The following is a 72,089-nucleotide window of genomic DNA, read 5'->3' on the forward strand; positions in this document are numbered from 1 at the left end:
CACCCAAGCCCTTCAGCAAGAGGGAAAGGAAGGGGTAGGGTGGAACGAGGTGAGACAGGTTCTCTTGGGGACATTGGAAGTGGGTCCTCCATCCACGTTCTCTCCGATATTCCCACAAGCGTTAACAGTAAACTTACTGATTCCTTAAAATAGTAAATCTTTCTGCCCCTGCTCCCACTAACAGAAGAGCTAAAATCCAGACAGTCAGATTAAGAGATAGGTACCTTCTCAGATTCTCCAATACCAACTTGGTGTCCAACAATTCAATCAAATTCTGACACCAGTTCCTGGGGTTAGCGCAGCACTAACCAGTGAAGCACTCACTTCCATAAGGCTGCTCCCACTTCAGGCACCAGTCACAAGTCCCAGGAGAGAGGGTCAGCATGCTTCTGATCAGTTGGGGTCCTACAACTCCCTCATCAGGATCTGTAATTTTCTAGAAGGATTCACAGAACTCAGGAAAACACTTCACTTTTTTTTATTAGTTTATTTCAAAAGATACAAATTGGGAACAACTGAACAGAAGAGAAATATAGGTTGAGGGATTAGGTGGGGGAGGGTTGAGCCTAGTTTCCACGCCTTCTAGGATGTGCCACCCTCCCGGCTCGTTGATGTGTTCGCCAACGACGATATTCTTCTAAACCCACTGGAAATGGGTTTTCAACATAGATTTCATTATGTAGGCACAGATCCTTAAATCATTGGCTGTTGGTGATTGAACTCAATCTCCAGCCTTTCCCTCCAAACATAGGGAGTTATAGATGGAGGAGCTGAAAGTTTTAACCCTCTAATCATGACTTGGTCTTTCTGGCCTCCAGCCCCCATCTAGAACATATGTGGAGACCCCAGTCAGCAGCCGCCCCAGTAGCATACAAAATATCTCTCATCATTCAGGAGATTCTAGGGATTTTAGGAGATTTGTGTCATAAGCTGGGGCTAAAGACAAGATATATATATTAATCAGCAAGACACCATTAATGTATTATTCTTTTTATAAAGATCTTATTTATTTATTTGACAGAGAGAGAGAGAGCGAGAGAGGTCACATAAGCAAGGTGAGTGGGAGAGGGAGAAGCAGGCTCTCCATGGAGCTAGGAGCCCCAAATCGGGCTCAGTGCAGGGCCCGATCCCAGGAGCCTGGGATCATGACCTGAGCTGAAGGTAGATGCTTCACCAACTGAGCCACCCAGCACCCCCATCAATGTATGATTGATTGGAGTAACCTTGATTTAATTCCTGCTCCATACAGATATTTTGGGTTTATAAATAGCTGTATTTATTCCTAAAGAAAGCTGTTTTTCACCTAGAAAAATAGTCTATAATTGATGATATCTGTTCAAATCAGATCTTCTTTTAAAGATTTTATTTATTTATTTACTTTAGAGAGAAAATGAGCAGGGTTAGGGGCAGAGGGACAGAAAGAGAGAGAATCCCAGTCAGACTCCCTGCTGAGTGTGGAATCTGACCCAGGGCTTCATCTCATGACCCTGAGATCATGACCTGAGCGGAAATTTAACTGACTGAGACACCCAGGTGCTCCCAAATCAGATCTTTTCTACGAATGGTAAAGACTGTGGATTCTATCTACCACAAAAAGATGCCCTGTCCCTTCTCTGGCCACCTTTTCAACCAGTCCTTTCTCCTACTTGTTTATTGTTGCAAGCTGTGTTTCAAAGAGACAGTCCAATTTCTCTGTAATTAGAAATCTTCTCGACTGCCACCTTCCCCTTGTTTGCTCAAGACTGCAGGCGCAATGGTAGCCTACAGTTGCAATACATAATAAAGGAAGGTTTGTTGTCATTTTGAGCGGCAGCCTTCTGGTTGCACAGAAGCTGTACAATTGGGCCACTTAAAGGCATTCTGGAAATCAGGATCCCAATTTCACGATCTCAGGATCCTCTTCTGGTTGCACTTTCTCAGCCAGGAATGGAAACAATGGCCTGGAAAGGACAGGATCAGGAGGTGTTAGCTCCCATATGCAAGGTGGGACTCGTGTTTGTTGTTCTGGATGGCGTTCTTGTTTTGACATGCTTCTTTATAGTTTAATCTAAGAAACTAGCGACGCATTAGGACTCATATCTTCGCACTTAGCCAATCTCTAAAAGGAAAGCAAATATGTTCCATGTGAAGAACAATAAGGTCAAATGCTAAGATCTGTGGCCTAATGGGTAACTCCAGAACTCATGGCCAGGTATGCTGTTTCTCAAAGAGGATTGTTCGTATTCTGCTTGGATCTGTGATGCTCCTCCCATAGCGGATTTCTTTTTAAGAGCTCCTTCTATTTCTTCCTTCTTTCCAAGATCTTTTGTTGCTATACGTACAAAACCAACTCTAACCTAACGTATATTGCCCTGTTAAAGGCGGCTGGCTGATTTATAAAATAAAGCTTTATGAAATCCGGGCCACAATCCTGGTGAAGGTGATGCCCCTCCTTCTGTTCAGCACCGTCAACTGTAATGATGACTCTCGCATTTCCCTTACCTTTTCTCTTGGTTCCGATGGCCTCTGTGAGCTGCTTTGCTATGTCCGATTGCACTCCTGTCAGTATTTCCTAATAACTCGCCTTCTGGGTCATAATTGTTTAGCTTATTTATTTTGAAGAGATCCCTGGAGAAGGAAATAACAATTTTAAGATTCTGAACACTTTCTATCTCCTTTTAAATTCAGAAAAAAAAATTAGATGTCCACAAGAGTCACAGAAGCAGTAGAGAGCATTCCGATGGTGATGCAGGCTTTCCCAAAGACTGACACCTTACAGAACCACAGCACCACGGCCAAAGCAAGGGAGTTAACACTCAATCCTTACTATGCGCTTACCATAGACCCCCATGTGGAGCTCACAGGCTCTTCCACGGATGTTTTTTTTCCTGCACACGGAGTTCGTCCAGGGTCGTCAATTCAACCAGTCCTGGTGTTTCCTTAGTCTTTTTCTGATCTGGGACAGTTCCTCAGCCTTTCCTTCTCTTTCACAGTCTTGAGACTTCTAAAGAGTACTGTTCAATTATTTTATCTTATAAAATAAATGGGGCTTTGTCTTATGTCCTCTCATAATTTAATTGAGGCTACGCATCCCTGGAAAGAAATGCCATTGAGGTGAAGTGTCTAAGAGCATCTTTCTGGAGGCCCATAACGTTGATGGGTCATTCTCTGCTGATATTAAATATCATCCGCTGGTTAAGCAATGTGCCATGGTCTTCTAATGTACAGGTATTATATTTTTTCCTTGTAATTAACATTTGTTTAGTAGAAAATACTCTGAAATTATGGAAATCTACTCTTTCTCTTTAACAGTTTGTCTGTTAACTTTAGCATCTATTTGTGGATCTTGCCTGCTGCTGTCAATACCATGATGTTCCCATGGAGACTTTCTTTGTTTCCTTCATTCCTTCTACATTTGTTAATTGGATTTCTTCCGTAAAGAAGAATTGTCCATTGTCTCCTGTTAATTCATTCTTACGCCAATGTGGACTATAAGATACTCATAGTATTCTTTGGGTATAATCCAGTATTATGATGTATTTGGTTGTACAAATTGTTTCACCTTTGGCCTGCAGGTGCTGTTTTTGCTCCTGTTCAGTGTATTTACATCTTGTTTTGTGTTGTTATTGTTCAAGTACTTCCTCACTTTCTGGCACTGCATGATTCCCCGCAACCTTTTTTCCTGTCTTTTTCTTTCCTTTCCTTTCTTTTTTGTGGAAATGGCTGTGTTTTAGTTCATTTATACAAGTACCACAGATTGTTTATTCATTAATGCATTGAATGACACCTGACTTGCTCCCACTTATGTAGTTCTCTGAATAAAACCGCTGTAAACATTCACACACAGGTTCTCAGCAAACAAGAGTTTTTCTTTTAAATAAATATGTAGGAGTGAGATCTCTAGAGCACATGGAATGCACATGTGTAAATTTATTTATTTATTTAAGACTTATTTATTTTAGAGAGAGAGAGAAAGAGTATGCAGAGGGAGAGGGAGAGAATCTCGAGCAGATTCCTTATGAACATGATCCCAATGTGGGGCTTGATCCCATGACCCTGGGACCATAACTTGAACAGAAACCAAGAATTGGATGCTTAGCTGACCAAGCCACCAAGGCACCCCTGAGGATATCTCACTTTTTAAGAAATCTTCGAGCTGATTTCCATAGTGCCTATCTAATTTTTCATCTCTATCAGCAGAATATGAGAACTTAAGTAGCTTCATGTACTTGCTAGCACTTGGAATTGTCGAGTCTCTCTCCCTTTATTTTTGTTTATAATTACCCATTCTAAAGGGTGTATAGTGGAAACTATGTTTAATTTTCATGTCCCTATTGGCTAGTGTTGATAATCTTTTTCTATAATCACTTACAATCCATATGTTTTCTTTGGTGGAATGTGTATTTCTGTCTATTTGCAAAATTGAGCTGTCAATTTATTATGGAGAGTATTACCTATATATTCTGCATAAAGATTGTTTGTTGAAATATAACTTGTAAGTATCTGTGATGTGCGTTTTCATTTTCTTAAATAGTAACTTTTACAAGGTAAAAGTTTTAAATTTCTATAAAGTCCAAAATCAATTTTTTTCTATTGTGGATTATGCTTTTAGTATCATCTCCAAAAACTTTTCTTCTAACCCAAGGGCATGCACATCTACTGTCTGTTTTCCCTATTATTTTTATGGTTTAATGTGTTACATTTATGTTTATGATCCATTATAACTTTATGTCCGCATAAGACAGGAAGTATAGGCCAAGGTTCGTGTTTCTGCAAGTGAACATCCAAAGATTCCAACACCATTTTTAAAAAAGACTACCCCTTCCCTATTTTACGGACTTGACAATTTGATCAAACATCTGTTGATCGGGGCACCTGGGTGGCTCTGTCAGTGAAGCATCTGTCTTTGGCTCAGGTCATGATCTCCTGTTCCTGGGGTCAAGTCCCACATTGGGCTCCCTGCTCAACAGGGAGTGTGCTTCTCTCTCCTCTCTCTGTCTCTCTCTGTCTCTCCCCAGCTCATTCTCTCTCTGTTAAATAAAGAAAGTCTTTAAAAAAAATCAATTGACCATATTTGCAGCAGTCCATTTCTAGACTTCCATGCTGTTCCATTCACACCAATACCACAGTGCCTCAATTATGAGCATTATAGAAAATCTCACATCAGGTCATTTTTTTGTTTGTTTTGTCTGTTTGTTTGTTGGAAGGTTCAAGTGTACTTTGTTTCTTCGTCACATCATAGTTTAGTGGGAGCACAATGCTTTTACTTGGCATCAGTTGTAAGTGGGTTTTCAAAGAAGGCCGTGTTACTGCATTTGGGAGGATTAGTGACTTCTCCATTTCTTCGGAGCGCCTCTGCTAACAGAGGTCAAGTGTGACGCACGGCAACACGGAAAGTGGTGTTTCTCTTACTATAGTGAAACCATACTCCCTGCAGGATATATTTAACACGAACATATTTTTGACAAATACATTGGCAAACATATTTTTCATAAGTGTATATGTATATATGATACTGATATTTGTCTATACATGTATGAATGTATGTAATTTATATGTTTTATTTTGTGTCTTTAAGAAGTGAAGAAACATTTTTTAATGGTAACAATAGAAGTGACCCAGAACACTAAATAATACTAGATAGGTCAGAATAATTTAAGGCTGATTTATGTAGGTAAGTCCAATATTTAAAAAAAAAGAACTCTTTCTTGCTGTTTTGCTCACATATATATAATTGAACCAAACCGCTTGTTTGGTTTTACTGGCAAATACAGCATACTCTTACTGCAAGTAGATTGTTTATGTTTCTGTGAAGAAGGTTTAAAAACAAATACCAACAGGAAATGAAATGCTCTGTGACTTTTTTCAAGCAGGTTTCTGCACTGACCTGGACAAGGATGCCTCCCTTAGGGAGCAAACAGGGCTCCAGAGATTGAGTTTTCTGTTAACTTTTCAGGAAATGTTGATTTATCACCAGGCCCATAAAAAAACCATTTAGGAAGACCGCACAACTTGATTAAGGCTGACTGGCTCCTCATCTGTCATTATATTTGTTCCAAGGCCATTGCAAATGTATCAGGCACAAGGTTAATCACAGTGACTCACGGCAATTTGGGGGAAGGGCATCACACCACCACTTTGCTTTCAAAATATTCTGTGGGTTAACTCCATGGCCAGAGGAGTATAAAGCTTCAGGAATCCAGAAGAGGACGCTGGGACCTTTTTTTTTGGTTCGGTATCAATTTGATGCAAGGAGAAATGGCCTTTTTGACAGTGAGAGGGAAGGCAAGGTGGGGGGAAGAGCTGGAGCAAGGAAGACGGAGGAGGAAGAGACAATGCAGAAGGGGAAGGTGACCCGAGAGAGTGCCGGTGAGGAACGCATATGGGTGACACAAAGGATGAGAGTCGGGGCAAAAGAAAGCAGAAGAGAGCTCCTCTGCTTTGCTTCGAGGTTGGAAGTCTGCCGGATGTGAGTGAAGGATGGGGAGCGAGGCGGTCTGTGGGAAACGGAGAAAGGGGTAGATAATGAAGGATGGTTAGAGCTTCCACTAAAGGTTGTTCACTGGATCCCCTCTGACATTCTACAAGACACTGTTAATAAAGCTTTGAGGTGCTTTTCAATTACTCTTATCTGGCAGACAGGTGCCCCCGCGGCTGGAAGCAGGACTAAGCACCAGGAGGCCCCTCTGCACCCAGTTACTGTGCGGCTAGTACTATGTTTTTATCTCCTCATATTGTTTTCTTATGATTTTATGGGAATGAATCATTCTCCAGCTACAGTTATGTCATAAACTCCTTGAGAAAAGGGACTGTAATCTCCACAATGCCTGGTGTCGAAACAAGTAAAAACGACTAATCTAAGGTAGATTATGCTACATTGGACCAGCCACTGACTCACAACTTTAGGATGTCAGGTGGTCTTGGACTACATGTTAGGATCCAATCTCATTGCCGAAGCTGCTTAACTTTATTTCCTGAAGACATGGCTACAATTCTTCAAACCAGATACCTACTTTACTTCTATTTTTTAAAAATATTAATAACCCAATGCAAACTTGCATTGCCAAACATGACTTCATTTGGTTCCTACCAAGGTCCTGCGAGACACTCTGAGGAATGACAGGTGCTATTTCCTTTTTTTTTTTTTTAAGATTATATTTTTTTATTTGACAGAGAGAGAGAGAGACAGAGACAGAGAGCACAAGCAGGGCGAGCAGCAGAGGGAGAAGCAGACACCCCACTGAGCAGGGAGCCCGTTTCGGGACTCGATCCTAGGACCCTGAGATCATCACCTGAGCAGAAAGCAGATGCTTAATGGATTGAGCCACCCAGGTAGCCTAATAAGTATTATTTCAATTTTACATGAAGAAAAACGAGGCTCAGAAAGAAAAGTCACTTGTTCATCACATCGTGGAACTGGATTAACACCCCCGTGTTTGTACTCAAACTAATACTTCCCATGCACCATTGTGCTTATTTTCAAATAATAAATTATAATCCTTAGGATCTTTGAAATTAAACATATGACACAATAATTCTTTACTAATGCATATGTTGCAAATCAGTTTTAGATGGTTTGAAACAGTAAAGAATAGACTACATTACATACAGAATGTTGTATTTTAACATCACGCATAAAAAATCACTGCTATATTATTTATTCTATTTAAAATCTGCCCCTCTACACAAGAAATAATGATATGAACACATCCCAATAACAGTAAGATTAAAAAGGACTTATCAAATAGAATGAAAAATTTCTAAGCAATAACATATTCTACTCAACGATACTCAAGGATTTACTGATGTTAAGCTTAAATATCAGTCTTAACTACAATTACTGTTTTCCCTTGGTTCAAAGTAAATGTTTCTGTGTGAAAACTGTACAGCTGCAAGAATCTAGGACAAGTAAGAAGATGATGGGAAAGAAGTTCTTCCCAAGACAGCTCCAAGTTCACCATCAATAAAGGATGAGCTCATTCTTCAGTAAGCTCATGCTCAGAGGGACATCACTGGGGTCCCATCCACCCTAAGCTGTAAGAAACACTTTATTTCTTTATCCCTAAGGATCCATTGTCATTTCCTTTCCCTGTGCCTCTTTAACAAACTCTAACCCCCATAAAAGAGTAACACAAAAAGGTCTTTGTACCCTAGATTTTCACTGCTATCATTTTGGAACTGAAAGTTTAAAGTTTAAGTTAAAAAAAAAAAAACTGATTTTTTTTTTCCTCCCAGGGAGTCCATCAATGTAAGCCCAAGTCAGACATCACAGACACCCCTCAGTGTCATTGATGCACGCAGCAATCTTTGCACAAGGTCAATGACAGGGTAATTGTTGGAAATAACTTCTAATATTCCATATTCACATTTGATTAGTTGAATGAGGTTTCTCTTGGGGTTTATTTACTTAGAAGATGAGGGGGAAAAAGAAGGAAAAGAGGAAGAAGAAGTGAAGACCTATGTTATGCTTTGAAATGGGAAAAGAAAGAGACAGAGAGAGAGAGAGAGGGAGGCTTTCCCATTACAACCCATCCTAACAGGTCCTCAGAGGACTGGGTGTCCTTACCTAGGACACACAGGAGTATAAAACCACCCTTGGGAAATCCTGCCTTCTTCTCACTGCTCTCTTGGAGCTCCTCAGTGGAACCTGAGTTAAGACAGGACACAAGGCTGGCTTCCTTTCCTGCTGCGTTCTGGCCTGGACCAGAGGCATAACCGTGTCAGTCTCTACCTCAGGTCAGTCGTAGAGACCTACTGTGAGGTCCTGAGAGAGCCTGGCAGAAGGTGGAAGTAGTTATATGTACTTCCTTGTTCCCAACAGATGGCTGTCCTCGTGAGACTTTGAACCAGGGAAAGGGAGAAGGAAGGAGTCGCACAATGGCATAGAATTCCTGGTGGGAGATCAGCACGTGGACGATTACACCGGCAAGAACACACTTGCGGCTACTGGGACCACAGACTTTGATCATTTCCATGTTCTAAGCAATAAGGAGGAAGGTTTGTGCACCAGCTGAGCGCTACTGGGACCGGAATGTGGCTCGCAGGTCCGGTGGCCCCGAGGAGACTCACACACGGGGTTACTGAGAAGAAAAGCCAGGTGGGAACTTTGGAAATGGAAGGATCCCCGTTCATCCCTGCTCTGTGCTCAGCCTCCTGTGGGGGTCCTTCCAACTCACCAACAGTCCACTTACCCATGCATCCTAATTCCAAATGATGACTTACGTGATTCTGTAAGCATATGGAGGAGAGACTCAGGGTCAGACACTTCTAGAAGCAGGGGTGCAAAGAGGAGAAATGCCCAAGTGTTTAAATTCAGGCTGCTTCAAAGGGAGCATCCAGATGCCGTGGGCTCTGACCTCAGCTGTGAGGGCTGAACAGGGCAGCGTGGGTGCCCAGAGAGAGCTTGCTCACAGCCACTGGCAGGAGACAAGAGGGGCTTCCAGCTAACGGTTCACACCTAAGCCAAGTCTTATGGGATAAGCAGCCATTCAGTGAATGAGGCAAACACGAGAGGGAGGCGGAGAGAGACATCAGGCCACAGGGTAAGGAGGGAAACTAGAGGAGGCCATGCATGTGTTGACCTAATGGCGGAAACCACCTCACAACACAGGCGTTTACCAAATCGCCACACGGTCCACCTTAAATCTACACCTTATTTTTTCTCAAATATATCTCAGTAAAACTGGAACAAATTTAAGAAAAATAGAACACTGAAACCAGAACTCTGCAAGAAACGCGAAATTCCCTAACAGACCAACATTCCTCTCTTCTTTTTTCGCTTTATTTCAAAGAAAATGAAAGCACTTTTCCATGGGCTGCTCCCCAGAAGTTGGATTCAGCCTGACAACAGGCGTTCTGAGAAGAGACAACGGCTGGCCCCAGAGGATGACAGGTGAGAGGGAGCAAAGCTTGCTGTGATTAATAATAGAAAAGTTACAAATAATAGCTCGCAGGCAGTGAGAGAGTCCTTACTCCACTGTTTAAACGTCTTGGAAATATTTAAATAAATGCTTGAGTCTGCCCCAGTCCTGCTGGAGCACAGAGACCGAGCGCGTGGACAGGCCAGGGATGGGCCTGAGAGCAAGTGAGGCGTCACATCCAACAGGGAATGCATCCCGCAGAAAATACACTACTGAAGATCATAAATATAAACGGACTTTTATTTCCAATCACTCAGTCTACATGAGGGCATCTGGGGCCAGAGGATGACGACAGCGCAGCAAACACCATGCGTGCTTAATATGTGCTGGGTAAGAAGAGTAATAATGACTCTAACAACCAACTTCCTGAGTGGGGACCCCACGCTGGGCACTTCTGTAAGCCCTTTACTGACATCACTTCATCTTCAACATCCTTTTGACGTCACCATCATCACTAACTTGTGCAGAGGAGGGAAGACAGGTGCAGGTGGGCTCGGGAAATTGCATGGTCAGGCCAAGCGCCTATTGGGGGAGCCTGCGTTCAAATCCAGGTTGAGACTTGACATGTGTCAATAATAAGGGACTAGGAAATCATGGGACTCGGGCGACCACACAGAAGAGAGACAAAGTAACCAACAACACAGTTGGGCACAGAAAGGAAAGAGCACTGTTTGCTCATAAGCAAAGAGAGGGCAAGAAGCTGCTGTGTGTCCCCTCACTGTGCAAAGTCTGCATCTGGTGGCTTCCATGTCCTGAGCGAATTATCGGAAGGTCAGACAGAAGGTCACCGTTAGGGGGAAAATGATGAAGAGAGTTCTTTGTTTTTGATACAATGTAAAGGGTACTGATGAAGGCAACATGAACAAATTGTTTGCAGGGTTGGAGAGGCCGTTGAAGTCAATGACCATGAGACTGTTGTAGGATGAGGACAGAAACTGGCCTAACGTTCGTGAGGAATAACAAACTCACGCACACATTGCCGATGCCGTCCCAGGACGACATGCCACGGACTGGGCCAATGTGCGTACCCCAGGAATCGGGTTAACAAATGCCAAGAAAGGGGCATGGCTCTTCCAGATACAGCAGCATCTTCTCTCTGCATCATACGGGCTCCGAACCAAGAGCCTGACCCAACCGTGCTGTTGGGCTGGAGGGGAAAGGCAAAGGAGGAACGCGCATCCCCACGTCACACCTCACGTTAGCTCTGTCTCTGCCACTAGTGAAGGCATGAGGTGCAGAACCACACCCTGTAAGTTCAGGCCAAAAAATACCCAGCCTGTGAAATACAAATTCCAGTAGGAAACTGTTCTCAGGACACCTCGATTATCAGGCTAAGCTTCTGTGTTTTTATTTGAAAAATTCAATGTCCCTGAGGATGTGCTCAGTGAAGGACAAGGGAATGTTAAATAATATGGAGCACTTTCATCTTAAACCCCATTTTCTGTTTCTACTGTTAACAACACAAATAGATTAAAAATTCTGAACCCATCTTGGATTTCTGACTATGGTGAGAGAGCTTTGAAAAGACTAGTGTATTTTGATCATGGTTTTTACAAAGCACCTTTGCTGTTTGTTCACTGTCATGATTAATTGCGCCATCTAAGATTGTTGGAGTATACGCTATAGAACTGAACATGTGCCTTTATAGAGTACTTAGAAATAATAAACTTAATAGCCCCCAACATATTGATAGCACAGACTTTGCAATGCCTAAATTACTGTACCAAACCCAAGAGTGTCTATACTGTATGTCACTAAAAAAACAAGAAAGTATTGTTCTAAGTATCTAAGCACTGTGACCCAGGGGACAGTGGCTTGCCTTTTGCCTTTAGGGAGCTATGACCTTGAGTTCTCTTTTAACTAGTAGAAAAAAAGAATATGATTAACCATTTTTACACTTGATGTTGTTATCTGGTAGAACACACAACTTCTATCTACACATTAAAAGATTTTGATAACAATTTCAAAATAAAAATATCAACTATGATGGTGGACTGAATAATGCCCTCTGTTCCCTCCCCCAAATGTCCACAATCTAATCACCAGAACCTCTGCATAAGTCATCGCACAGGTAAAAAGGAACTTTGCAGCTGTGATGGAGGATCTTGAGTTGGGAGATTAGCCTGGATTTTTTTCACACGCACCCAATGATGTCATCACACAGGTCCTTAGAATATAGAGACAAGAGGGTCAAATGCACAGATGGTGAAATGACAAAGTAGGCTTTAGGAAGGAAAGAAAGAGAATCGAAGATGCTGTGTTTCTGGCATTGAAGACGAAGGAGGGTCTAAGTCAAAGAATTAGGTGGTTTTTAGAAAGTGGAAAAGACAAAGCAACAGATTCTTCTCCAGAGTCTCTAAGGGGAACCAACCCTAGTAACATCATGTCTTCAAACCAAAGGAGATGAACTTTGGACTTTTTTTTCTTTGGTATAGTTGACACACAGTATTACATTCGTTTCAGGTATACAACTTAGTGATTTGACAAGTTCATACCTTATGCTGTGCTCACCACAATGTAGCTATGGTCTGTCCTGTTACATCACTAGAATGATTTCACTGACTGTATTTCTTATCCGTGACTTACTCATTCCATAACTGAAAGCCGGTGTCTCCCGCTTCCCTTCACCTGTTTTGCTCAGTACCCCCTCTCCTCTCGCCTCTGGCAACCATCAGTTTGTTCTCTGTATTTACAGTTCTGATTCAGCTATTTGTTTCTTTACTCATTTTTGAAAGCTTCCATTTATGGGTGGCATCATAGGGCATTTGTCGTTCCCTGATCAACTTATTTCACTTAGTATAATAACTTCTAGATCCATCCTTGTGGTCATAAGCAGCATGATATCATCCTTTTTTAGGGCTGTGTAATATTTAATTGCTTATATAAATCACATTTTCCTTATCTATTCATTCATTGATGGACACTTAGGTTGCTTTCATGTTTTGGCTATTGTTAATGATGCTGCAATTAATTTAGGGGTGCATGGATTCTAGCAAGCTAGTGTTTTTGTTTTCCTGGGGTAAATACCCAATGGTATGGTATTTCTATTTTTAATTTTTTGAGAAACCTCTATACTGTTTTCCACTGTGGCTGCACCAACTTATATTCCCACCACCAGCCAAGAGGTTTCCTTTTCTTACACATCCTCTCTAACACTTGTTGTTTCTTATCTTTTTTATTTTGGCCATTCTGATAGGTGTGAGGTCATCAGACATTGTATTCCCTGATGATGAGTGATGTTGAGCATCTTTTTTGTGTCTATTGGCCCTCTGAATGTCTTCTTTGGAAAAAATATTTATTCAGGTCCTCTGCCCATTTTTTTAAATTGGATTGTTTGGTTTTTGAGTGTTGGGTTGTATATTTTCTTTATATATGTTGGATATTAACCCCTTATTGGATAATTTTGGACTTCTAAGTTCCAAAAATAAAAGAGAATAAAGCTGTATTGTTTTAAGCCAATATATTTGTGGTAATTTATTATAGCAACAATAGATATCTAATGCAACCACCTTTTCCCACTTTCCTCACCGCTCCATAACCCAGATCTGGGGAAACGATACCTATGATCTATGTTAAGAAAAATATCTTTCCCACTCAGGAGGGGGTAGATATTAACTAGTGTACAGTAGTGAAAGTAATTCACCTGTGAAAATGTAATGATGGTGTGACATGTACAGAGAAATAGAACATGATAGCCAGCTTTATAGATGAACATAATTTTATGTACAACAAATAGCTTCTTAAATGCCCCTGGTAATGTAACCTTGGAAAGTCACCTGAGTACAAACATACTATCTTTAATTTTTATTTTTCCATATTTTAGGATTTTCCTTAATTAAGTTTCCTTAAGGCAAAAGGTATATGCCTCACCTACTTTAAGTCTCAGACACACAACCTCTGCTTCTTGCCACTTGCCAGGCTTCCCACCCCTTAACCCAATTACAAATGGCTTGGCGAATATACATCAGAGGAGTAGTGGAACTGATTTTTGGATTAAAAAACTTGGTTTTAAGTTCTGGTTCTGCTGCTACACTTGGGCAATCTCAACCTCTCTGAGATTCAGTTTCCATTGTCTCTGGGACATAATTCGTCCATGGATCCCTCAGGGGGATAGGGAAATTAAATGAGATGAATGGTGACTGAATAAGATGTAGCCATTGTACTTAATAACAGAATAAACACTGCTATTTACATAATGTTACACATTTACCTAGCTTTCCATTTCATGCAATTACACTGCAAGTCATTCAATCATCCTAGTGCCTCCGAGATGTCAGGGAGTGGATGTGACTGCTTTCCCCACTTAACAGTTAAAGAAACTGAAGTTTTAGAGAATATCTTGTCCAAGAGCTAAGGAAAGGCAAAGTGGGGCCTTGAGTCAAGGTCTTCTGACTCTACCTCTCATGAACGCTCTTCCTTGGGACTAAAATAGATCCTTTCTTCTCCAAATTGAAAGAAGAGCAGACGATCTTCCCAAAGAATAACAATGCTCTGTGATGATCCATCGATGCTCATAAAGTGGAAGTAGGACACAGGAGCTGTCAGCACCATTGGCCTGAATGGCAAAGGTGTGTTTGGGGGGCGCAGTGGGGGAGATGTATAACAGAAGACCTGTGATTAGAAATGCCTCACGTTAAGCCTTGGAAGGTAGAGTCCCCATGGAAAGGTCCGCCACACTGAAGCCCGACCCTGGAAAGCCATTCACTCTTCTATTTCCACAATAGTATTTTTGCTTCTGGAGTATTTTTAGTTCCTCTAGGTTTAATTTGAAATGGATTTTAATTTATTTTAACTAGGTACTGAACACCTAATTAAAACTTAAAGCACTTCAGTTTGGATCAGAATGAAGATGCCTCCAACTAATAATATTTAATGATTATTTAGGGCAATATTTTAAAAATGAGATTTCTAATGGGTTTACATAAATATTTGACACAGCTTCATTATCTTTACAAATATGAATGGAGGCTGAAGAAATAATACTATTTCTCAGCAGGCATTCCTATCTAATAATGTGGTTGGTAAGTAGAATCCATTTGGAAAAACAAGGTTTTGTGCTCTTTCTAATGCAATTTCTATTTTTCACTTATTTATCAGAGATTAGCCACTAAAATAGAAGCAAGCTCACCATCAATTCCTCCTCTTTACTGTTCTCTCTTATTTATTTTTATAGATGTACAGAAGACATCAGGGTCAGATGTGCATTTCCAAAACATTTATTAATATGTAAACTGGCTGCTTCTGAACCTACCTAACTCCATCATTATCATTACTATTAGCAACCACAAATATTTGTGATTGTCTATTATTCAAAAGACATTATGTTAAGTTCTGGAAAAAGGAAAAAGGGAAGGTACCAGGTGTTATTTATGTCCTTCTAAATAGTATATAGATTCCCTGGGAGTAAGGAACATGATTTTCTCATTTTTCTTTATATTTTCAGAGCCTTCTGTCAGGCACAGACAAAGCAGTCAAGATTTTTTTTCCCCAAACAACAGATCTATAAAATTAAGATGGTAATAATCATGCCTCCCTGGCTGATATTGCCCATCCATATGATTGTAACAATCATTTATGCCAACATTCACTCAGCTTGGCCTCTACTTAGGATTTATAGGTTGTCAAATATTTTGAATATCCCTTAATGTCTAGGTTAAAAAGTGCTCTAAATAGTCAATGGTGTAATGCATATAAAATACTCAGAAAAGTTTGAATAAATGTTAATAATAATGACGGTTCTGAAGATTGGGATGATGATTAAGCTTAGAAAAATGAACATAAGAGGAAAAAATACTAATCAAGCAGCATGTTAATAACCAGGTGAATAAAAAAGTACATTCTAGAAGTTGAGAAAAGAGGAGTTGGGGCCATGTATGAGATACATGATATTTGAAGAGGGATCTGAAGAACCAGTATGACATCCTCACATAAATAAGAGAATTCACTTTTGCAAGTCCAATTACACAGCTATAAAGTTTCTATATTAAGTGGTACATTCACATAAAATGTTTTAAATTTCTGAAAGACAATAAGATTGAGAGTTTTCAAAAATATAATATATGAGTTATTTCAAAGGTAAATAAAAATCACTACATCTTGATTAGTTTATTCTTCCCCAAAGTTTCTATAGTTTTTGTAATATTGAAGTCCTGTGGAAATGGAAAATATAAACTAAAGACTAAAAACGTGTCTAAAGGTTGACATTTACCAAACATGCTTAACAAATATAAAGAAATTATTCATCAATCGCTTCTCGGCCTTTTGGCTAAGATCAAGAAATTACTCATCAATAATAGTTACAGCATTCAAAATTAAAATCTGATTAGAAGAAAACATGTAATTATAACTGGTGTATAACAGAGACTATGAATCAAAAAAGGACAAATACTGACATAATTTTTTTTAAAGATTTTATTTATTTATTTGCCAGAAAGTGAGAGCACAAACAGAGGAAATGACAGCAGAGGGAGAGAAAGAAGCAGGCTCCCGTTGAGCAGAGAGCCTGATATGGGACTCGATCCTGGGACCTTGAGACCATGACCTGAGCTGAAGGCAGAGGCTTAACCCTCTGAGCCACCCAGGCGCCCCCTGACATAATGTTTTGAATACTGTATTGTTAGAATTACAACAGATACAGATGTGTTAGAGTTAACAATAATAGTACTAAGGAAGGAGATGAAATGGAACTAATTTGGAATGGAATTTACATATTTTACCAAATTAAGTTAGAATTAACTTAAAGTAGATAGTGCTAAATTGAAATACATACCCCCAGAACAACCACTATGAAAATAACTCAAGAAATATGGTAAAAAATTAATGAAACGGAACATTAAGGAGGAAAAAAGAGAAAAATACCTGAGACACATGGAAAACAAATATAAAATGGTAAATATAAATCCAACCATAGCAAAAATTACAATAAATATAAATACACCAGCAATCAATCAAAAGGCAGATTATCAGACTAGATTTTGTATAAGCCTACCTATGTGTAATATGCATAAAATATGATTTAGATTCAATGATGCAAAAAAGTAGAGAGTAAAAAAAGATGAAAATATAGACCATGTACACGTGCAAACATATTATATATATATATTGTTTGCACTATACACATGCAAACAATAATTGAGTGGTTATATTTTTAACACAAAAAAGCTACACCTTAAGAAATGTTAATAGAGTCAACTAACATGGCTTAATAGTATAAATGTCAAATCATCAGTAAGATATAACAATCATAAACATGTATGCATCTAACAAGAGAGCACCGCATACATGAAGCAAAAATGGAAAGAACTGATAAGAGAAATACACAAAAATGAACAATAATAATTGGAGATGTTTATGCCCAATTCTCAGTCAGTGATAGAAACCCTAAGCAGAAAATCACCAAGGATTTAGAAGATTGAAAAACATTCTAAACTAAGTTTTGATAAATTTAAAAACATCAAAATAATTGAGAGTATGTTTCCTGACTCCAGCAGAATTAATGAGATGCTTACAACAGAAAAGAATTAGAAAAATCTTCAACAACTTAGCAATAAATAACACTTGTATATAATCCATTAAGTCAATCTAAGATAAAATCAAACAGAAGTTTGAAAATAAGTTGAACTAAATTAAAACATAAACAAAATATATTACAATTTATGTGCTATGGCTAATGGAGCCCTTACAGAGAAATTTAGATAAAAGTGCTTATATTAGAAAATAAGAGCCATTTAGAGGAGACAGGAAGATGGCAGCAGACAGAGTAGGAGGACCCTAGGCTCACCTCATCCCACTAATATGACTAGATAACTATTAAATCATCCTAAATACTCCAGAAATTGACCTGAAGACCAACAGAACAAACTCCACAACTAGAGGAAGAGAAGAGGCCACATCGAAGATGGTAGGAAGGGCAAAGACAGAGAGGTGGTTTAAGGGAGAAATGGATCCTGGCTGCTGAGGAGGGGAGGGAGCTGAGCTCAAGAAGAAAGATGAGAGAACGAGAAAGAGAGAGAGAGAGAGGCACAGGGGCTGAATTTCGTGACTTCTTGCAACCAGTGGGGCTTAATCCTGGAATTTAAAAGGTCAGAGTGCTTGACTGGATTAGAGCCTGGAGGATACTGCATTGTTCTTGAAGAGAAGGCAGACAAACAACCCAGGGGTAGACAAAAGAGAAACAGCAGATCTGAGGAGTGCCTGAGGTACACAGAGTGGGGAGTATTCACTCTTCTCTGAGTGCATCCCTGAGATGCAATGTTTCCGGAGACATTTATCACACGAATGGACATGAAAAGAAAGCCTGAATAGCAATACTTACATTGGACAAACTGGGCTTTAAAACAAAGTCTGTAACAAGAAATAAGGAAGGACACTATATAATAACAAAGGGGATAATCCAACAAGAAAATATAATAATTATGAATATTTAGGCACCCAAGATGGGAGCACCCAAATATATGGAAGAGTTAATAACAAATACAAAGGAAGTAATCGTTAATAATAAATAGAAGTAGGGGACTTTAATACTCTATTTACAGCAATGGACAGACCATTTAAACAGAAAATTAACTAACTAACTAACTAAATACTAAAAATAAATAAGGAAACAATGACTTTGAATGACACATTGGACCAGATGAACTTAACGGGTATATTCAGAACATTTCATCCTAACGCAGCAACATACACATTCCTTTCAAGTGCACATGGAACATTCTCCAGAGTAGATCACATATTAGCCTCAACAACTACAAAAAGACTGAAGTCATGCCATGCCCCTTTTCTGACCACAACACTGTGAAACTAGAAGTCAGCCAGAAGGAAAAATCTAGAAAGACCACAAATCCATAAAGGTTAAATAATATGCTACTAAATAATGAATAGGTTAGCGAGGAAATTAAAAATATGTGGAAAAAAATGAAATTGAAAATACAATAGTCCAAAATCTTTGGGATGCAGCAAAAGTGTTCATAAGAGGAACTAGGTAGCAACACAAGCCTACCTCATGAAGCAAGAAAAATGTCATAACAACCTAACCTTACACCTAAAGGAACTAGAAAAAGAAAAAGAAGTTAAGCCTAAAGACAGTAGAAGGAAGGAAATTTAAAAATTAGAGCAGAAATAAGTGATATAGAAAATAAAAATATAATAAAACAGATCAATGAAACCAGGAGCTGGTTCTTTGAAAAAATAAAATCAATAAACTTCTGACCAGACTTATCAAAAAGAAAAAGATAAGGGACCCAAATAAATAAAATCACAAATGAGAGAGGAGAGATCATAACCAACATCACAGAAATACAAACAATTATAAGAGAATACTAAGAAAAGTTATATGATAACAAACTGGGCAATCTGGAAGAAATGAACAAAATCCTAAAAGCCTACAAACTACTAAAACTGAAACAGGAAGAAATAGAAAATCTGCACAGACTGACAATCCACAAAGAAACTGAATCAGTTAAAACAAACAAACAACAACAACAAAAAACCCTTTCTGATGAACATAGATGCAAAAATCCTCAACAAAATATTAGCAAACTAAATCCAACAATATATTTTTAAAAAGCATGCACCGTGATCAAGTGGGATTTACTCCTGGGTTGTAACAGTGACTCAATATTCCCAAATCAATCGACGTGACACACCACATCAACAAGAGAAAGAGAAGAACCATGGGATCATTTCAGTAGATGCAGAAGAAGCATCTGACAAAGTTCAACACCCATTCATGGGAAAATCCCTACACAAAGTGGGTTTAAAGGGAGCATACCTGAGTATAATAAGGTCATCTATTCAGGAACAATACAGGGATGCCCATTCTGACCACTTTTATTCAGCGTAATACTGGAAGTCCTAGCCACAGCAATCAGACAACGACAACAAAAATATAAAGCATCCAAATTGGTTAGAAGAGGTCAAACTGTCACTATGTGCAGAGACATAATACTACATACAGAAAACCCACATGAGCCCAAAAACCTGCTAGAACTGATACACAAATTTGGTAAAGTTACAGGATAAAAAATCAACATACAGACATCTGCTGCATTTCTATACCAATAATGAAGCAGTAGAAATAGAAATTAAGGAATCAATCTCATTTACAATTGCACAAAAACAATAAGAAGCCTAGGAGTGAAAATGAGTGAAAGACCTATACTCTGAAAACGATAAAACACTAATGAAATTGAAGACCACACAAAGAAATGGAAAGACATTCCATGCTCATGGACTGAAAGAACAAATATTATTAAAATGTCTATATTACTCAAAGCATTCTACACATTTAATGCAATCACTATCCAAATACCTCCAGCATTTTTCACAAAGCTAAAAGAAACAATCCTAAAATTTGTGTGGAACTACAGGAGATCCTGAATAGACAAAGCAGGCTTAAAAAAGAAAAGCAAACCTGGAGGCATCACAATTCTGGACTTCAAGCTATATTACAAAAGCGTAGTAATCAAACAGTATGGTACCGGCACAAAAACACATAGATCAATAAAACAGAATGAAAAACCCGGAAAGCAATCCACAACCCTATGGTCAACTAATCTTCAACAAGATTCGTTTTTTACTAATTAGTTTTCTACTTTTTTCCAATGGGAAAAAGTCTCTTCAATAAATGGTGTTGGGAAAACTGGGCAGAAACATGCACAAGAATGAAACTTAACCACTTTCTTACACCATACTCAAAAATAAATCACAATGGATTAAAGACCTAAATGGGAGATCTGAAACCATAAAATCCCAGAAGGGAACACAGGCAGTAATTTCTTTGACATGGACCATAGCAACATCTTCTAGATATGTCTCCTGAGGCAGGGAAACAAAAGCAAAAATAAACTATTGAGACTATATCAAAACAAAACACTTCCACACAGTAAAGGAAACAATAAGGCAACCTGTGAAACTGGATAAGATATTTGCAAATGACATATCTGATAAGGGGTTAGTAGCCAAAATATATAAATGACTCATAAAATGCAATAGCCAAACCAATAATCAAATTTAAAAATGGGCAGAAGACATGAATAGACATTTTTTTCCAAGAAAGACACATAGATGGCCAACAGACACATGAAAAGATGCTCAACATCACTCACCATTAGGAAAATGTAAATCAATACTATAAGGAAGTATTACCTCACAACTGTAAGAATGGTTAAAAATCAACAATACAAAACAACAGATGTCGGCAAGGATGTGGAGAAAGGGGAATCCCCCTACACTTTTGTAGGGAATGCACACTGGTGCAGCCACCATGGAAAACAGTATGGAGGTTCCTCAAAAAGTTAAAAATAGAATCACCCTGTGACCCAGGATTTACAGTCCTAGGTATTTCTCCAAAGGATACAAAAATACTAATTAAAAAGGATACATGTACCCCAATATTTAAAGCAGCATTATCTACAATGGCCAAATTATGCAAACAGCCTAGTGTCCATGGATTGATGAATGGATAGAGAAGTGGTATACACATACAATGGGATATTACTCAGCCATAAAAAAGAATGATATCTTGCCATTTGCAACAACGTTTATGGAACTAAAGGGTATTATGCTAAATGAAATAAGTTACTCAGAGGAAGACAAATACCACATAATTTTACTCATATGTGGAATTTAAAAAAACCAAATAAACAAAGGGAAAAAAGAGAAACAGACAAACCGAGAAACAGGTTATGAATTCTAGAGGACGTGACCAGAGGGGAGGTGGGTGGGGGGATGGGGGAAACAGGTGATGAGGATGAAGGCATGAACCTGTCCTGATGAGCATCAGGTGACGTATGGAAATGTTGAATCACTGTATTGCACACTTGAAACTAATATTACACTGTATGTTACTGTATGTTAACTATACCGGAATTTAAATTTTAAAGAAAGGTTTAAAAAAAGATCCATCTTAAATAACTGATGCTTCTTAAGAAGATAAAAAAAGAAAAAAAAAGGGAAATCAACTGAAAGTTAGCAAAAGTAAAGACATAGTAAGATCTGAGCTGAAATCAATAAAATAGTTAATAGAAAAATAACTGAAACAACGAAACTAAGAAATAGTTCTTTAGTTAATCAACAGAACTGACAAGCTTTAGCTAAGCTAACCAAGGAAAAAAGAAGACACATTGAAATCAAGGATGAAAGAGATACATCACTTCCAACCCTATTAAAATTAAAAGAATTATAAAGAAACAGAATGAAAAAATTTATTCCAATAAAGTTAGGAAATTTAGATAAAATGGACAAATTTTTCAAAAACTTGTAAATCACCAAAGTGACTTGAAAAGAAATAGAAATATGAATAGTTCTAAACCAAGTAAAGAAATTGAATGTTTTTAAGAAATTGTAAATTTTAATGTTCCCATAAAGAAAACTCAAGGACATATGCCTCCATTGGTGATTTCTATCAAATATTAAAACAAAACCAATCCTCCATAAACTCTACAAAATGGTGAGAGGAACACTTTGCAATTCAATCTTTAAGCCCAATGTCTTCCTTACACTAAAGTCACACAAAGATATCACAGGAAAACAAAACCAAACCAAACCCTACAATGGACTAATATCCTCCGTAAGCACATACTCCAAAGTCCTTAGGAAAATATGAGCAATTGAAGTTGATATATAAAAAAGGTAACATACCATAGCCAAGCTCCATTTGTCGCAGATATGAACAGACCATTAACAGTGCATCATGTGATGAGCACAGGGTACCACAGACCACTGAGAAATCACTGAACTCTGAAACTATAATAATGCACTATACTCTAATTGGTTGAATTTAAACAGAAAATCAGTTAATATTATACACAATATTAACAGAAAATGGCAAAATCCAAATGATAATAATCACAGACAAAATGTCAAAACTCATTATTCATTCATGAAAAAAAAAAAGTTCAGAGACCAGGAATAGAAAAATATTTCCTCAATCTTGTAAAGAATTCCATGAAAAACCGACAGCTTCCTCCCTACCCAGGGGTGGGTGACTGCCTTCTCCCTGAAATGAGGCATCAGGTGGCACAGCTGGAGGGACACAGTAGAAACCACATAGTTCACAGCACCAGCAATAATTAGTACTGGGCCCATGAGAGAAAAGGTTGTTGATCTCTATGTCACACAAAAGAAGCCACCTACAAAAATGTCCCACATACTGTATGATTGCACTTGTGTGGAATTTCAAAAGAACAGAGAGCAAAATCCATTGTTGTCTGAGCCTGGCAGGTGGGGAGCCTAGATTGACTGCAAAGGTCACTAAAATTGTGCCTTAACGGTGGACTGAGAAATATAAATTACACTTCTGTGAAACTGTTAAAAACAAATAAGCTCTGTTCATTATATTTGTTCTCTGCATCTCTTAGGGATGCTTCCTTCAAGACAAGCCTTCTCTCCTATACCTCTGTTTTGTTTTTCTTTTCCAGGAATGTTTAAAATAGCCCATAATCTGGATCCATGCATTTTCTTTCTTGAGGTATCACTTAAGTTGTTTCTCTATTCCCTTTTACTGTGAATGGCAAATAGCTAGAGGCTTAATTAAATTTTAGTTTACCTCCTTTTGCCAGAATTCTTCATACATATCACATGGTATTTGAAGTAAAATTATAGAACTATAATCCAAGCAACTTCAAGCAACTGAGAGAATTAAGAAAATACTTGAATAAAATCTAAGAAACTGCATTTGCCTATATATATATATATATATATTATTATATACATATACATAATGTATATGAATGTATCCATACACATATATTTACCAAATAGGTATCTAGCATGTTCTCTTGATATACCATATACTACAATTGTATTTGAAGCTGAACGTATAACGAAGAATCTTGATAGTTATCAACTGTAGCTTCTCCAACAAAGAAAACACTAGAAGAAGGAAGAAGGAAACTTATTTTAACTGAATCCCATCCATAACCCAGAAGTAAAGTTTAAAATACTTTATTTTCATATTGGTTATTGCACTTCCATTTTTAAAATAAATATTTATGATACAGAAAAAAACAGTTTTCTTATGTTTGAGATTACATTTGTAACTTGAAGAATTACAAGGGACATAGATACTGAAACTAAGTAAAAATGCATCATTGAAATGTATTGCTTAAACATAGTAAAGGTATTTGAAGACCTAAAACTCTTTGGAAAATATCTATTATGATTTCTGTCCTATGCTGCAACACTCACAGCAGTTACTTATTGATCATGTTTTTGAATTTTTACAGCTTACAGAATATATTTAATTTTGTTAATATTATTTGCCAGAGGAAACCAATATTTCAACATTAGCAGTCATTTTAGAACTTTTTAAGGTCAAAGTATAAGAAAGAAGACTTAATGTAGTAATGATTTTAAAAAAATCACAATTATCAGATCACTAAAAATGTCATAAATGTTTGTTTCCATGAAAGCAAAATATGGTGCTCGCTTCGGCAGCACATATACTAAGAAAAAAAAAAATGAAAGCAAAATATGTAATTATTTTACAGAAACTAATTTAATGTAAATGACTTAAAAAGTTCATTTATTGTGATTAAAATTTGAATTTTCTATTACTTAATCTCAAAAATTTGATGTAAATAACTATGTGTCTCATTATTACTGTTATAAAAATCACCTATTTTAAAACTTTTTATCACAAGAAAGGACACCTATTTTCAAATTATTTTCAAATATGGCACAGAGGCATCATATGGACATTTGTGTTTCTAGTAACATTTTTTTAAATTTATGTTTTGCTCAGAACATTCAGAATCACATTCAGCAATGAAAGGAGTTGGTAGAAGTAAAGCAAATGTGTTGAGTCCAGAAAGATGTGGACAGGATAGAACCGAGTCTGAGATCTAACCTGGGATTCACTTGAGCTCCCACTGTTCGAGCTGGAGTAGCAGCCACACTCGCTAAGGGAAGGCTTCAGCTGACAGTAAGTTATTAGAGGTTAGTCGGAGGGGCTCCTCAAACATGGGACGTCCTGCATTTAGAAGCGATGCGGTCCCCTTTACAGCCACCAAGAAGAGAACAAGAACCAAGGAAAGCAAATTTCAAATCAACCTGGTTTTCATGACTAGAATTCCCTGGAGCACAAGTTCGAATTAAGACCGGAGATACTTCTAAAACCCTGTTCGGCTTCTGTCACTCAATAATCCTATGCCAGCTGGTGGAATCATAACAGACCTTCCTGACTGTCCTGATCACAGCGCACACACTAGAGTCCACTCTCCATTCTCCATCATCGCAGGCTCCTTCCTTCTGGGGCTCAGTTCGTAAAAGCAGTGAATGAGGGAGTGAATGCGCTAAAAAATCTCTCCCTTCCCCTCGAGTATGTGTCCACCTGGGGGACTGCCCACCAGACACATCGCTTAGGTGCCTGCTCTCTTGTATGCCCAGGGAGGAAAGGCCACTGCCTCAATGGCTGGGAAAAAGAGGGTCTCTCTTTCTGCATGACTCAGGTAGCTCAGAAAGTAGTCACAAGTAATTTTAACCCAAAAGCTTCACGACTCTGGAACACAGGTTAAAAGTATGCTGACAGCATGTGATTAGGAAGACCCCGCAGTGGGAGACCTGCGTGGCTTCATATGGCAAATGCAGTCATTAAACCAGAGCAAGTAGGATGTACAAGGGAGGGAGCCCCAAAATGAAGAAGGCAGATGTCTAGGGAGCTGGGGGGTGTGCTCATTCGATGACTGTTTCCTTATGGAGCTGCAGAAATCTGTTTGCAGGGTGAGCCCCCCAGCCCCCAGCAGCTGGCTCAGCAACGGGGTCAACGAGGCGTCATAGTAGGAATAGCGAAACCAAGTCACTAGGAAGGCACCAGGCTCTGTCCTCAGCTTCTGGGACTAGTTCTTGTTCTAGCAGGCGGAGTTCAAGATGGGGCAAGGGTAGGGATTTTACTAGGAAGGTACTACGCTTCGCCATATGGTTATGCACACCTTGCCAAAGCAAAACATTTTTGCAGGGAGGACCACTATCTCTTTGAAATGCCTCTTCCCCTACATCACACCTCCCTTCTATCAAATGTCTTTAAAGTGGCTGTGTAATTTGGGAACCCTGCTAAGAGGAAGCTGAGTTAGGGACACATTTCATTAGGATTTAGTGAGATGGTTATTTATACAGTTTTTAGTCACTGCCGTAAAGGGGCTTTTGGGAGCCAGATACAAGATTGGGTTCTTAGAATGCTCTTACTACCAAGTTGTTTGGGGTTCTACAAAAAGGGCCAGAGACCATATCTAAATACGGGTTTTCAAAACTTTACAATAATCCTAAAAATGTACATAATGTTATCAGGAATGGGCTGTGAATTATAAAGGAATGTTTCCAAACTATCAGTACTAAAAAACATTTCAGTGAACCTGCTAGAGGAAAGACTGAATTATTCATTTTCTTTTTCTTGTTTTCAAATTAACATATAATTATTACTTGCCCCAGGGATACGGGTCTGTGAATCATCAGGCTTACACACTTCACAGCACTCACCATAACCCATATACCCCGCAACGTCCATCACCCAGCCACTCTTCCCCTCCTCCCCTACCCCCAAGCAACCCTCAGTTTGTTTCCTGAGATTAAGAGTCTCTTACGGTTTGTCTCCCTCCTAAAGAAAAATCATACTACAATACCCTTATCGGGGCACCTAGGTGGCTCAGTCGTTAAGTGTCTGCCTTCATCTCAGGTCATGATCCCAGGGTCCTGGGATCGAGCCCTGCATCAGGCTCCCTGCTCTGCTGGAAGCCTGCTTCTCCCTCTCCTACTCCTGCTTCTGTTCCCTCTCTCGTTGTGTCTCTCTGTCTGTCAAATAAATAAATAAATAAAAATCTAAAAAAAAAAAACAAAAAAACACAAAAAACCAATACCCTTATCAATAGTTTTTCAATAAATTAATTAGTTAATTTATTATTTTTTTAAAGTGGGCTCCATGATTGCCCCAACACAGGGCTTGAACTCATAACCCTGAGATCAAGACCTGAGCTGAAATCAAAAGTCTGATGCTTAACCTACTGAGCCACCAGGCACCACAATTATTCAATAAATTTAAAGCCAAATAATGCACGAAAAATATTATAAATTCATTGTCAGGTAGTTAATAACTATGAAATTATTTCATTTGACTATACAGTGATGTTTGGGGTCCTTTTCACTTTTATAGGTTAATAAATTTTCATTTTATTTCCATAGTAAATAGTCAGTCCCATGCCTTATAAGGCAAGGGTCGGATGGGTGCCAGCTGCCCCCAGACATGGCTAGAAACAAGCACAGGTGGCCACCAGTGAAACTGGCAATGGCTCCAGATTCCAGGAGCCATGAGACCAGAGTGGAAAAGAGGGCAAAAGGCCCTGGCTGGTCCAGCAAGCCACAGGCAGGGTGCCTCAGGGGAATCCCACAGAAGCATTATTCAGACAAAAGACAGTACTTAACACCTCAACTTCCTTTACAACTCTATTTAGTGGAAGAAAATGTTACTGCTTATAACTTTGTTTTACTGGTAAAGGGGTGTCTTAGAACCAGGGAAAGCATAACTTTTTAAAGTTTTATGTGTTTATATTAGGGAGAGTGTGTGCAAGTGCGGGTGTGCGGGGAGGGCCAGAGGGAGAGAGAATCTCAAACAAGACTCTCAAACTCACGACCCTGAGCTCAGGACCTGAGTTGAAACCAAGAGTTGGACGTTTAATGTTTAACTGTCAGCCCCACCTGGGTGCCCCAGAAAGTATTTTTTAAGGTCCAACACTTCAAGAACTTGTTAAGAATGAATAAAATGAGTTCTGAATGATTCAACCTATCATTCGAGGTTGCTGGGGGCAGAATGACTAACTTCTTCCGTGAATACATCTATACTCTCTAAAACCAGAAGTTTTGTGAAAACTGTCCAGGGAATCAGTTTATGTGGGTGAAAGCATTTCATCTGAATCCAAGGACATATGACAAAGCAAGAAGACCCAGTAGCCATTGATTTTCAAATAGATGCAAAGAGATTCCCAAGGTCCCTTCAGTGTCACTTCACAAGAGAAGGTCATCTAATATTCTGGGCACCGAACATGTATCATGAGAAAGATGGGCTAAGACCCAACCAAGCCCTAAAACAAAACAAAACAGAACCCACAATAATTTTAAGGATTCAAAACAGTTAAAAATCACAGATGATATCAGGTATATGGCCCAACCTGCATTATCACCAGGGAGGCAAAATGCTCATCTACATATTTTTGTAAGATGCTATTTATTTGAGAGAGGGAGAAAGCAGGAGCAGGGGGAAGAGCAGAGAGAGATGGAGAAGGATATGCAGACTCCACGCTGAGCAGGGAGCCCAACACGGGGCTTGATCCCATCACCCTGAGATCGCGACCTGAGCCGAAATCAAGAATCAACCGAGTGAACCACCCAGGTGTCCGCTCATCTTTATTATTTAAAGGGGGATAGAATTCCCTTCTCCTTGAACATGGCGACATTTGGAACTCACTTAGAAGCAGCACAAGTGACACTTGGTGACATCCGACTCTATTTCACTCAGTAAAGGCCTCGTGTTGTAGCCCTGAGCACCCATGTGAGTGGGAAAATTCACTGAAGCTGTCATTCCATAAGGAGCTCCAAAAACCTGTGTAAACAGACTATCTACAGAGTCCCTAAAGCTACAGGGGTGGTGTGTGGAGAAAGAGAGCGAGCGAGCGAGCGAGAGAGAGAAAGGGAGACAGATAAATGGAGAGAAAACTCCCTGCGGACCACAGTCAAAACGGCCACACTCTGAAAGCAGTCTGATGAAAGACCCCAAACCAGAACTACTTAACCAAGCCCTTCTCAAATTCATGGCTTTCATAAACTATGTCTGTGAGTCAGTAAGCCTGGGGGTAATTTGTGATGTAACACTGGTAACTAGAATGCATGGTTACTGATTCTTAGTACTACCTGCTAGTTACCCTAGTACTTCTGTGTAGATATTTTTCAGGTATTATCCAAGTTGACTTTAACTTGGGGAACTTATCTTGGGCTGTTCAGAATCAGGTGAGCCCTTAGAAGAGACCAGACAGACGGCGAGTGGAGCATATTCTCCTACCCTACAGGCCTGAACTAATGGACAACCCTCTTGTGGACAGCCTGCACGAAAGCCCCATGATGGGCTCCTTGCTCAGCGGGGAGTCTGCCTGAGGATTCTCTCCCTCTGCCTCCCCTAAAATAAATAAACCTTTAAAAAAATAATAAGTGTGTGGGTGGGGGTGCCTGGTTGCTCAGTGAGTAGAGCATGAATCTTTTGATCTCGGGGTCATGAGTTCAAGTTCCACCTTGGGTGTAGAGCTTACTTAAAAAAAAAAAATTAAGTCTTCTGACCCATAAACATGTTTTGTGTTGCTGTTGTTCTTTTTAAATAGGAGTGGTTTTAAGCCACCAAGACTGTGGTCATTTTTCACATGGTGATGGGAACGGAGAATATGGAAAGCAAGAATAGGATTTGTGAACAAATTTCATGCTACAGAGGTAGATCAGAAACTTGGATCTATGCTTCCAAGAATGGAGCAGGGTATTAACAGGGTTAGAAAGACCAGGTATGAGACCTAGAAGATCCATAAACCTTTTAAAAAATCATGGAAACCCTTATTGTCCTGACTTGAGTTGCAAGGAGCAGGTGCAGGCTGCCCGTGCTGGGGTCTTACTTCGGGAAGCCCGTCGAAGCTGGGTCTCTGGACTTACTCTTAGCCTCTTGCCTGTCCTCTGTGTCAACTCTCTGCTTTGTATTTGGCCTCAGCTCTGTGGTTTCCCCCCCACCCCTCTCTACCTTCATTTCCTTCTCAGACAGGAAGGCCAGGATAGGTAAGGTCTCTGACTTGGTCCATTATCTCTTCCTTGATAGAACCACCATTTTCTAAGAGCATACATTTTGTGAACGTGCGAGGGAAGAATGACAGCACTAAGGCCAATCAGTACAAGGTGCACAAGTGTTCAGAAAATTCTCTATGGGGCCAGAGTCAGAGTCACCATGGAAAGAGGCTCTCCACTTGCTCCCCAGGCCTTCTTGTAATTTGTTTTGCTTCATGTGAAATTGGGAAGTCATTCATTTTATGTTGGGATCAAACAGCTTCTTTAAAAACTGAACAGGAGCTGTAGTATAAGCCAGTGAAATCCATCCCATGAATTGTGGTAATAGACAAGCTGCAGCATCATTCTAAAACCAGTAATACGATAAGGTTTTCAGAGAAGTCAGGCCATGTTTATCTCCCTGAGCTACATGAAGTGGGAATAGGTAGAAGAAATTAGTCTGTGCCTTTCCTACTCCCATGAGACTAGAGATTGCCTCCATGCCTGGGAACAAATTGGATATTAGGGTCAAAGTAGCCAATTAGCTTGTGTATTTTGGAGGAATGGACATTTATTGCAATATATAACTTTTTTAAAAATTTTATCTTTTAGGTCAGAAAAAAAAACCCTTGGGCAGAGCCCAAGTCATGGAATACCACCATGGGCAACAATGTTTATATTTTGGCAACAGCTATATACTTTGTTATATACTTTGTATACTTTGTTATATACTTTGTATTTTATATAGTTTGTATTTAAAATGTCTATTTCCACCTCAGCAAGGGATTTCTAGGGCAGGCACTTCATGAAATGCCTCTGAATTATTTACAGTTATCTTTAGGGACGCCTCAATTGGCTAAAAGTAATCCAAATTGCATATTTTAATTTATTTAAATATATAGCAAAAAATTAAGATGTATCACTGCTGTGCTAAGCTCTTGGAACCAGTCCTGGTCTACGAGTGTACAGCCTAACAGAAAAGGCAACCAGAAATGCCGATATGGTAACTGCCATTGGGTGCTGGTTCCCGTCTGTTCATGCACATTAGAACCACGCTCAGAGCTTTCAGGCAAGACTCTTACTCTGCCCCTGCTCGTAAAGAGCTGGTTTGGGGTGGGAGGCGGGGTTAGAAGTGTTTAAAGTTCCCCAGATGACTTCAGTGTGTATCCAGGGGTGAAATCCACTAGCTGAAAATCCTTCAGTTTGCTGGGTGTGTTAATACTAATCTGCTAACTCTTCCTGTAGAAAGGAGGTCATCAAAATGTAGGTAACACTTGAGCTTTAGTTTAAAGAATGCATAGAAGTTCTCCAAGTAAAAAGAGGATAGAGAAGGTTGGGAAGGTTTTTAAGGAAGAATTTGCCTGCTGGACAAAATCCTATTGATGTTAACTTTTTTTTTTTTTTAAGATTTATTCATTCATTTTAGAGAGAAAGGTGGGGAGAGGCAGAGAGAGAGGGAGAGAGAGAATCTTCAAGTAGACCCTTGGTCAGCAAGGAGCTCAACCACATGCTCAACACTGAGATCATGAACTTAGCAGAAATCAAGAGCCAGATGCTTAACCCACTGAGGCACCCAGGAGCCTCCTGTTGATACTAACTTTTAACTACCTTCCTAAATTAACTTGGTCTATTCATTCCCACTGTCACCACCCTAATGCAAATCTTTGTTAGACATGCCTTGCATGAATCTACCAATTTCCTGGCATTTTTGTTTTTCATAAACACTCTTTTATCTTCAAACCTATGTATCCCACTGCAGAGAAAAAGATTATCTGACAGTACGAATCAGTTGCCCTGCCCTGATCCAAACCTCTCTGTGGTTTCATATTGCTCTTAAAAATCAAAAAACTTAACACAGCAGATACGACCCTATGTTACTTAGTCCTGGACTTCCTTTAGCCTCAGCTTAGGCATTCTGGTCTACTCTGTCCTTTGTGGACTATGAGTCCCATTCACGCAGCTCTGCTTCAGTCTCTGTGCAAACCACACTTTCTCCTTTCTCGGGGTCTTTGTGGAGACGATGAATCATCCAAGAAAGCTATCCCCACATTACTTCTCAGTCCACTCGGTGACCTAGAAAACTCGACATTGCTTAGTCCTTTGCTCAAATATCCTTTCACAAAGAAAATTCCCCAGACATCCTCTCCCAGCTTAGGGGTCCTTGTTACAGGTCCCCAAAATACAACTCCTCTCCTTTGTAACATGAATCTTCACACACCATATGCATCTCTTCTGTTAGACTCTAAGGTTTACAACAGTAAAACTATTTTTTTCCAATCGCTTCCTCCATTACTGGCATTTTGTACACTCTGGCATTTGGTAAATTATTGGCAAATGATGGCTGAATAAACTGAATGATCAACAGTGCATGCGCGCACATACATGCATACCCCCTCCACACACACACACACTCTAACCTAAGTTTTCCCTCTAAGAGTTTTTGTTTCCACAGACACTCAAAATCTGAGGCATGAGCTATAACTCATTTGGGGTGAAACTTGACCTCTCTGTATGGCCCTCTATATCTTCCCTCTCTGCTCTCTCTCTCCCCTTCTCTTTCTTATTTTTCCTTGGAAGTTTAGTGTTTTGTATGAGGATATGAATTTAAACAGAGTAACAAATAAATAATCCTTATTAACAAATATATTACCTTAATATACTTACACATTGATTATAATGATGAAAAGAGAAGCAAAGCTGAGTAATATTTTCTGAGCAGATACAATATGTTAAGCATATGTAGTTAATCACTTAATTCTCTTCCCATTCATAATAGTGTGCCCATTTGGGGCACCTCGGTGGCCCAGTGGGTTAAGCCTCTGCCTTCAGCTCGGGTCATGGTCTCCAGGTCCTGGATCGAGCCCCACATCAGGCTATCTGCTCAGCGGGGAGCCTGCTTCCCCTTCTCTCTATGCCTGCCTCTCTGCCTACTTGTGATCTCTATCAAATAAATTAATAAAATCTTTAAAAAAATAATGTGCCCATTTTTCAGATGAAGGAACAGAAACTAAAGAAACATTACTTCCCAAAGATCTTACAACTAGTGATAAAACTACCAGGCTAATGACCAGCATCTATGTAACACCTGAACCTCTACTGGCCCTCCTACTCCAATCAGATCTGTAACCAAAAGGCAAATTATTTCCAATGACTCGAACCTCCTACATGAGGAGCTATCTAAAGTATCTTAATTTTATATAGCTTCTTACAGCGTGGATTTCAGGTGTCTACATTATGTTTCACTTAATTATGTCCACAAGGATAAAAGATTACGCACATTACCAATTCCTGTCTCTTGTCTCATAACCTTTTAAAAATTGCATTCATTCATCCATTCAATAAACGTCTGGTACTGGGAATATAATTCTGAATTGCTTTCAGAAAATTAACATTATTAATCATAAAGACATTTTCTTAAGTTTCTCAATTTGGTTATACTTCATTTCTTTCTAAGCTTTGGAATTAAATTCTGTGACACACTATCTTGAATACAGTTGGTAATTCTTGTACTGCAGATGAAATGAAAAAGACCCTGCTGGTGTCTGGGCAATGGGGATGAAGAACTGAACTTGCAAAGCAAAACACACAGACTCTGCCAGACCACATCACGATGGACACCTTCAGGCTCAAGTTTGCTCAGGGCAAACCCTTTTAATATCTGTTCAGTCAAATCCATATGGTCCAAGATAATATCACAGACAAACTGATCTAACATTAACTCCTCACAGATCCACACATTTTAAAGACAAGATGATGAGTAAATGTTCCAGTGGCTTTGTGGTTTATCATTCCCTACCCATCTCTGCCAAGACCACGCTATGACTAACTCCAGCCCACTTTCTCCTCTCTCCTACCCCTGCCTGTAAGCCCTAGACGTGGATTTAATTACGAGTTTGTTCTTAGGATTATCCTCAAATTGGACTGCTTATTATTTCTTATCATGACAAGGCCTTCTCTAGAAAGAAGGGGCTCCAAGGACAGAGATATGTGAAGATAGTATCTTACTAGATGATCCCTTCTAACATTACATTGTTGGTTACTGTCAATACCTAACCTGGAAAAGGTGTCACCTGTGGGAACCTACAAAATTGCTCAAGCAAGCAAAATATTTATTTCTTCAGGAAGCTCTTAGCAATACAGCTGAAGGGTGTGTCTTGATGAAGGAGAAATGGAAATTAAATCCCTGAAAGGGTTATGGCAGGACTGAAGAGAGACTGCCATCAGGGAGGACAAAGGAAGAGAAGGAACTGGAAGGGCGAGACAGGTCAGGAAAAGTAGTTCGAGTCAGAAACTCTGAATGATTTGATGGTTTTGAAATTTGCTGATGGACGTCTGTTAGCCCTGAAGAAGTAACCACAGCCTGACTAGAGACAACAGGAAAACTGGACCAAGTATAGGAAGCAAATGCGTTCAGATATTTCGCAGCACAGAGCACAGAATAAAAAACCTGGAAAGAAGAGAAAAAATGCAGTTCTATGGAAGTTCCTGCTTTGGGCATGGCGAACTTTCCAGACTGATGAGCAAGGATGCAAAGTCCATTCATAACCGAGTGGTCTAGCTGAGCTCAGGAGACAGAAGTGAGAGTGTGGGCTCTGGGAGGGACTACAGTTCTGGGTGCAGAGCACCAGAGAACAGGGAACTGTGTGGGAAAAACAATTCCAGAATCTTCACAGGATGTCTCCTTGACTGTTTAGCCAAACACTAAGATACATATACTCAGGGCAGAACTCCATGAGGATATACAAGAAACAAGTCCCAGGAAAAGTAATAAAAGGAGCTATAAGATACTCTGGGAATTTGTGCAAGACGGGGAAGCATTTGAGTTCCAAAGTCAGAGAAAAGTGGCTTCACTGAATAATTCAAGCACGTCGTAAATCATCAAAAGCCCCCATGGGAGAAGAGCTCATCTAGATTTACAGCAAATGGGACTCTAGACTCATCCTACCAAAGGCTAAAAACAGTTTGAGAAATATCAAGCTTATCTGCAAATAAACAGCTTGCCTACCTGAAACAAAGCCAACACTCTGCTAATAATACAAAAGAATCCAAAAATAGAAGTAAAGCATCTTCCAACAAATGCATTACAATAGAGCAAGATAAATACATTTGAAATAAGTGAAAAAATTAGATATCTTTACATTTTTTTAAAAAATAAATTTATACCTCACACCATAAAGAAAAAGTATAACACCAAATGGGTCAAAGTTCTAAATGTAAAACTTAAATAATGTTTAAATTTGATTACCAGATAAAGTTATTAAAATTCTAGAACGAACATAGGAGAGATCCTTGTGACTAGGGCTAAGCAAAGATTTCTTAGCTATAATAGCACAATTATGACCCAGAAGAGGAAACAACTGATAAATTTTGATTCATTCTAATTAGGAATTTTTGCTCTTCAAGGACACTACCAAAGAAATGAATAAACGAGTCAGAGACTGAGAGAAAATATTTGCAAAACACATATCTGATAAAACATTTGTATCCAGAATATATAAGTAACTCTTAAAACTCAGTAATTAAAAATAAATAATCCATTAAAAGTATATCAAAGATAAGAAAACCACTTTACCAAAGAGTATATAAAGATTGCAAATAAGCAAAGGGAAACATGTTCACCATGACTAATCATTAGGAAAATGCAAACTGAAACCCAAAAAATGAGATAATGCCGCCACACCACTATCATTCTGAGAGGCTGAAATTAAAAAGTCTGATCACATCAAGTGTTGGCACGAACATGGAGCAACTCTCGTACACCACTGCTTGGAACAGTAATTACACTACCAGTCTGGGAGACAGTTTGCAGATTTCTAGTAAACTTGAACATACAGCTGGCACACTGTGGTCCCATACGTATGTGTGCCCGTTCACTTCAAGAGGTTTATCCAAGATAGATGAAAGCGCACGCCCACACAAAGACCTACACACAGATTTTCACAGCAGCTTTATTTGTAATAATCCAAAACTAAAACAACTTGGTACAGATGGACAAACTAGTGTAATATTAAAAAAAGAATCAACTTCTGTTCATGCTTCAGTATGGATAAATCACAAAGCAATTATGATGAGTGAAAGAAGGCAGACGACAAAAAACAGTGTGTTTTGCATGATAAAGTTCATAGAAAAATAAAGAATATGCAAACTATTCTGTAGTTACGGAAAATAGATCAGTTTACCTGGTCATTGGAGAGGAGGAAGGGCTCACAAAGAGACGCTGCCCTGAGAGCAGATGGATACATTCATTATCTTGATTCTAATAAATATTTACAGATGTGCATATATTTAAAATTTATCAAATTGTACTCTCTCAATATGTATAATGTTTCATATTCTAAAGTCATTAGGAATAGATTACATGTAGTATGTTCTCTAATGTCAATAGAAATAAATTAGAAACCAACAAAGATAGGATATCTAAGAACACTGGATTTTTTAAAAGATTTATTTATTTATTTCAGAGAGACAGAAAGGTCAGAGGAAGTGGGAGAGGGAGAGCGGATCTCCAGCAGACGACACACTCAGCAGAGAGCCCGATGCTGGGCTCGAACTCATGACTCTGAGATCATGACCTGAGCTAAAATCAAGAGTCAGGCACTTAATGTGCCACCCAGGTGCCCCAGAAAAGTGAGTCTTTCAAAATTAAACATCAAACATTTTTAAATCCATGGGTCAGGAGAGAAATAAAAATGGAAGTTAGAAAATTTTCCAAACTGAATGGTAACGGATATATAACATATTCTCTCATGCAATCTCTTGGATACAGTCCAGCAGTATTTAGAAGGGAACTTGCAGGCTTGCTATGGGTGGAACTGTGTCCCCCCAGTTCATATACTGAAGTCCCAAATTACAGTACTCAGACTGTGACCTTATTTAGAAAGAGTTCCTCTACAGGGCGCCTTTGTGGCACAGTCATTGAAGCGTCTGCCTTCAGCTCAGGTCATGATCCCAGCCAGGGTCCTGGGGTCGAGCCCCGTATCAGGCTCCTGCTCCGCAGGGAACCCGCTTCTCCCTCTCCCTCTGCCTGCAGCTTCTCTTGTTTGTGCATGTGCTCTCTCTCTGTCAAATAAAAAAAAAAATTGTCTCTACAGATGGACTTAGTGAATATAATATCATCCTGGAGTAGGGTGGGTCCCTAATCAAATAGAAACGGTGTCATTAGGAAAAGTGGAATTTTGGACACAAGCATACACATAGGAAGAACGCCATGTAAAGACGAAGGTAGAGACTGCGGTGATGTGTGTGTATAAACATGAAGGCCAAAGATGGCCAGCAAACCTCCAGAAATGAAGAAAGAGACCTGGAGCAAATTCTAGCTCTCAGAAAGAGCCAATGCTGCCAGCACCTGGATCTCAGACTCCTAGATGCCAGAAGTCACTGTAGACAAAAAATTACCATAATTCAAGCTGCCCAATTTGTGACTTTTTTATGGTAGCCCTAGAAAACTAATATAATGCTTGTATTAGAAGAAGAATAGTGAACGGTTCAATATCAATGTTCGAAGCTTCTTCCTTAAGATATTAGAAAAATTAAAATCTTTAAAGTAAGCAGGATGAAGGAAAGAAATGAGATAACAGTGAAAATTCATCAAATAAAACTGGATAAACAATGGAGAAAAAGCAAGAAAATCTAGACTGATACAACTGACTACACTGATTAAGAACTAAAGAGAGAAATCCCAAAATACCAGTAGAGAGATATATCATGTCAGTGGATTACAATTCTCAGTCTTGTTGCATTGTTAATTTTGTCTACTAATTTTTGCTGTGGAAAGGAAAAAGTGCCTAGAGCAACTAAAGCAAGTTTAAAAATAAGAAAAAAAAGAGGTCCTACACTATCTTACTTCAAGATTTACTATATTACTGCTTTGATCAAGACAGTGCAGTATTGTCATAGGCATAAAAATAGACAATTAGATCAATTTAACAGAATAAAAGATTTTAACAAGGTGTCAGGTAATAAGATGGGGAAAGGAAGTTCTTTTGAATAAATCATGCTGGAACAACTGACTGGGTATACATAAGAGAAAAAAATGAAACTTAACCCGTATCTCATCCTAAACACAAAAATATTTATTTGGATAAATCAAAGACGTAAATGTAAAAATCTTACATGTTAAAGTTTGCTTTTCAATGTAGAGTAGCTTCACGACCTTGGGCTGACATTGGGGTAGACAAAAAAGTTCATGAATACAACACAGAAACCATTAACCAAAAATAAGTCTCCAAAATTAAAACATTATGCTCATATTGTTTAAAATAAGGATATGCAAACGTTAGACTGGGAAAAATATGCAATAAATAGAACTTACAAAGAACTTCAATCAACAATATATAAATGTCTACAACTAAACAATAAAATCAACCCTATTATAAAAATGGGCATTTCACCAAGGTTTATATACCAGGGACCACTAAGCCCATGAGTGTGTTCAATATCATTGATTATCAGAAAAGTGCAAATGAAAGCCACAGTGTGATACTACCATCTACCCAACAAGAACAGTTAAAGTGTAAAAAGAACTTGATGGCAAGTGTGTGGTGTGGCTGAGACTCTCACCTACTGCCGGCAGTAATATAAAAGGTACACATTTAGAAATCATTCTAGGAGTTCCTCAAAAATGAAGCCATCATTTATCAAAAAGAAATGAAAACATACAAACACACATACACACACAAAACCCTAGAGTGTGCTCCTTCAAAACAACCTTATTTAAATTAGTGAAAAGCCAAAAAGTAGTCCAAATGTCCACCATCAGCAGAAGAGATAAATAATTTCCATGCATTAGAAAAGGAAAGGAGAAGTGAAGGGGGCAGGGAAATCGGAGAGGGAGACGGACCATGAGAGACTGTGGACTCAGAGAAATAAACTGAGGGTTCTAGAAGGGAGCGGTGGGGGGATGGGCTAGCCTGGTGATGGGTATTAAGGAGGGCATGGATTTCATGGAGCACTGGGTGTTATACGTAGATAATGAATCATGGAACACGACATCAAAAACTAATGGTGTACTGTATGGTGACTAACATAACATAATTTAAAAAAAAGAAAAGAATTTCCATACAATGGAAGACTCGTCTGTGCTAAGGGGGAATGAACTACTCAACCATTGTGGACACGTCTCCAAAACATGGCATTCAGTGAAAGAAGCCTTATCCAAATTTAATTCCGTATTATCCCTTTATACGAAATCTGTATACAAAGACAAAAACAGGATAGCAAAGCCTTAGCTCTAGTGAACCATTTCGGAGCAACGAATGTCCCTCATGGAAGGTGGGATTGTCTGGGACTGGGCACAGTTGATTTTTCTGAAGTCACGGAAACCACCTGTATCTCGATATGTGGCTTACAGAGGCATGCAACTGTCAAAATCCAAAATACTACAAACTTAATCTTTGTGCATTTTTTTGAATGCAAGTTGTACTTTGATTTTTTATAAAAATTCAGAGAGAAGTTCCTTATGTCATACTAACCTTGTGATACAGAGTTACGTGCCCAGCACATTAGCCCCCATATATAATCGGTGTACGACCTGCTCTCATCTGATTTTCCAGGTTCAGTTTAATATATTGGCCATCCAGAAAGACACAGTAGGTTCTGTGTGGCACAGTTTTTGCCCATTTCAAACTCAGATATATGGTAGTAGAAAAATTCAAGCCAAATTTATCTAATTCCTCTCCCATTAATGTGTTCTGCTCTGTCTCAGTCTCTCTGTCCCTCTGGTTCAAGATTTATTTTCTGGGAAGCATATTTTCACATTGGGCACTAGAGAAACAAATCCTACAAAACTGTTAAAGAGACACCAGTTTTATTGAAATATAATTCATATGCCATCCAATTCAGTTATCTAGAATACGATTCAATGTTTTCAAATGTATTCATAGAGTTGAGCGCCCTCCCCCCAATCAATTTCAGAACACTTTTTTAAAAGATTTTATTTATTTAAATAAATAAATAAAATTTATTTTTATATTTTGAGAGAGTGAGTGAGAGAAAGCATGAGCAAGGAGAAGGTCAGAGGGAGAAGCAGACTCCGCATGGAGCTGGGAGCCCGATGCGGGACTCGATCCCCGGACTCCGGGATCATGACCTGAGCCGAAGGCAGTCGTCCAACCAACTGAGCCACCCAGGTGCCCCTCAGAACACTTTTATCCCCTCATTTTCATCACCTCATTATACTTTACATTTCTGTAGGTGTATTTGTTTTTGTTTTAACATTTTGCGCCCTTAATTATTATGACTGTTGTTGTTTTACCCTACTCTGGATTTCTTCTTTTATTTACAACATTGAACAGGTGAGTATATGGCTTATGCAAATCATTTGACTATCTTAAGTATTTGTGGATCTCATTCTAGTTTCTTCTTTTTTCCTCTGATTCTTTCAGGTCCCAAGTCTGCATACAGACCAGCTTGGGATCAAACACTCTCCAGAGATCATTTTTATCATATCCCCAAGTACCATAGCCAAGATCTGCACATGTCCTTGCTATCTTTCTCTGTGGTTGTTTTGTTTTTCTTGCTCCAAGTTTGCAGTTTCTCATGAGGATGCAGGCATAGCTTCTGGGAAGCCCACATTTCTGCAGTCTGTGACCATGACACATGTCATTTATCTCATGAGTAATTAGAAGATGAAAAAAAAAAACCACTCTTCTCTAAAGGCAGTTTTCCTACTGAAGAAAGACTTTGAAAAAGTGGATCATGTACATGGGAAAAATAATTGTGTATCTTTAGTATCAAAATATATATGAGCTGTTAACCTAGTCTTTATTCTTTATTTTTTTTAAAGATTTTATTTATTTGCCAGAGAGAGAGAGAGAGAGAGCGTACAGGCAGGCAGAGTGGCAGCAGAGGCAGAGGGAGAAGCAGGCTCCCTGCTGAGCAAGGAGCCCGATGTGGGACTCGATCCCAGGACACTGAGATCATGACCTGAGCCGAAGGCAGAGGCTTAACCAACTGAGCCACCCAGGCGCCCCTATATTCTTTATTTTCTTAAACAGAAGTTTAAAAACCTCAAAAGGTAATATTGGTGGCTCACATGATCGGACATGATCCCTAATGTTTTTTGGTCACGACCTGAGCCGAAGGCAGTCGTCCAACCAACTGAGCCACCCAGGCGCCCCTCAGAACACTTTTATCCCCTCGTTTTCATCACCTCATTATACTTTACATTTCTGTAGGTGTATTTGTTTTTGTTTTAACATTTTGCGCCCTTAATTATTATGACTGTTGTTGTTTTACCCATACTCTGGATTTCTTTGAAATATTTATATATTTTTCCATAAAACTTACTGCATGTTGATTTATTAAACATCTCAGCATTTCAAAACAAGTCACTCAGTTTTAATTTTTTTTTAAGATTTTTTTTAATTTGACAGAAAAATGTTTGTATTTCTCTTCTGTTAAAAGCAGAAGATACTGACCTCAATAATCTCATTATTTTGATAAAGACCAAAGAAATTACTTGACGTAAAGAAATATGTATGCAAAAACCTACCTTCTAATATTCATTGTACTTATCTTGGTACTCTTAGAGAACAGATCCATGAACAGAGGAAAAGAATATGTATACTTTTTACTACCAAAGTTACTGATGAATAATGGAAAAAGCCAAAAATAATGTGTACTCTGAAAGAAATGTTTTGGTAACAGAATAAACAAACAGCTGAACTATCAGAAAGCAAATCATTGCCTTAATCCACTTCAGTGCCTCTGGGTTCTGCAAGTACCAGTAAGCAAGAATCCTCCCATAGAGAGAAAATGACCGGGTAATCCACTAGCTCACCTTCATGCCTAGCTTTTCCTCCAGACATGACTGATTATAAGAATACAGATTATTTTTTCTGGGGATCTGGTTGGCACTGCTCGTTAAGTGACAGACTCTAGATTTTGGCTCAGGTCTTGATCTCAGGGTCATGAGTTCAAGCCCCACATCAGGCTCCACACTCAGCCCAGGTCTGCTTAAGATTCGCTTCTCCTTGTGCCATTCCCCCCTTAAATCAATCAATGAATCAATAAAAATAATCTTTAAAAAAACACAGTTTGGTTTTTTTTACATCTGACTCTTTTTAAAAAAAATTTATTTATTTTCAGCATAACAGTATCATTATTTTTTCACCACACCCAGTGCTGGTGTGGTGAAAATCACACAATCCGTGCCCTCTCTAATATCCACCACCTGGTACCCCGACATCCCACCCCCTGCCCCTTCAAACCCCTCAGATTGTTTTTCAGAGTCCATAGTCTCTCATGATTCACCTCCCCTTCCAGTTTACCCCAACCCCCTTCTCTCTAACTCCCCATGTCCTCCATGCTTTTTGTTATGCTCCACAATTTACCCCAATGTTTATAGCAGCAATGGCCATGGTCGCCAAAATGTGGAAAGAACCAAGATGCCCTTCAATGGACGAATGGATAAGGAAGATGTGGTCCATATACACTATGGAGTGCTATGCCTCCATCAGAAAGGATGAATACCCAACTTTTGTAGCAACATGGATGGGACTGGAAGAGATTATGCTGAGTGAAATAAGTCAAGCAGAGAGAGTCAATTATCATATAGTTTTTTTTTTTAATAGGCCAGTGAACCTATATTTTTAAGAAGCTCCTCAGCTTCTTAAATATTTATGATCTGAACAGTTTAGGAGCAGGACCTGAAGCAACAAGTAAAATCTAGAGAGTTCCTCTGAGACTAGAAAGTGCAGAAGGGCACGACACTCTGTGAGTCAGGAGCTCTGAGATCTGAGATCACAGGCACCTTCATCATGGAGGGTTCTCCAGGTTCTTGAGGTCCTAATAAGGGTGGACCCCCAGATTTTCACTCAAAGAATCAAATGACCAGCCACCTACAAAGCTCTTAAGCACTTTTGTTTTGACACTGAGGACATGTGAAAATAGACAAGAGGCAGTTAGTGGCAAGAAATGTGTGCACGTGTGATACAGGTTATATTTAAAGAAGTGAAGAATCAGAAAAAGCTTTAGTCATGGTGGATGCACCTGGTCTATCGAATGATGGCAACAGAACGGTCCCTTTGTTGGGCAGGCTGGTCAGGGAGGCATGTCGCCACCCCACCCCAGGCACTGGTGACGACCTCAGGCCAGGTCCCTGACCACAGATGGGTCAGATACAATCGCCTTAGGTTTCTGATCTCGAGGCTGAGGAAAGAAGCTCTCCATGTCTGCTCAGAGGCAAAACCAGGACCTGTGAGTCTGGAGCTCCAAGCTGCCAGTTTGTGGAGGGAGGACATGAACATCTCGAGAAAGAGAGGAGAAGATAGCTCCGTGTTTTCCAGACCCCCTCCCCAGTCACCTCCTAGGTCCTACTACAGCCACAGTTTTCCTGGAGCTTTGTCAAAGGAGCAAAAATCAAAACAAAAAATACAACCCCTTTCCCCCAAGTTGTGTGACTGATGGATTGGCATCATGGGTTATCAGATTTCAGTGGGAGGATGAGCAGCCCCTAAATGATCACTCCAGATACTGGGAACTGTAATAACAAATGCACAGATTGTAGGGAAAAAATACAGTCTCTTCACTATGGATACCACAGAATGCCATTTTCAGGAAAAACATGCTTCCCATGAATCTGAAAAGACATCAAGGTGACATGACCTGAAAAGAACCTATTGTTCCAAGCGGCATTTTCCAACATTGCTCTTCACACAGGCAATAGAGCAAACCCAGGTCAGTATATGAAAAATGGTTTGGCAGATGGTATAACCTGAAGAAAATGCCAGATCATTCATTTCTTTGTAATTCCAGATATGCCTCTACTTTTCAAAATGACTACAAAGATATTTCCCATCCAAAATCGCTCAGCTAGGATTTCTCAAGAAATATATTCTGGACAGAATTTGAAAGAAAGCCTAGTGCTGTTCTGTGCAGAGGACCTGGGAATCTATAGAGGACCCATACCAGGATTTAGCTTTCTCATTCTGGTGGATGTTCATCGTTTGAAATGTATTTAGAGGTTTTCAGATGATTTCTCTGAATGAAAATTTCTGTTGATTTGGGAGAAGCCGATTCAACATAAGCCTATTATTTTATGTGACCTCCGGTCTCTCCATTATATTTGCTAATGAGAGCATAGAAGCAACAGAACTATATTTCCTTTGCACTGGTCTCCACAGTTTGTTAGAAAAAACATAAGAGAAAAGAAGTGATTTTGATCTCTACTTTTTGTTCTTTATGATCCATTATGCTGCATTTTGAGATATGTCTTGATTTATTTCCTGACATAGCCACCTCTGGTTCTGGTATTTGTAATTGTTGGCAGCAAGAAGTGTGGGACTCTTTCTCCTTACAGACACAGAAAGCCAGGATGATTCTCAGTCCAACTCAGAAACATCCACTTACTATATAAAAGAGAAAAAAATGGGAAGAATACATTGGGTACTTTTATTTTCTTCCTAATAAAATATTAAGGCCAGAAAGTAGATGTATAAAAAAAGGTCCTATCATAAAGGCATGTAGGTCTTTAACCTTAAGCATTTACTATCCAAGAAGTGGGCTGGAAGGTATAAAGATGTCTATAGTCAATGTATGACCTAAGCCATGGGAATAGATTTCACTGATTTCAATGGAAAAACTTCTCTGTAATATGTTTAGTTCCCAAGGGAAATTAAAAGAATGCAGAATGTGTACCATTAGCATCTGGAAATTCTTGGTGGTACATAGTTAAAGCTAACTAGTGAATTAGAAAACCTGGAAATTTACTTTGCGAGGCTATCTCAAAAATTACATGAAAAAGAGCTTCCTTGCTCACAACGTTGGATCCATCCATTGATTTTACTTTGATTTAGGTTGGATTTAACACAAGTTTGTACCTACTAATAATAATACCTAAGATTGATCATATACTTAAAATGTGCAAGTCAATAATCTCAGGGCTGAACTTGTGTTAATTTATTTGGTCCTCAGGAGAATCACATGAAGAAAATGAAGCAGAGATTTAAGTAGCATGGGCAATGTCACATAGCTGGTTAGTACTGTAGCCAAGAAAAAACACAAGCAATCTGAGTTCAGAACTCGTCCTGTGAATAACTTACTTATATGCACTTGTTAAGAAGAAAAAAAAAAAAAGATATGACCCCTAGATACATATAACGCACAAGATAATAGGAATTTGAGTAGATAGGACTTTTGCTTACAATAACTATGAGTTGGGTAATTCGGGTTAAACTTCTGACTCAAAGCAACTAGTGTAACTAAAAAAAAATTTTTTTTTCTAATCATGTGTAGGAACACACCAAAGTGTCGCTCTCACCATCAAGAACGACCCGGGGGCACACAGGGTGGCAAGCTTCTTTATTGCGCTCTCCTGTGCCGCGATCTGGGGGCAGCCCTGTCCCTGGGACGCCCCGCTGGAAGCAGCCCCGTCCGGGGCCCCGGGGGTCTCCGCCAGGCGCACCACGCCACGGCGCCGGGAACCCGTGCTGGTCCACCGCTCCCGGGCCCCGCAGCTCCTCCCCTACACGGAAGTTCATGCACATATATACGGTTTGTAATAGCCAATGAGCAGCCCTATCATGCAGCGCGCGCATGATCATTCCCTTCCACCACCTAAGGGTCCCGCAGTGTTCATTCACCTCTTACATAAGCTGTCAGCCAATCACATCTTGTTCCTCAAAAGCGCATGCGCCATTTTGCTCTTAATCTGCCAGCGTGGCTCCCGACAGCTCCCCCTTTTTTATTTTATTTATATGTGATGGCTGAGACCGTGCCTGTCTTAGGTTGCCGATCCTCACTACCCATGCTTACCCGTCATCGGGTACTCCTCCTGGTCGAGGGGCCCCTGTCTTAGGTTGCTATGGTGTGGGATCAGTCTTACCCGTCTTTGACTACCGGTCTAGCATGCCTAGCCATACTTGGGGGGAGGTACCAGCCTCGAGAGCCATCATGGCCTGGGCCATGAGTTGTTGCTGTCGACGTTGTCGACGACGGAGGCTACAAAACCAGCGTATCATAAATACATTGGCTATCACTAGCAGGATGGCCAAGGCTCCCAGGCCGGCCCATTGTTTGAGGAACGAGACTGATTGCTGCAGCATGTTAAGCCAATCTTGGACTGAGGCAATAGGCCCCTTAGTGGCATTTAGGGTGACAATTTGGGCTCTCAACTGTCGGGTTAAATTCTGGAACTTGAGATTCCAGGTACCATAAGTTACTGGGGTAACACAGAGTCCTGGCATGTTCCTTATGCATCCAATAGCCAATAATGACCCCAGGATATCAACCTGTTCTTGTACTAGATCTACTCTCTGATTTACAATGAGAATCCCTGCATGTAAATGTCCATTGATTTGGTCTTGTGTTGCGAGAGCCTTGGCCACCAGTCCTGTGACGTTATTGAGAGTTGCAGCAGTTTGTACTGATGTTGTTAGCGCCATTGCTGCGGCGGCCGTAGACGCTGCAATGGCTGCAATTACGGCTGCGGTGATCCCAAAGTCTCGTTTGTGGTGAAGCAACACCGGCGAATTGTTCGAGTCCACTTGTAGAATATCTGATTCATTTGTTAGGGGCAGTGGGAATGGCCACGCTTTCACGAGAGCCCACAGCTGAACTGGCTCCGCCGTTGTCTTGGTGTTGGGATGTAGATTTATCATCATCATCATCCACAGGGTCCACAGGCTCCATGACCACCATCCTCGTGAGCCTCTCTGGCACCCAGATTGGAGTTGGTGCATCCTGAGGAAAAACACAGAGAGATCCTCGGTGCCATCGGAGCACCGGGTCCGGGCCTCTCCAGAGGCCTGTAAGTATATCTTTCCATTTGACCATCATTTGCATCTTTTTTTGCTGGCCCCAATGTCGCTCTGCAGCGGAAAGGCCATCTTTGTCCAGGGTTAGAAAATTTAAAATGAAGGTTACTAGGTTAGTGAGATCCTTAGGTGTGTTGTAGTCCTCCCCTATTCCCCCTTTTTTAATTTTATGTAGGGTTGTTTTAAATGTTAGGTGGGCTCTCTCCACCACTCCTTGACCTTGTGGATTATATGGTATTCCAGTGCTATGTTGAATATTGTAGCATGCTAAAAAACTCTTAAGAGTTTTGGAGGTGTAAGCAGGTGCGTTATCTGTTTTTAGGTTTTTAGGTACTCCCCAGCATGCAAAACTGCGCAAGCAATGGGTCATCACATTCTTTGCATTTTCACCCCTTAGGGGGGTTGCACTGATTATTCCAGAGCAGGTGTCAACACTTAAGTGTAAATATTGTTGCTGACCAAAGGATGGTATGTGAGTTACATCCATCTGCCAAAGATGATTAGGCAACAAGCCTTTTGGGTTTACTCCTAAGGAGGGTGTAGGAAGGTGCACAGTGCAATTACCACATCCTTTCACTATATCACGTGCATCTGCTCTTGAAATATTAAATCGTGTTTTTAGGGTTAGGGAGTTCACATGCCATTTTTTATGATATTCTCTAGCCTCTTCTATTGTCCCACAGAAATCAAATTTTGCATTAGCATCGGCTATTTTATTTCCTTCTGCCATAGACCCTGGCATTTCTGAATGAGCTCTAATATGTCCAATGTAGAAGGGTGCGTGCCTAGCCAACACTGCCTCCTGTAAACTTGTCAGCAAAGAAGAGATAGGTGATTGATTGGTGGAGATAATGGCTGTTTCTATCAGCCGAGTGGCGGCAACTGCATATTTACTGTCTGAGATTATATTGATGGGTTGATCACCAAATCTTTGTAAGACTATGATGACCATTAGCAATTCAGTTCGTTGGGCTGAGTTTGCAGGCACCACCACAGATGTAACTTGTCCATTAATGACGTAAGCACCCGTTCCTTGCTTACTGCCGTCAGTGAATATTGTGGTGGCACCAGCTAAGGGTTCTAGCCTGCATGTCTTTGGCCAAATGAGTTGGGTATCCTTACAGAAATCAATTAATGGGTGTGATGGGTAATGGTTATCAAATATGACAGGATAGGAGGTTGTTACAATGGCCCAATCATCAACAGTGTTTGTAAGAATGTCTAGCTGGTTCTTGTCATAAGGGACTACACATATGTCAGGCAGCCTTCCGAGAATTCGTATGCTTGCCTTAAGGACTTTGTTAGCTACAGTAGCCACCGCAGTGGTGTAAGGGGTAATGACCCGGGTAAGGTTATGTGGTAAATAAATCCACTGTAGGGGTCCTCCTTGCCATAGCACTCCCGTAGGCGATCCCAAGGATGGGATGACTATGGCATATACAGGTTTTTCTAGATCACATCTGTCTGCTGTCGTTAGGGCTAACCTATTTTCAACTAACTGTAAAGCTTTGATGGCATTCGGGGTGAGTGCTCTTGGAGAATCCAATTTAGGGTCCCCAGGCAGGATTTCAAATAATGGCTTCAATTCTGATGTAGTTATTTTTAAGTATGGTCGTATCCAGTTAATATCTCCTAGAAGTTTTTGAAAATCATTTAATGTTTTGAGCTGGTCTTTACGGATATGCATTCTCTGTGGTGTTACTATAGAATTGGAGACTTGTAAGCCTAGGTATTCCTTTAAATTTCCCATTTGAATTTTTTCTGGGGAGATTGTTAACCCCCATATAGCCAATTGTTGCTGTAAATAGGTCAGCGCAGCTGGGAGAGTCTGCGCATCATTGCCACAAATTAGAATATCATCCATATAGTGATAACAGTAAACATTTGGGAACGCATTTCGGAATGGCTTTAGAGCCCTGCTGACATATATCTGACACATGGTCGGACTATTGGCCATACCTTGAGGGAGCACTGTCCACTCATATCTGCGATCAGGCTCAGTATGATTGATGGCCGGCAAGGTAAAAGCAAATCTTTTTGTGTCATCTTGATGTAGGGGTATGGAAAAGAAACAATCCTTAATATCAATTACTATAGAAGGCCAATCTTTAGGCAAGGCAGTGACAACTGGGAGACCTAGTTGGATGGGTCCCATTATTTGCATCTGGCTATTTATTCGTCTTAAATCATGTAATAATCTCCATTTTCCTGATTTTTTCTTTATAACAAATATGGGGGTATTCCAGGGAGATATTGATTCACGTAAGTGCCCAGCTTTAAGCTGTTCCTCAACCAAATGTTCTGCAGCTGTTAATTTTTCTCTTGTCAATGGCCACTGAGGCACCCATCGCGGTGTGTCATCCTTCCATTCAATCTTTATTGCCTCAGTGGCCACTGGGAAAAACCCTGGCCTCCCATGGGTGTTGGTTCAGGAGTCCCTTGCCCTTTTGGGCCCAGGCCGTGACCAGGTTTATAGCCCATGGCTTTCATCATATTTCTAGCATTGTCACTATAAATTCTTTCTGTGGTTAATACAACATCCATTTGTCCAAGTACATCTCGTCCCCAGAGGGTTATTGGGAGAGAACATACATAGGGCTGAAAAACTCCCTTATGGCCTTCCTCATCCTCCCAATCTAGTGAGGAGGCACTGATATCTGGGCTGGTAGCTACTCCTAACCCTCTCAGAGTTTGGTTGGCCTTAACGAGTGCCCATTGTTTTGGCCAATCTGCTAGATTTATTATACTCTTATCTGCTCCTGTATCCAATAGTCCCCAGAATTGTTTTCCTCTTATTTTTAGAAATGTCATAGGCCTATCTTTCATGTCCATTGTTAAACAGGCTAGAGAAGTCCCTGTTGATCTGAACCCTCCACTCCTTTGCCTGCCTGTAGATTCATAATTGTCATGTTTACTAGGCAGTATCAAAAGTTGAGCAATTCTATCCCCTGGATTGATAACTGAGATGCCCTTTGGGGATGACACTAGGATTTTTACCTCCCCTGTAAAATCTGGATCGATTACCCCAGGGTGGACAATAAGGCCTCGCAGGGTGGAAGAGCTTCTGCCTAGAAGTAGTCCTACTGTGCCCTCCGGTGGGCCCCCGTGAAAGTCGGAGGGCAGTGCCTGCACTCCCATTTCTGGGGTTAAGACCAATCTGGTGGCGGCACAGATGTCAAGTCCTGCTGAGCCTGAGGTGGCTCTTCTGGGCCTGTCGGTGGGTACAATTGTCTCGGCACTTGTGGCAGCGTCATAACCGCCCTGTACATTTGATTCGGGCCCCGGGGGGACGGGCCCTGCTTCCCGTTTTTTGCATTTCCCCAATTATTTGTGGGAAGGATGTTTCCTTCAATATCAGCCACAGAGCGACATTCGCTAGCCCAGTGATTTCCTTTTCTGCACCTCGGGCAAAGTTGCGGTTTAGGGCCTCCCTGCAATTTAGCCAAGGGTGCTCCTTCTGGCCTTACAAACTTAACTGGCTGCGGCTGTTTCTGTCCCCCCGCTTGGGTCCCTCGTTTTGGGCAATCCCTTTTCAGATGGCCTTCCTGGCCACACAGGAAGCACCCTTTGGGACGAGTCCCCCCAGCGCCTTGTAAGGCCTGTGCGAAGGCGGCGGCCATAACTTGACCTTGGACCATTGGTCCCGAGATGTCTCTGCAGACTTTAATATACGCTGACAAATCCTTCGCCCTCCAAGGCCTAATGGCTTCCCTGCACCATTTATTAGCATTCTCAAAGGCTAGCTGCTTGACCAATGGCATAGCTGCGTCCGCGTCCCCGAACATTCTGCCTGCTGTTTGCATTAATCTGTCCACAAAGTCTGCATAAGGTTCATTTGGTCCTTGTATCACCTTGGACAGTTGCCCCTGTAAGTCTCCTGCCCCCCGCAGAGTCTTCCAAGCCCTTAAAGCTGCAGTTGCTACCTGCTGATACACTCCAGGTGGATAATTGCTCTGTGCATGGGATCCGAGGTATTGTCCTGTGCCTGTTAACATGTCTATGTTCCATTGAGGATTACCTGCGGCTGTATTTCTCCGCGCTGTGTCCTGACAGTTATCCTGATTTTGGATCTTCCACTCCAAATATTGACCTCCGGTCAAAACCGCTTTAGCTAGGTTGCCCCAGTCCTCAGGAGTGAGGAAAAGGCTCCCTATAGTTTCTACCAGGGACACAGTAAAGGCAGCCTAGGGCCCATAAGACATGACTGCCTCCTTTAATTTCTTTACTAGTTTAAAGTCCAGAGGTTGGTGATATCTCTGTTGATTCTGATCCTCCATAACGGGGAAAAACCCCCTTTCTGGACCAAGAACCTCCCTCCAGTTTTGAGCAATGCAAGTTGGACAATGGCAAGTTCTGGAACAGCTAGATCTATAAGGTGGAGGCCACTCATAAGGTGGAGCGGTTGGGCCGGGATGCGGAAGAGTAGGGTCCACCATCGCTGTAGCTTCCACTTTTAATTTTAACTGTGCCACAGCTTTCTCTTGCAATTTTAACTCCGCCATGGCCTTCCTTAGTGCTTCCTCTTTTTTCTCAAGCTGTTTTTTAAGCTCCTCTAAGGCCTGTAGACCTTGTGATTCCTCCCTTCTATTTTCCTCCCTTTCTTCTATGTCATTTAGCTCACTCTCTGAGAGCCCTTCTGAGCTTTCACTTTCGGAATCGGAGTCTCGTGAGGACCCTTTACGGGACTCCTCCTTCACCTGCTCAAAAACTTCCTCTCCCTGTTGCACTGCTTGCCTTAAGGGCTCTCGTGTAGATTGTAAGCAGACCCTCACCAAAGACCACACGGCAAGAATTCCAGGTGCGATATTTGGACTGCGCCTGAGATCTTCCCCTAAATGCTCCCATTGCGGAATATTCAGCAGCCCCTCCTCTAGGAACCAGGGAGCGACCTCCTCCACCTCTCTTAAAAATGAGCGGGCCGTTTTTGCTTTTAAGGGTGTGCCATTTGCCTTAAGAAGGTCCCTTAACGGCCCCTCCATTCTATACCTAGCCATCTCGTTTCCCATTCCGGAAACCTTTACTCTTCTCGTCCCTAAGGAACTTCCCTGTCACAAGACAGAAATGGGTGCACTCTTACCTTATCGTTGCCTAGCTCCCGTGTGTCCTCCCGCCACGTAAGCGTTCCCGGGTTTCGGCACCACGTGTCGCTCTCACCATCAAGAACGACCCGGGGGCACACAGGGTGGCAAGCTTCTTTATTGCGCTCTCCTGCGCCGCGATCTGGGGGCAGCCCTGTCCCTGGGACACCCCGCTGGAAGCAGCCCCGTCCGGGGCCCCGGGGGTCTCCGCCAGGCGCACCACGCCACAGCGCCGGGAACCCGTGCTGGTCCACCGCTCCCGGGGCCCCGCAGCTCCTCCCCTACACGGAAGTTCATGCACATATATACGGTTTGTAATAGCCAATGAGCAGCCCTATCATGCAGCGCGCGCATGATCATTCCCTTCCACCACCTAAGGGTCCCGCAGTGTTCATTCACCTCTTACATAAGCTGTCAGCCAATCACATCTTGTTCCTCAAAAGCGCATGCGCCATTTTGCTCTTAATCTGCCAGCGTGGCTCCCGACACCAAAGGAACAGTAAAATAGTGCATGATTACTCAATATCTGAAAGAAAAAAGAGGCGCAGAGATAGATGCCAGCTATGGGGTTGTTTTTTTTTTTGTTTACCACAGAGACGGGTAGAGAGTCTGAAAGACAGGTAGCATTGAGGACTTGGGGACAAGAATTAGATTCCAGGGCCTATCAAGTGTGGGGGGGAATAGGTGAACCCTGTCAGTTAATCCAGAAAAGTTGTACCCACAGAGGAAGGTTAAAATGGAAGTGAACGGCTTGTATAAGAAACTGAAATTCAGATTTGAGTTATTTTCATTCCAGAATTGAATTGGGATGACCCTGGAGGGTTGATGGTTCTAAGCACCACTGAGAAACATAAGGTAAATATATCATCTATCCGTCTGTCCATTCATCCTTCAATTTAGTTTTACAAATAGTTTTCTAAACGCATCTCAAAACAATAAAAACAGATAAAAGTGGAAAGTGGAAAGCAGGAGATAACGTTAAAAAAAGTCAGAACAGATATGTAAGTCAAGGTTCAGTGAGAAAAGTCAAGGTTCAGTGAGAGAGCTTTAGGAGATCTGATGTCTGAGCAGTCCCTGCAAGCATGCTGTCTTTGTGCCTGTCGCTGGAGCTTGGACCCCAGGGTGCTGGTAGTTGGCAGGGGAAGACGGGTGTAAAGTGGGGGAGAAGAAAACAACCCGGAACCCTCAAGTAGACAGGAAATCAACAGATTACATAAAGCATACTACCAATAATTGGCTAAATTGACATCTGTAGACAACCACATGCATAAATAAAAGATTGTATATTATTTTCAGGTATAAACAAATGAAACATTCAGCCAAGTAGACTATACACCAGGCCATAGCCAAGTTTAAGTAAATTTTAAGCTTGAAATCATACAAAGTTCTCTGCCCACTATAGAACTGAATTCAAAACCAATACAGAAAAAGTATGGAGAAACTCAAATAATTAAAAAATAAATATAGACTTAAATACAATCAGTAGGTCAAACAAAAACACATAAGGGAACATTTTGAACTGAATGAAAATGAGAGTACAATATATCAAAATTTATGGTATGCAGCTAGAACAGTAATTAATTACTGGGAAATTTACAGATAAAACGTTTGAGTTAGGATAATTAAATGATCCAAAAGCAATGACCTACGTTAAGCATCTACCTTAAGAAGGTATGAAATGAAAAACAAAATAACCCCATAGTGAGTAGAAGCAAGGAAGTGAAAAAGAGTAGAAAATTATTATATAGAAAACGATAAAATCAATATCAAGAAAATCAAGCCAGAAGTTTTTTTTTTCAATCAACAAACTAAAAATCTAGTTAGAAGGATCAAGAAAACAGAAAAGCATAGGTGATCAAGGTCAGGAATAAAAGAAGGATCGTAATTACAGATCAAAAAGACAATAAAAGTGTAACATGTTCTTTTCAAATAACTTTATGAGGCAAGCATTATTCTGATACTAAAATAAAACAAAGACATAATAAGAAAACTATACATCTGTATTTCCCATGAACATGAATATAAGATCCTTAAAAAGAGGACAAGGGGCGTTAGAGAGGAGTAGGGAATTTGGGTAAATTGGAAGGGGAGGTGAACCATGAGAGACTATGGACTCTGAAAAACAATCTGAGGGGTTTGAAGTGGCGGGGAGGTGGGAGGTTGGGGTACCAGGTGGTGGGTATTATAGAGGGCACGGCTTGCATGGAGCACTGGGTGTGGTGAAAAAATAATGAATAATGTTTTTCTGAAAATAAATAAATTGAGAAAAAAAAAGAAGTTAGCAAATCAAATCCAACAATATATGAAAAGGATAATGGACCATGCATACATGGTGTTTGTAACAGGAATGCAAGCTCATTTTAACATTCAAAAAAATCAATGTACTTGAACATACCAGCTGAATAAAGCATAAAACACATATGATCATCTCAGGTGAGCATTTGACAACATTTAAAATGTTTTCTCATAAAAAATATCACAGCAAATTAGAAACAGAAAGGAACCTCCTCAAACTGCTAAAGAACATGTATGAAAATCCTTGTGCTAACATCCTGAAGGTGGAGCCTGAGTATCTCCTCCCTAGGAGTGAACAAGTAAAGATGCGTGTTAGCTCTCACCTCTTCTGTCCCATATCATACTGGAGGTCCCAGTCAGCACAATGGTCAAGAAAAGGAAAAGACACATATATTGGAAAGGAGGAAATGACATTGCTTTATCTGCAGAAGACATGTCCTCTTCAAAAAATTCTAATAGATTCACCATAGTAATAATAATAATAGTAATAAAAGAGGTATTAAAATAGTGCATTTAGCAAGATCACAGAATACAAGGTCAGAATACAAGGTCTGACAAGAGGTGTTAAGGCACACATATTAAGAACTACAAATCACGGCTGAAAAATTTTTGAAAACAAGTAAATCAAAAGGCATATCATGTTCATCAGTTGGAAGGCTAACTATTGTTACATAGTTCTCTAATTACTGATCATTAGACTGAACTCATTCTCTATCAAAATGCTAGTTCTTTTAATATACATTGATAAGGAAATTCTACAATTTATGTGCAAAGAACATAGAAGAGTGAGGAATTCTGACAGAGAATAAAATTAAAGAAGATACAGTAACAGATTTCAAGATCCCTTAATCAAGATTTCATGGTTTTGGCATAAGAATAGGCATATAGATCAAAGCCATACAATAAAGAGACCCTAAAACACAACCACATGGCAACTGATTTTCAGTAAAGGTGCCAACGTGATTCAGTGGAGAATGAATAGGTTTTTCCACCAAATGGTGCTACAGTGACTGCACACTCATAAAGACAAAGATGAATCTCCACTTTGCCTCATGTCACTCACAAAAACTAAACTGAAGTGCATCCCGGACCTAAATTAAAAGCCACGTCTATGAAACTACTAGAAGAAACAGAGAATAAAATCTTTTTACCTTGAGATAGGTAAAGATTTTGTGGATAGGACGTATCTAAGAATTAGGAGTAATAAGTGATCAGGACTTCACCAACATCTTTCTCTCTTTAAGCAAATGAAAAGGCAATCCCCATACTGGGAGAAAATATTTGTGATATATATCAGTAAGAAGACAAACACGCTTATTAAAATATTGACAATTTGAATAGACACTTTATAAAAGAAGATAAAATATGACCAGTCAGCACATGCAAAAAAATTCAACATGGTCAGTCATCAGAGAAAATCAAATTAAAGCCACAGTGAGATAACACTATCTGCTTAATGGTTAACATAAAGAGGTTGACAAAATACTAAAGGGTAATGAGAACAGGAACTCTCACACATTGCTGCTGAGAATGTAAAGTCACATAACCTCTTCGGAAAAATCTTCAGCTGTTTATGGTAGAGGTGAATGTAGGCTGACCTTAGAAGCCAGACTTTCCATTCTTATGTAGTCACCTAAAAGGGATGAGAACTTGTAGGTAGACTTCATTGTTTGTAGAAATTTTATTCATACCATCCCAAATTGGAAAGAAACCAATATCTACCAACAGGTGAATGGACAAACAGTAGTACATCCACACAATGAATTCTACACAACAATGAAAAGGAATGAAAAACACAACATAATGGGTGAATAAACCAGGCATTGTGTGAGCAAAAGAAGCCAGGCACAGAGGACCACATCGTATATGATTCTATCATATAAAGCTCTAAGAAAAGCAATTCTGTTTTGTACTCATAATAGAAAGTGTATCAGTAGTTGCCTGGGTCTCGGAATGAACAGCAGGATTGGACTGTACAGAAACATGGGCAATCTGAAGGACTCATGGAAATGTTCTATATTTTCTGTAGCATCGGTTATATGGATTTAGGCCTTTATCAACATTTGTCGAATGGTACCTATGTATGCACTGCCCTGAATGTAAACTATATTTCAATAAAACTTTATGAAATTCAAGCAAGTGTTTCAACTGTTGGAGCAATCAGTTATATGACCGTATCTAAGCTATACATAATAACCATACATATGCTAGCTATGCTCTACACACACCATAATTTGTACACATAACATGTTACATGTGTCTCACTCAGTTACAACAACCCCAGCTCAGTTATAATAATCAGCTGGCCTGAGAAACATGACCAGTTTAACTGAAAAAGCCAGGTTCCAAAGTAAATTTCACCAAAATGATGTACCAATCTGAACTGAATGTCAAAAGCCACTCATCTGTCCACAATCACTATTTGGACACTCAAAGAATCTTGATACCGTCTTATCCAATGGTGACAGTCTTAAAATTAGATATATAATTTTTTAGAGTCAGGAATAAAATAGAACTTTTATTTGTAATAATATATTACACTGTCTCTCCTTTTTTCAGCCATTTACTCTGCTGACTTCTTTTAACTCTATTCTAGATCCTTCCCTGAATTGCTTATTTCTTTCCCTAACCCAGTGCCACGTAATCTTTTGCTCCATCTCAGAAAGACATTATCTAATATCTTCCAGCGTTTTATAAAAATGAAATAATCCCCTAAAACAAAGACAGGAATTAATATCCTTAGTTAGCATATTTGCTACCTAGAATCCACCGTGCTAGGTCAGGATGTTCTGAAGATAAATGCAAATGAATTTTTTTCATAGCCTCACAATTTAAAACTCTGATGCAATCAAATAGGATCTCATGGAGACTGTTTTATTCAACTTTGTTTCCTTTAAACAAAATAGCTTCATAGCTACCAAAAACAGCTATTATTCAGATCTAACATTTCAGTAACTTATAAGAAGGGAAAAAAAGTACTTTATTATTGGAAATGTGCAGATTTTACAAAATGAAAAGAAAAAAAATGAAAAAGTAAAATGGTTTTCGACGGGTCAATTTAACCCCAGACTGCTTCAGGATACTATCTATTTCAATTACTCAGAGCGATGAATAAAAGCACACCTGGGGCTGGCTCGGGGCTGATTCACAGGAACCAATCTCCCAGTGGGGACCCTTCACTTTTTTTCAGGTTCTCTCCTAAATGAGTGAGACTTGCTATTTCCATTTCAGTAATGAACATTTCTTTCTGTTTTGCAACTTGTTCAGCTAAGGTGCACATATTCCCAGTAGCAGTCACTCCCTAAAATCTGTGCTGATTTTTTAAAATAGCATCTGATCGCCAGGGTCTTCTTTTAATTCAGGATCAGAGACTAAGATGGCAGAGGACAGTCCCAACCAATCAGTGGCATTGGCTTTGCAAAATCAACCAGTATAACTACTCAGCATGTACTCCTTGTTTTTTTTTTCAGTTTTTAGGGGAGTAAGAACAGGTTCACTGGGTCATGATATTAAATCACATCTGACATAATCAAGTATTGAGTTGCCTTTGAAGATAAATCAAGTTTTACTTCAAATTCACTAATTACTGAGGAGGGGACTGAAAGATTCAAAGAGGATGGAAGTTTCTGCTTTTTCTGCCAGGCAGGAGAAGGTGAGGGTAGGTTTAGAAAGCAACACATGACTTATGGGAACCAGAGATACAAAACTAAAAGAGACTATAACCTTTATCTCCAGAGTGTGGTATCATGTAAACCTGAGAAATTATGTTTCCTTCATCCTGGCTCAAAGACACTACAAAGAGAGATGTCTGCATCTTACTATGCTCATAGTTACAGGGCGCAAGTAGCCTACAGTGATAGGCTGGCATTAGGTCTCCTACAAGATGCTGCAATTAACCTCAAAATTCTCTTAAATTCTCTTAAATTGTCTCAAACACTTACTTTAAATCTCAAAGTTCTGATCTCTTAAAAACACTCACTCAACTTCTGAACATAATTCCTCACACAATGTATGGATGTTAAACATGACATTTTCCTAGAAACCTTTCATGAGAGAAAAGGATGGCTTAATGTCTTAGAGCAAGAGAGAGACAAGCCTGCCACCTCGTCAAAGGTAGATAATCAATTTTTCACTAAATCAGTTCTGCATTATACGATGAGGGAAGAAATTGTTCAAACAAATCAAAGCTCTATAGAGAGAAAAGAAATATGTCACACAGACGGTTTAAATTAATAATTCAACACAATATGTATAAAGGGCAATCAATGGAGAATTAATATTAATACATTTGACAGTTACAAAGTGATTTGGCTTGGTCCTTTGAACCATATGGAGAAAATCGTCTTGAATCCATCCATTTATTCAGCAAACACTGGAAAGCGCCCACTGGTTGTTGGCGAAGGTAGAATGGTGAGCAGTTCTGGTGAAGGTGTGGTGAGCAGCTCAGGCCTGCCGTCCCTCGCGCTTCCTCTTGTGCATTTGCCACAGATCTACCTTCTCAGGGTCATTTTAGCTTCCTGGACTGGCTTCTACATGCTTTCACCACCATTAGAGTCCATATCCCATGGAACTCCTCTCTTTTCTCATGAACTTGGGTATGGAATGGAACCTCATACCTTTGCATGTGCCTGGCTTATTGAAAAACTGGCAAGATGCAGGAGTATTATCTCATGGAGAGGCTAAAAACTTCAATATTAGACAAATGTGGTCATCAATATCCTTTGGAAACGCCCCCTCCTCATTGCTTACCTTGCTCTGTCTTACTTCCACGTTCCTTGCTCCCCGTCTTCTCTCAACAGCACATCTTCTAAACCAACTCCAGAATTCCCATTTATGTCCTGTGTACTGCCCCTTAGATGTTTCTTCTCAAGCCAACTCAAGACTTCAGAGTCTCATTTTTTATAACTTGTAGCTTTTCTGAGTATTTCTAAACAAAGATTGTTAGTTCCCTGAGAACTTTGTCGACCAGTGCAACTTTTTTTTTAAACCACAAGAGGTTTAGTTCCTTCTCTAAAGAAGTGCCCATTTAATTATTATTAAAATCCTCAACCCTAAATACATTAATACAGGGAGTCTTTGATCTTTTTCCCTCTGAGAGAGAGAAAAAAAACTGTTCTGTCCATCTATCATCCTAGGTATTTGAACCATGAAGATACTTTGATTAAGGGAGAGTGACTGAAATCAAGTTTCTGCCACACATTTTCACCTATTTCAAAATTTCTATCTCCTTTTCTGTTAGTGACATTCATCAGAATCTCACAAAGTTTTAAAGGAATTTGTATCTGCTTGAAGTAAACAGACTAGAGGTGGTTCAAAGGAAAAGAGCTGGTTGGACCCCCGGGGTGGTTTTAACATATGTTCACAAATTCTGTGACACTCCTGCCCTGGAGAAGTAGAGCCCAATGTCCCCTCTGCTTGAGTGTGGAGAGGAATTAGCAACTTGCTTCTAACAGACAGAACAGCGTGGATAGGGCCGAGTCTGATTTCAGAGACCAGACCACGAAAAGCACTGAGACTTCCTCCTTGTTCTCTTGGGTCTCCTCTTCTTCAGGAAGTTTGCTGCTGTTTCACTTGTACCTTCAAACTGACTGCGAAGAGACCTGTGCCCCGGAAAAATTAAAGTCCCTCCAACAGGAACTAAGTGATTCCCTGAGGGTTCCTGACAGTAGTCATACGAGTGAGCCATCGTGGAAGCAGATCCTCCAGCCCGGGCCTTCAGAGGACCTCCTCCCTTACAGATACCCCAGCGGCAACCTTCTGAGAGATCCTGAATACAAACCGCCTAGAAGAGCCACTCTCGGATCTTACCCCACAGAAATGCTCAGATCATAAATACCTGTTGTTTTAAACCACAGACATTTGCAACAATCGATGACTAAAACAGACTCTAACTTCCCAAAATTGGAAGCAAAGTGAGAACTTGCCTCAAATGCACACGTGAGTGATTTCCAACAGAGAAGGAAGAATAGCTCTGAGGTCAGAACCAAGAACAGAGAGGGCGGGCTGAAGTGATGAGGGAGCAAGGATGAAGGAACAAGTCCTAGAAACAGAAACAGGTCCTTGTAAAGGGACATTTCCTGACCCACAGTCCACGAGAACCTGCTAATGTGGCCTGCTGGATTTCAAAATTGGAGTGGAAGAGAAGCTGTTATGTGCCTTTCATCATCCACTTCGTGAACAGGAATGCCTACTACTGTTGTTCTGTTCTTGCCACACATCTTTCTTGGGTTTATGGAAGACATGCTACCTCCCTTCAGTTCGTATCACCAGTAGAAGCTTCACCCACAACTGGACCTGTTTGATGATGAGCTCCCAGAATTTGAGCCTGAGTCTACAGTGGGATGAAAATCTTGGGAAGGGTAAAAATAGATTTTCATGTAAATAATTATCACTGGAGTGTGTACTGTGGTAAATAAAAAGTAAGCCATATTCTTTGCTTCTTCTCCCATCAAGAGAGGAAATGGGTTTCCTTCGACCCTGATTGGTTGATAGCTACGTATCTCTTTCTTGATTTTGTCCAGTTTTACTCGTTACTATAAGGAGGTAATTTATTTTAAGATTGTGTAAACCAGGGACGCCTGGGTGGCTCAGTTGGTTAAGCAGCTGCCTTCGGCTCGGGTCATGATCCCAGCGTCCTGGGATCGAGTCCCACATCGGGCTCCTTGCTCAGTAGGGAGCCTGCTTCTCCCTCTGCCTCTGCCTGCCATTCTGTCTGCCTGTGCTTGCTCTCTCCCTCTCTCTCTCTGATAAATAAATAAAATCTTTAAAAAAAAAAAAAAAAAGATTGTGTAAACCAGTGCTGCTCGAAGTATAGTCACAGTGCTGTTGGACTGATATCTAATATTCCCTGTGGGAATAAATGAAGCAAGTACAGAAACTGAGAGTGTCTACAATCCCTCATGATGACTTGGTGTTGCCACAACAACCAAACATATAAACAGGGTCAGCAGGTATGTTTTGGCATTTACGTTTGGTGAGAAAATGTGTTCTGATGGCTTACAAGTAGCAACAGGAATTCATTTAAAGTAGTTACCAAGATTAAGGGTTCTGTGCCAGAAAGTGAATCAAAGTGCTGTGTTCTTCATCAAGAAAATCTTGCAATAAAAAAATGTGAGGTGAAACCAAATGTGTGGTTGTTGGCACGGGAAAAACTGTGAATTCTATAAACGCTAACATGTTAAATTTGAAAATATTATTTTTACCAAGTGATCATATGAAAGCTGATTATAAACACTGCCATTACTTGTTGATAGACGGTGGTTCCTGAGGAAACAATTTGTGTTGTGAATATTTAAGCTACAAAATAAATTCTTTGTGATATATAAAATTTCAAAAAGCCAGTTTGATCCCAACCATGGTTGATGACAGGGTCATGTGTCTGATATAAAAATATTTTTAATAATACCAAATGCTTCCATGTGAAGAGAAAAATGTAATATTTTTCAACAAAAGATAAAAGCAGAATGAAAGGCAAAAAAACCATTATAAGCTTGGAAGAATGGAATTTCTAGAGACATGATATGCCCCACCATTTAGCAACATTGATTAATGGAGTAGGTGATGACTTCAATATTGCACATCAATGAAAAGCTATTACTAAACACCATAAGAATTTGATAGAACATTTTGAATTTCATTTTACTTCAAAAGAAGATTCATGCAAAAGAAATTCATGGATCCAGCATCTATTTCTTTCATCAACTTTTCCTTCACAGGAACATTGTTGGAACTAACCACTGCTGGAAGAGTGAAGACTTATTTCTGAAAATGCAGGACCACTTACATCATTTTAAATAAAAGTTAAAAATGAAGACCCTGGTTCCCTGAAATTGCTTTAAAATCCCTTTCTATTCCCATTGTGTTTTAAAGCAGAATATAGAGGGACATCTGCGTGGCTCAGATGGTTAAGCACTTGCCTTCGGCTCAGGTCATAACCCAGAATCCTGGGATTGAGCCCTGCATCAGGCTCCTTCCTGCTTCTCCCTCTGCCACTGCTCCTCTCTGCCCTGCTTGTGCGTGCTCTCTCTCTTTCTAACAAATAAATAAAAAATCTTAAAAAAAATAAAATATAGAAACTTTTGTAGATATACATTATCCTCTGTGAATAGCATTAATGTCAATCCAAATTATATTAAAACAGCAATGGAACGCATTTACCACACTGAAACTTCAAATATTGATATGTAGGGTGTTCATACCAATGTTGCATCTAGGCACTAAATATACATTATTACTTCCTTTACAGCTTTTGTTTAGTTATAATTGTAGGATGACAGAGTTGTGAACATAATAATGCTTCTATATATTAACTGTCTACATGTACACTTTCAATGGACACTTTCACAGATTTTTGTAATTCTCTGCTTTTCCCCAGAAGTATGTTTGTTTAGCTTATGTGTATTGGGTTGTAATGTCATCTCTGTTGAATCTAGTAGTAAAAATGAGAGATTATGTTTTGTACAAAAGTATATTTTATTTCGTTTCTTCTAATGATTCAATTTTTTTAAAATTTTTTTGAAGGTTTATTTTTCTTTCAATTTATTTATTTTCAGAAAACATTATTCATTATTTTTTCACCCACACCCAGTGCTTCAATTTTATTGTATTTAACAAAGGCATCAGTCTGAGATGGACTGCAAGGGGGAAACAGGTATTTATACAGATATTTTGAGAAGCAGTATTATACTCTATTGAAATGTGTGTACAGAGAGAGTTTTTAACCCCATGAAAACTAAATTGAATGCTTCGGAAAGACTACAACAAAAGAAAAAGTGAGTTGCTAACCAAAAAAAAAAAAAAAAAATTGTATAAAGTTAAATGTGGGCAAGAAAATCAAAGGATAAAAATTAAAATCTGAAAAAGAAAAAGAATTCTGCCTCCAGAATGATTCAATATTTTCCTTTGACTTTACAAATTATGAAACTAAAAATTATGGATTAGGAATAGATTTTATCAGAGTATATACAAAATTCCAAGCATTTCAAACATAATAAAAAGTCTTCCTTGCTCCAGAGTTTGACTAAATTGTGTGTATTTGAATACTTTGGGTCAAAATTTGTTTTTAAGATACAAGCAAAAAAGGGACTAAATAGATAAATTGGACAATGTCAAAATTAAAAATTTCCATGCATTAAAGGAAAGTCAACAAAGTGAATAGGCAAGCCCCAGAATGGGAGAAAATATTTATAAATCATATATCTGATAAGGGGTTGTTATTCAGAATATACGAAGAACTCCCACAACTCAACAACAAAATTAAAAACAACCCAGTTTTTTAAAGGGCAAAGGACCTGAATAGTCATTTCTCCAAAGGTCATTCACAAATTGTCAATAAGCATATTAAAAGATGGTGAGTATCAACAGTTAATAAAGAAATGCAAATCATATAATGAGATATCACTTCATCTCCATAAGGAGGGCCATTACAGGGGCATTTGGGTGACTCAGTCTGTTGAGAGTCTTACTCTTGGCTTTGGATCAGGTCATGATCTTTTGGGTCCAGAGATTGAGCCTGGTGTGGGGCTCCACACTCAGCAGGGAGTCTGCGTTAGATTCTCTCCCTCTGTCCTTCCTCTATTCGAATACACATGGGCACTCTCTCTCAAATAAATACTTTTTTTTTTTTTAAAGAGGACTATAACCAAAAACAAAATGGACAGAAGCATTGGTGAGGAGGTAGAGAAACTGGAGCTTTTGTGTATTGCTTTTGAGAATGTAAACTCTGTGGGGAAAACTTCTCTTCAAAAAGTTAAACACAGAATTTCCATACAACCCAGATATTCCACTTGTAGGTAAGTACCCCAAATAACTGAAAGGAAGATTCAAACACATACCTGCATGCCCTTAACAGCATTATCCACAGTCACTGAAAGGTAGAAACAACACAAGTGTCCATCAATAGATCAATGGAGAAATGAAATGTGGTATATACACACAATGGAATTTCATTCAGCTTTAACAAGAATAAAATTCTTGTTTTTATAATTTTTTTTATTTTTTTATAAACATATAATGTATTATTAGCCCCAGGGGTACAGGTCTGTGAATCGCCAGGTTTACACACTTCACAGCACTCACCATAGCACATACCCTCCCCAATGTCCATAACCCCACCACCTTCTCCCTAACCCCCAACCCCGGCAACCCTCAGTTTGTTTTGTGAGATTAAGAGTCTCTTATGGTTTGTCTCCCTCCTGATCCCATCTTGTTTCATTTATCCTTTTCCTATCCCCCAAGCCCCCCACGTTGCATCTCCACTTCCTCATATCAGGGAGATCATATGATAGTTGTCTTTCTCTGATTGGCTTATTTCGCTAAGCATAATACCTCTAGTTCCACCCATGTGGTCACAAATGTCAGGATTTCATTTCTTTTGATGGCTGCATAGTATTCCATATATATATTCCATCATATATAGCCAAACTATGGAAAGAACCTAAATGTCCATCAACAGATGATTGGATAAAGAAGATGTGATATATCACATCTTCTTTATCCAATCATCTGTTGATGGACATTTAGGTTCTTTCCATAGTTTGGCTATTGTGGACATTGCTGCTATAAACATTCGGGTGCACGTGCCCCTTCAGACCATTACATTTGTATCTTTAGGGTAAATACCCAGTAGTGCAATTGTTGGGTCATAGGATAGCTCTATTTTTTAACTTTTTGAGGAACCGCCATGCTGTTTTCCAGAGTAGCTGCACCAGCTTGCATTCCCACCAACAGTGTAGGAGGGTTCCCCTTTCTCCACATCCTCGCCAGCATCTGTCATTTCCTGACTTGTTAATTTTAGCCATTCTGACTGGTGTGAGGAGGTATCTCATTGTGGTTTTGGTTTGTATTTCCTTGATGCCGAGTGATGTGGAGCACTTTTTCATGTGTCTGTTGGCCATCTGGATGTCTTCTTTGCAGAAATGTCTGTTCATGTCCTCTGCCCATTTCTTGGTTGATTTATTGTTCTTTGGGTGTTAAGTTTGATAAGTTCTTTATAGATTTTGGATCCTAGCCCTTTATCTGATATGTCGTTTGCAAATATCTTCTCCCATTCTGTCAGTTGTCTCTTGGTTTTGTTAACTGTTTCCTTTGCTGTGCAAAAGCTTTTGATCTTGATGAAGTCCCAATAGTTCATTTTTGCCCTTGCTTCCCTTGCCTTTGACGATGTTCCCAGGAAGAAGTTTCTGCGGCTGAGGTCAAAGAGGTTGCTGCCTGTGTTCTCCTCAAGGATTTTGATGGATTCCTGTCTCATATTGAGGTCCTTCATCCATTTTGAGTCTATTTTTAAGTGTGGTGTAAGGAAATGGTCCAGTTTCATTTTTCTGCATGTGGCTGTCCAATTTTCCCAGCACCATTTGTTGAAGAGGCTGTTTTTTTCCATTGGACATTCTTCCCTGCTTTGTCGAAGATTAGTTGACCACAGAGTTGAGGGTCTGTTTCTGAGCTCTCTATTCTGTTCCATTGATCTATGTGTCTGTTTTTGTGCCAGTACCATACTGTCTTGATGATGACAGCTTTGTAATAGAGCTTGAAGTCTGGAATTGTGATGCCACCAACTCTGGCTTTCTTTTTCAATATTCCTCAGCTAAGGAATAAAATTCTGATAGATGCCACAACATGGATGAACTTTGAAAATATGCTGAAGAGTATGTTAATAGAAAGTTATTGTTTAATGGGTACAGATTTTCAATCTGGGATAATGAAATTGTTCTGAAATGGATAGTGGTAATGGATGTACCACATTGCAAATGTACTTAATGCCACTGTTACACACTTAACAAAGGTTAAAATGACAAATTTTACATTATGTATATTTTGCCACAATAAAAATCTGAAAAAAAATAGTTTTTAAGAAATCATTTCAATGTTCATGATCTCTTATTTTAAAGAACACTTTTAACAATGCACCAACTATTGATCCAAATTAAATCAGATAAAAAGTCTTTTTCATTGTGAATGCCACTATTGAAAACTGTGTCCACAAGTTAAGGAAATGAGTAAGATTTCAGAGGAAATTCTATTTATGAGCAAAAGAATGTAGGTTTAGCCGGAAAGTCCCTTGGGCTAGAAACCAAAACATGTCACAGAAAAGTGATATGCCACAAATTAGATTAATAAATAAATATCACAATGTTTTCATATCTTTTTGATAGGTCTAACCTAGTTTGTTGCCCAATCTAATATATTATAACGGCAAAATACAATCCAACCCTCTAACTGGTTTTTATCTAGTTATTTCTCCCTGTTTTCTTACAAAATGTCATTTTACCTATTAAGTACCCTTAAACGGAATTTTTTTGGGAGAATATGTTCTTATAAGAGTTACTGGACATACTGTTTACTAGCTCCCCTCCTTTCCTTATTGAGAGAGCTCTGGTTTTGTTTTAAACAGCAGTATGACCATCTGAAATCCAGAATTCCCAGCCCCACTTGTAAGAAGAGGTCATGTCACACAATCTGGGTAGTGAGATAGGTGAAGAGATTTCTGGGAAAGCAGTTTTTTTGGTACAAGACTATTCCCTCTCCCCGTGATATCTTTACTTTTCCTCTTAAATGAATGGCTGAAACAAGACTGCAGATATGGGCGCCATGTTGCTGCCACTGGTCGTCATGAGAATAAACCAACAGGCTAAGAATAGTAGAGAAGAGAAGAGCCTAAAAAATGTATGATGTTGTAGCACAAACACACAGCCCAAAACTGTGTACCTCCAGACTTCCTGTTATGGGAGAAACAATAACTCTTCTTTCATGAGTTCCCATGATTAGGTCTCCATAATGTGGAGCTGAACCCAATCCTAAAACAAACTGGATTCTTTTAAATTTTACTTTTAAATTCTACCAGAATTGTGGCAGCTTTTGAAAAGTTCAACCATAGATCAAGAAAAGGAATTGTAAAATAAACCTCTGATGCAAGTTAAAAAAAAAAAAAAAGACTCTTGAGGCTTTAAAAGTAAGCTAAAGAAGACCCAATAATATTGAAAATTCTCAGAAAAAAGATCTACGGATGAGGCAGGAAGACACAATATCCTGAATTAGAAAAGAAGTCTCTGTGGCTCATATGCCCAAGACGGGCTTCCAGAAGTTGCCCCAGGCAGTTGCTCTGGGCAATTCCTCCAACTTTCAAGCACTTGAGGCCTTATGAGAAGCTTTCGTTCTTGGCTTTCATTCAATTTTTTTATGTGGGAAACATCATCCAATTGAAAAGGAATATTCATGCCTAATGAGTAAAAATATCAATGGTGATAAAAACAAAATCAATAGTGAAATAAACACTGGGATTCTCAGTGAAAATATTACCCACCACCTTCCTCTGGCTGTCGGGCAATTCCTCTAGGTTTCTAGGAGGGAGGTTCATGTACAGAAATGGGAAATAGGTACCAAAAGAAACTTATATTACTTTTTAATAGAATAAATGTCACACACACACACACACACACACACACTTCTCCCCTTAAGGGTAAGTCCCCAAGAAAACCAAGAACTCCCCCTTCTTAGCACATATTGCGGGTTAACCCATAGAGTCTACTAGGTAAGAACGTAACTTGCAGGAAAACCAAAGATGTCTAGCAATGCTAGTTTTCTATGTCACTGAATACCAAGCATTCACATCACTCCACTGACCTGAAGAAAATGTCAAGGAATTAACTGTCATTTTGGGTCCCTCTCTACCATCAGGAATGTTTCATCATCATAAAGGTGTGCCGCCAGTCAAAATTCCATAGCCACTCCAAATGCCCCCTCAGACACCAATTTCATCATGTTCAGAATGTTAGGAAGGAATTTTTGGTGTCACCCCCCGCCCAAGTATATGAAGCTCTGTTGATGAAGGAAAAACACCGATTCATCTCTCAGTATCCACTTCTCATGTACTCCAACATGTATTTGGCAATGAATTTGCTATGTAGGCAATTTCAGAAAAAGGGATTTCTGCCAAGAGCTCTCTGGGTAGGGTTACCATGCCATTAGTTGACCTCAGTTTCCTACAGAATGCTCTCTGCTGTGAAGTTTCTGAGAATCAGACACTGCTTTTCTTTCTTTCCCAACAAACTCCTTAAGCACACAGCCTTCAGGAAAGTTTGGCTCAGCCTATGGTGTTAGGTTATGTACTTCTTTTACATAATAGATACTCAGTGAATAGTTGCTTACAAACTAACTATTGTGTGGTGATGGGGAGGAAGCAATATATCAGAATTACCTCAAGAGTTTTCCAAAATACACAGGCCAGTTTCCAATGCCAGGCATGTTGATTTCGTCAGACTGGGTAAAGATTTGGGGACACGTATTATTCAAATATTCCCCAGGTGGTAATTTCAATTATCACTGTCCAGAAAATTATCCCAAACCTCAGGCAGAATTGCTTTTGATTTAAACCTACCAGTCTCAGCTTTTGAGCTCATTCCCATCCCTCTTCTCTTGGGTCTTCTGGTTCTTATTTCTCCTTCAATACAAAAAAATAACCTACGCCGACACCAGCTACCAGCTTCCTGAAGACACACCCACGAGGCACGCGTCCACAAAAACGAACATGAGCGTATTCCATGAATTCTCATCAACTGTCAGAGATAAAAACTGTTCTTAAGAACTTACTGATCCAGTGTAACCAATCATTTGCTACGTGTGCTAACCAGGAGACAGAATTTGAACATGTGAAATTTAATTTAAACAAATGTTAACAATATAGTGGATTACCCACTAAGTAGAAAACAAAAACTCAGAACTGTGAAGAGCAGAAAAACAACCGATACAGAAAAGAACCTCTAATTCTAGAGCTGAGACAGAGTTCCTAAAGAAAGAACCAATACAGGAAGAGTCCTCTTTACCCTCCCAGGGCTAGAATCTGGAGGTCATTGGAAAGGTTGTGGGTGGCCAGTGGATGGTGGAGAGATTGATGGAGGATGGGTATTGCACTGGTGAATTTCCCTGGAAACCTGCCCTCTGGGGTCCAGGGTACTTACTGTCCACTGGATGGTTCCCTGTGCTCTGCCCTTAAGAGACTGCACAGTAAGTACTCCTCAGAACCAGAAATAAGCTCCCCTTCCTTCTCTAGTGTCTTTCCAGCACCTTCTACTTGATGAAGCAAGAAAATGAAAGGTGAATATGGAGTTGAGAGCATGGGTTGTCACTGACACAATAGGCCACTGAAATCCAGAATATACTTGTCTGAGACTAAAGATCAAGTTAGTAACAACACAGACAATTTACTTTTCCCTGTCCAAAATTCTCTGTCTTGTGTCATTTTGGGTAGAAGACGTAATGATGGTGCCGAGTCTGAAGGCAAGAAGTTCTAGAAAACATCCCTGAGTGCCTCATTTTCACAACTTCCATGCAACCTGAAATAGGCAGTATTCCTTTTTAACTTTGTTTTGTTGCATAAACAAGGAGCATGCAGCTCAGAGAAGAGTCCTTTAATGACGGTCATGTAGGGAGTAGGGGACAGTTCAGGATTTGATCTCTGCTCTGACCCCAAAGTTCATAATCTTTTTTTTTTTTTCCAATTTATTTATTTTCAGAAAAACAGTATTCATTATTTTTTCACCACACCCAGTGCTACATGCAAGCTGTGCCCTCTATAATACCCACCACCTGGTACCCCAACCTCCCACCCCCCCACCACTTCAAACCCCTCAGATTGTTTTTCAGAGTCCATAGTCTCTCATGGTTCATCTCCCCTTCCAATTTACCCCAAAGCACATACCCTCCCCAATGTCCATAACCCTACCCCCCTTCTCCCAACCCCCCTCCACCCAGCAACCCACAGTTTGTTTCGTGAGATTAAGAGTCACTTATGGTTTGTCTCCCTCCCTATCCCATCTTGTTTCATGGATTCTTCTCCTACCCACTTAAGCCCCCATGTTGCATCACCACTCCCTCATATTAGGGAGACAATATGATAGTTGTCTTTCTCCGCTTGACTTATTTCGCTAAGCATGATACGCTCTAGTTCCATCCATGTTGTCGCAAATGGCAAGATTTCGTTTCTTTTGATGGCTGCATAGTATTCCATTGTGTATATATACCACATCTTCTTGATCCATTCATCTGTTGATGGACATCTAGGTTCTTTCCATAGTTTGGCTATTGTGGACATTGCTGCTATAAACATTCGGGTGCACATGCCCCTTTGGATCACTACGTTTGTATCTTTAGGGTAAATTCCCAGTAGTGCAATTGCGGGGTCATAGGGCAGTTCTATTTTCAACATTTTGAGGAACCTCCGTGCTGTTTTCCAGAGGGGTTGCACCAGCTTGCATTCCCACCAACAGTGTAGGAGGGTTCCCCTTTCTCCGCATCCTCGCCAGCATCTGTCATTTCCTGACTTGTTGATTTTAGCCATTCTGACTGGTGTGAGGTGATATCTCATTGTGGTTTTGATTTGTATTTCCCTGATGCCGAGTGATATGGAGCACTTTTTCATGTGTCTGTTGGCCATCTGGATGTCTTCTTGGCAGAAACGTCTGTTCATGTCCTCTGCCCATTTCTTGATTGGATTATTTGTTCTTTGGGTGTTGAGTTTGTTAAGTTCTTTATAGATCTTGGACACTAGTCCTTTATCTAATATGTCGTTTGCAAATATCTTCTCCCATTCTGTCAGCTGTCTTTTGGTTTTGTTAACTGTTTCCTTTGCTGTGCAAAAGCTTTTGATTTTGATGAAATCCCAAAAGTTCATTTTTGCCCTTGCTTCCCTTGCCTTTGGCGATGTTCCTAGGAAGATGTTGCTGCGGCTGAGGTCGAAGAGGTTGCTGCCTGTGTTCTCCTCAAGGATTTTGATGGATTCCTTTCTCACATTGAGGTCCTTCATCCATTTTGAATCTATTTTTGTGTGTGGTGTAAGGAAATGGTCCAATTTCATTTTTCTGCACGTGGCTGTCCAATTTTCCCAACACCATTTATTGAAGAGGCTGTCTTTTTTCCATTGGACATTCTTTCCTGCTTTGTCGAAGATTAGTTGACCATAGAGTTGAGGGTCTATTTCTGGGCTCTCTATTCTGTTCCATTGGTCTATGTGTCTGTTTTTGTGTCAGTACCATGCTGTCTTGATGATGACAGCTTTGTAATAAAGCTTGAAGTCTGGAATTGTGATGCCACCAACTTTGGCTTTCTTTTTCAATATCCCTTTGGCTATTCGAGGTCTTTTCTGGTTCCATATAAATTTTAAAATTATTTGTTCCATTTCTTTGAAAAAGATGGATGGTACTTTGATAGGAATTGCATTAAATGTGTAGATTGCTTTAGGTAGCATAGACATTTTCACAATATTTATTCTTCCAATCTAGGAGCATGGAACATTTTTCCATGTCTTTGTGTCTTCCTCAATTTCTTTCATGAGTACTTTATAGTTTTCTGAGTATAGATTCTTAGCCTCTTTGGTTAGGTTTATTCCTAGGTATCTTATGGTTTGGGGTGCAATTGTAAATGGGATTGACTCCTTAATTTCTCTTTCTTCTGTCTTGTTGTTTGTGTAGAAAAATGCAACTGATTTCTGTGCATTGATCTTATATCCTGACACTTTACTGAATTCCTGTATAAGTTCTAGCAGTTTTGGAGTGGAGTCTTTTGGGTTTTCCACATAGAGTATCATATCATCTGCGAAGAGTGATAATTTGACTTCTTCTTTGCCGATTTGGATGCCTTTAATTTCCTTTTGTTGTCTGATTGCTGAGGCTAGGACTTCTAGTACTATGTTGAATAGCAGTGGTGATAATGGACATCCCTGCCGTGTTCCTGACCTTAGTGGAAAAGCTTTCAGTTTTTCTCCATTGAGAATGATATTTGCAGTGGGTTTTTCATAGATGGCTTTGATGATATTGAGGTATGTGCCCTCTATCCCTATACTTTGAAGGGTTTTGATCAGGAAGGGATGCTGTACTTTGTCAAATGCTTTTTCAGCATCTATTGAGAGTATCATATGGTTCTTGTTCTTTCTTTTATTGATGTGTTGTATCACATTGACTGATTTGCGGATGTTGAACCAACCTTGCAGCCCTGGAATAAATCCCACTTGGTCGTGGTGAATAATCCTTTTAATGTACTGTTGAATCCTATTGGCTAGTACTTTGGTGAGAATTTTTGCATCTGTGTTCATCAAGGATATTGGTCTATAGCTCTCTTTTTTGATGGGATCCTTGTCTGGTTTTGGGATCAAGGTGATGCTGGCCTCATAAAATGAGTTTGGGAGTTTTCCTTCCATTTCTATTTTTTGGAACAGTTTCAGGAGAATAGGAATTAGTTCTTCTTTAAATGTTTGGTAGAATTCCCCCAGGAAGCCATCTGGCCCTGGGCTTTTGTTT

The sequence above is a fragment of the Neovison vison genome, chromosome 7 (assembly GCF_020171115.1).
Source record: "Neovison vison isolate M4711 chromosome 7, ASM_NN_V1, whole genome shotgun sequence".
Taxonomy (NCBI): domain Eukaryota; kingdom Metazoa; phylum Chordata; class Mammalia; order Carnivora; family Mustelidae; genus Neogale; species Neogale vison.